Source organism: Podarcis muralis, chromosome 2 (assembly GCF_964188315.1).
Source record: "Podarcis muralis chromosome 2, rPodMur119.hap1.1, whole genome shotgun sequence".
Taxonomy (NCBI): domain Eukaryota; kingdom Metazoa; phylum Chordata; class Lepidosauria; order Squamata; family Lacertidae; genus Podarcis; species Podarcis muralis.
The window spans coordinates 13,378,210-13,449,072 of NC_135656.1; the positions used below are offsets into that span (position 1 = coordinate 13,378,210).

Below are 70,863 nucleotides of genomic sequence, written 5' to 3' on the forward strand. Positions count from 1 at the left end.
TGACGTTCTGCAATTCACTCGAAAATGGTGCCAAACTGTTGCAAACAATCCCCTGAAATGTTTTTTGGTGGAAGCAGATGGGTTTTTATTATCGGAAACAGAGTTAGCCCTCGACGTCTGAACAACTTTTTAAAAAAACATCCCTAAGCCGCGCGGTCACAATTTCAGCAAAAATCTGACGTTCTGCAATTCACTCAAAAATGGTGCCAAACTGTTGCAAACGATCCCCTGAAACGTTTTTCAGTGGAAACAGATGGCTTTTTATCATCAGAAATAGCCCTCAAGGTCTGAACAAGTTTTTTTTTTGAAAAAATCCCAAAGTCCCGGGGTCACAATTTCAGCAAAAATCTGACGTTCTGCAAAAATGGTGCCAAACTGTTGCAAACGATCCCCTGACAGGTTTCTCGGTGGAAACAGATGGGTTTTTATCATTGAAACAGAATTAGCCCTTGAGGTCTGAACAACTTTTTTTTGTAAAAATCCCTAAGCCGCGCGGTCTCAATTTCAGCAAAAATCTGAGTTTCTGCAATTCACCCAAAAATGGTGCCAAACTGTTGCAAACGATCCCCTGGCAGGTTTTCGGTGGAAACAGATGGGTTTTTATCATTGAAACAGAATTAGCCCGCAAGATCTGAAAAACTTTTTTTTGTAAAAATCCCTAAGCCGCGCGGTCACAATTTCAGCAAAAATCTGAGTTTCTGCAATTCACTCAAAAATGGTGCCAAACTGTTGCAAACGATCCCCTGACAGGTTTTTCGGTGGAAACAGATGGGTTTTTATCATTGAAACAGAATTAGCCCGCTAGATCTGAACAACTTTTTTTTGTAAAAATCCCTAAGCCCCCGCGGTCACAATTTCAGCAAAAATCTGAGTTCGACAACTTAACAGGCGGAAAAAGATTTTTTTGAAAAAAATCCATACAAAAGCATAGAAAATCCATGTTTGTATGCTTGTATATTCGCAATAACCGGCGGAAAAATATTTTTTTGAAAAAAACCCTAAGCCCCGTTTCAGAAAAAAAATGACTTTCAGCAATTCACTCAAAAATGGTTCCAAACGGTTGCAAATGCTCTGCTAGCGACTGAGGCAGCCTTGGTGAGAAGGGCTGTCCAGTCAGAAAGGTTTAACAAGGCAATTTAGCCTGGAGAGGCGGCAGCTTACGCACGAGCAACCCCAAACGCATTACACGCGCGGTCAGAATTCCAGCAAAAATCTGACGTTCTGCAATTCACTCAAAAATGGTGCCAAACTGTTGCAAACGATCCCCTGAAAGGTTTTTCGGTGGAAACAGATGGGTTTTTATCATTCAAACAGAATTAGCCCTCGAGGTCTGAACAACTTTTTTTGTCTGAACAAACGGTCACGATTTCAGCAAAAATGTGACATTCTGCAATTCACTCAAAAATGGTGCCAAAGTGTTGCAAACGATCCCCTGAAAGGTTTTTCGGTGGAAACAGATTGGTTTTTATCATTGAAACAGAATTAGCCCTCGACGTCTGAACAACTTTTTTTGGAAAAAAACCCTAAGCCGCGCGGTCACAATTTCAGCAAAAATCTGACGTTCTGCAATTCACTCAAAAATGGTGCCAAACTGTTGTAAAGGATCCCCTGACAGGTTTATCAGTGGAAACAGATGGGTTTTTATCATTGAAACAAAATTAGCCCGCAAGGTCTGAACAACTTTTTTTTGAAAAAATCCCTAAGCCGCGCGGTCACAATTTCAGCAAAAATCTGACCTTTTGCAATTCACTCAAAAATGGTGCCAAACTGTTGCAAACGATCCCCTGACAGGTTTTTCGGTGGAAACAGATGGGTTTTTATCATTGAAACAGAATTAGACCTTGAGTTCTGATCAACTTTTTTTTGTAAAAATCCCTAAGCCGCGCGGTCACAATTTCAGCAAAAATCTGACGTTCTGCAATTCACTCAAAAATGGTGCCAAACTGTTGCAAACGATCCCCTGACAGGTTTTTCGGTGGAAACAGATGGGTTTTTATAATTGAAACAGAATTAGCGCTTGAGGTCTGAACAACTTTTTTTGGGAAAAATCCCTAAGCCGCGCGGTCACAATTTCAGGAAAAATCTGACGTTCTGCAATTCACTCAAAAATGGTGCCAAACTGTTGCAAACGATCCCCTGAAAGGTTTTTCGGTGGAAGCAGATGGGTTTTTATTTTCGGAAACAGAGTTAGCCCTCGACGTCTGAAGAACTTTTTAAAAAAACATCCCTAAGACGCGCGGACATAATTTCAGCAAAAATCTGACGTTCTGCAATTCACTCAAAAATGGTGCCAAACTGTTACAAACAATCCCCTGAAATGTTTTTTGGTGGAAGCAGATGGGTTTTTTTTATCGGAAACAGAGTTAGCCCTCGACGTCTGAACAACTTTTTTTGGAAAAAAATCCCTAAGCCGCTCGGTCACAATTTCAGCAAAAATCTGAGTTTCTGCAATTCACTCAAAAATGGTGCCAAACTGTTGCAAACGATCCCCTGAAAGGCTTTTCGGTGGAAGCAGATGGGTTTTTATTATCGGAAACAGAGTTAGCCCTCGACGTCTGAACAACTTTTTTTGGAAAAAAATCGCTAAGCCGCGCGGTCACAATTTCAGCAAAAATCTGACGTTCTGCAATTCACTCAAAAATGGTGCCAAACTGTTGCAAACGATCCCCTGAAAGGCTTTTCGGTGGAAGCAGATGGGTTTTTATTATCGGAAACAGAGTTAGCCCTCGACGTCTGAACAACTTTTTTAAAAAACATCCCTAAGACGCGCGGACATAATTTCAGCAAAAATCTGACGTTCTGCAATTCACTCGAAAATGGTGCCAAACTGTTGCAAACAATCCCCTGAAATGTTTTTTGGTGGAAGCAGATGGGTTTTTATTATCGGAAACAGAGTTAGCCCTCGACGTCTGAACAACTTTTTAAAAAAACATCCCTAAGCCGCGCGGTCACAATTTCAGCAAAAATCTGACGTTCTGCAATTCACTCAAAAATGGTGCCAAACTGTTGCAAACGATCCCCTGAAACGTTTTTCAGTGGAAACAGATGGCTTTTTATCATTGAAACAGAAATAGCCCTCAAGGTCTGAACAAGTTTTTTTTTTGAAAAAATCCCAAAGTCCCGGGGTCACAATTTCAGCAAAAATCTGACGTTCTGCAATTCACTCAAAAATGGTGCCCAACGGTTGTAAATGCTCCCCTGAAAGGTTTGGCGGTCGAAAATGAAGGCTTTTTATCTCAGGATAAGAAATCAGCCCTCGACAATTTAAGCGTCGGAAAAATATTTTTTTGAAAAAACCCCTAAGCTCCGGGATCACAATTTCAGAAAAAAATTGACTTTCGGCAATTCACTCAAAAATGGTGCCCAACGGTTGCAAATGCTCCCCTGAAAGGTTTGGCGGTCAAAACAGAAGGCTTTTTATCACAGGACAAGTAATCAGACCTCGACAACTTAACGGACGGAAAAATATTTTTTTGAAAAAATCCCTAAGCCCCGGGGTCGCAATTTCAGAAAAAAAATGACTTTCAAAAATTCACTAAAAAATGGTGCCCAACGGTTGCAAATGCTCCCCTGAAAGGTTTGGCGGTCGAAACAGAAGGCTTTTTATCACAGGACAAGAAATCAGCCCTTGACAACTTAACCGGCGGAAAAATATTTTTTTGAAAAAAATCCCAAAGTCCCGGGGTCACAATTTCAGAAAAAAATTGCCTTTCAAAAATTCACTCAAAAATGGTACCCAACGGTTGCAAATGCTCCCCTGAAAGGTTTGGCGGTCGAAACAGAAGGCTTTTTATCACAGGACAAGAAATCAGACCTCGACAACTTAACCGGCGGAAAAAGATTTTTTTGAAAAAATCCATACAAAAGCATAGAAAATCCATGTTTGTATGCTTGTATATTCGCAATATCTGTTGTGGACGCACCTGGTTGCCTCACCTCATGTCCCCCCAGAAATCTGTGCAGGGACCCATGGCCCCCCACCCACCCCACGCTATGCCCCTTTTTGGTGTGTGATCTGCTAAGATGTGAAATTCCCTCCCCACAGTGCTTGTGCTTGGCATTATGCAGTTTCTATCAAATGTGGAAGACGCACCTCTCTACTTGGGCTTTTGACCCTTGAGGTGAGTATTTCTCGGACCCCACCTAAGTTTGGAGCCCACACTTTAGGGTGGAGGGTGGGCAATGAATGAATCGAGGCAAAACCTCAATACTGGCGTGTCAACGGTGCTGAGACAGTTGAAGGACAACCGTAGAGATTCCCTTGGGATCATGGCTCGATTATAAATGTTTATAATCAAATTTTACACGGGGTTTTGCCCCTCCCCCAACGCCCGCCTGGTGTTTCTCCTCGGCATTCGCTCCATCTTGGTGATCTGCCTTTGGGCCACGTAGATGGGCAGTTGCTTCCTGATTTCCAGAAAAGTCTGGTGCGTGGTTTCTGGGATCATCTTTAAGATGAAAAAGAAGGTGGCAGCACATATTGGACAGCAGATGAGGAAGCTGAAGAATCCGATGTATTTCTGGAAAGGAACAGGAGCAGCAACACACACACAGAGAGAAACAGGGCTCAGCAACATGAGTCCAAAAACTGAGTTTTAAATGTGTTATAAATGTGTTGCAACACCAGATGGCGCTGTAGAGCAGGAAACTTTCTATGCGATTTTACATAGAGGTTTTTTTCCTTTTGTTATAAAGATTTAATTTTTATGACTTATCTATAGTGGGGGGTTTCCCCCTGTGTGTAGATCCACCCACAGAAAGGCATAAGCTTATTAATTTAGCGCATTATATTTCCCAGTGCTTTTTTCCTTCAAGGAACTCAAGGCTGGGTTATCTCGTAGAATCATAGAATTGTAAAGTTGGAAGAGACCCCCTGGCAAGGGTGTTCTGGTCTCAATGCAGAAGTCACAGCCAGAGAATCCTCTGAGATAGTTGGTTCCACTGTTGACAGTTCTGCCTGATGTTTACCTGGGAAATTCTTTCTTGCCATTTGAATACATTAGTTTGGGCCCTGCCCTCTGGAGCAATGGGGGGGGGGAGAGAGAGCTTGCTCTGTATTCTATGTGGCAGCCCTTCAGATATTTGAAGATAGCTACCAGATGACACTTGAGTCCAACTCTACAATTCTCTATCAGTGCTCTGTCTTCTTTTATCCAGGCTAAACATACCCAACTCCTTCAACTGTTGCTCATAAGGCTTGGTTTCCATCTCTTTCTCTAGTAACACCCCAGAAGGGAAGTTTTGGGACCAGGTGAGGGTAGGCGTGAAATGTGCTTTCTCCATCCTACCTAAGGTGGGAAAGTTCTATGGCCATAGGCGTAGCCAGGATTTAGGGGGCAGGGAAAAAATCTGACGTTTGGCAATTCACTCAGAAATGGTGCCCAACGGATGCAAATGCTCCCCTGAAAGGTTTGGTGGTCGAAACAGAAGGCTTTTTATCACAGGACAAGAAATCAGACCTCGACACCTCGACACCTTAACCGGCGGAAAAATATTTTTTTGAAAAAATCCCTAAATCCTGGGGTCACAATTTAAGAAAAAATTTGACTTTCAGCAATTCACTCAGAAATGGTTCCAAACGGTTGCAAATGCTCCCCTGAAAGGTTTGGCGGTCGAAACAGAAGGCTTTTTATCACAGGACAAGAAATCAGACCTCGACAACTTAACAGGCGGAAAAAGATTTTTTTGAAAAAAATCCATACAAAAGCATAGAAAATCCATGTTTGTATGCTTGTATATTCGCAATATCTGTTGTGGACGCACCTGGTTGCCTCACCTCATGTCCCCCCAGAAATCTGTGCCGGGACCCATGGCCCCCCACCCACCCCACGCTATGCCCCTTTTTGGTGTGTGATCTGCTAAGATGTGAAATTCCCTCCCCACAGTGCTTGTGCTTGGCATTATGCAGTTTCTATCAAATGGGGAAGACGCACCTCTCTACTTGGGCTTTTGACCCTTGAGGTGAGTATTTCTCAGACCCCACCTAAGTTTGGAGCCCACACTTTAGGGTGGAGGGTGGGCAATGAATGAATCGAGGCAAAACCTCAATACCGGCGTGTCAACGGTGCTGAGACAGTTGAAGGACAACCGTAGAGATTCCCTTGGGATCATGGCTCGATTATAAATGTTTATAATCAAATTTTACACGGGGTTTTGCCCCTCCCCCAACGCCCGCCTGGTGTTTCTCCTCGGCATTCGCTCCATCTTGGTGATCTGCCTTTGAGCCACGTAGATGGGCAGTTGCTTCCTGATTTCCAGAAAAGTCTGGTTCGTGGTTTCTGGGATCATCTTTAAGATGAAAAAGAAGGTGGCAGCACATATCGGACAGCAGATGAGGAAGCTGAAGAATCCGATGTATTTCTGGAAAGGAACAGGAGCAGCAACACACACAGAGAGAGAAACAGGGCTCAGCAACATGAGTCAAAAAACTGAGTTTTAAATGTGTTATAAACTTGCAACAACAGATGGCGATGTAGAGCACGAAACTTTTCTATGCGATTTTACATTTTTACATAGAGGTTTTTTTTCTTTTGTTATAAAGATTTAATTTTTATGACTTATCTATAGTGGGGGGTTTCCCCCTGTGTGTAGATCCACCCACAGAAAGGCATAAGCTTATTAATTTAGCGCATTATATTTCCCAGTGCTTTTTTCCTTCAAGGAACTCAAGGCTGGGTTATCTCGTAGAATCATAGAATTGTAAAGTTGGAAGAGACCCCCTGGCAAGGGTGTTCTGGTCTCAATGCAGAAGTCACAGCCAGAGAATCCTCTGAGATAGTTGGTTCCACTGTTGACAGTTCTGCCTGATGTTTACCTGGGAAATTCTTTCTTGCCATTTGAATACATTAGTTTGGGCCCTGCCCTCTGGAGCAATGGGGGGGGGGGGGAGAGAGAGCTTGCTCTGTATTCTATGTGGCAGCCCTTCAGATATTTGAAGATAGCTACCAGATGACACTTGAGTCCAACTCTACAATTCTCTATCAGTGCTCTGTCTTCTTTTATCCAGGCGAAACATACCCAACTCCTTCAACTGTTGCTCATAAGGCTTGGTTTCCATCTCTCTCTCTAGTAACACCCCAGAAGGGAAGTTTTGGGACCAGGTGAGGGTAGGCGTGGAATGTGCTTTCTCCATCCTACCTAAGGTGGGAAAGGTCTATGGCCATAGGCGTAGCCAGGATTTAGGGGGCAGGGAGAACACCTACCTGTCATCATCCTCTGTCTGGCTCTGTCTAGCAGATTCAGAATGAAATGTCTCAACAGCAGTTGTTTTAAATTCCTTTCTTTTGACCCCAAGTGCTCGGGGGAAAAAATCTGCCAATATCTTTCTACAATTTATACTTTTACTTAAGTATTTTTATTTAATTACTTGATTTTGGGGGGAGGGGAGGAGAGCTGCCCCCCCCCCCGGCTATGCCCATGGCTGTGGCTCAGGGATAAAAAGGTAAAGGTACCCCTGCCCGTACGGGCCAGTCTTGACAGACTCTAGGGTTGTGCGCCCATCTCACTCAAGAGGCCGGGGGCGAGCGCTGTCCGGAGACACTTCTGGGTCACGTGGCCAGCGTGACATCGCTGCTCTGGCGAGCCAGAGCCGCACACGGAAACGCTGTTTGCCTTCCCGCTAGTAAGCGGTCCCTATTTATCTACTTGCACCCGGAGGTGCTTTCGAACTGCTAGGTTGGCAGGCGCTGGGACCGAGCAACGGGAGCGCACCCCGCCGCAGGGATTCAAACCGCCGACCTTTTGATCGGCAAGCCCTAGGCGCTGAGGCTTTTACCCACAGCGCCACCCGCGTCCCTTTCGTGGCTCAGGGATAGGAGGCCTCAAATTCAATCCCTGGCAAGTCCAGGTGAAACTGGGAGCGGCCCCTTCTCTGAAACCTTGGAGAGCCACTGCCAGTCCGTGTAGACACTACTGGCTTGATATAAGGCAGCTTCTTATGTTTGTATTCAACCCTTATTCAACCCTTTACCTAGAATTAGGAGGACTAGAATCTTACGTTTTGTTTTGTTTTTTTTACAGGAAATACCATAGCTCAGTGTCAGAGCATCTGCCTTGCATGTAGAAGATGCTCAGTTCAACCCCCGACGGCTCCAAGCAGGACTGAGAAAGACTCCCTGTCTGAAACCCTAGAGAGCCTCTGGTAGTCAGTGTAGACAGTGCTTAGCTAGATGGACTAGTGAGGGACAAGGCAGCTTCCTAGGTCCTCAACATCCGTCTGCATGCCAAGCAGATGCTCTAATGGTGAGCTACAGCCCTTCGCTGTAGAAGGTTCAGAACACCACCAGAATCACTCACTTGGATATTGAGGAAGGTCACAATGCTGAAGAAGTTTAGGAACCAATGCACAAATCCCCCGACCACATAGGCTGAGGACCGCGAGGACTGAAGGAAAAGCTCTGCTATTATCAGGTTGGGAAGAGCACCTGTGTAGAGAAAAGAGTTCACTGCTCGTTGGGAGGAGATTTTTTTATTTTTATTTTTAAAAAAGAGAACTATTTTTAAAGTGGTTTAATCTTGCCTCTGTTTAGTAACTGCTTAACTGTTTATATACTTTATTTTCTCGTTGTTGTCGTTATTTATTGGCTTTATATACTGCCCTTCATGACAAGATCTCAGGGCGGTTCACAGGATAAAATACAAGGTAAAAACGCAAGTAAATAGTTAAAACAAAAACAACAAAATAACACACACACACACACATGCCATGCATTGAGGTATTTTGTTGGGGCCATTTGTTGTTATATATATTTTTAACCACAAAGAAGATTTTTAAAAAGTTTTAAAGTTGGGCCATAAAGGTAAAGGGACCCCTGACCATTAGGTCCAGTCGTGACCGACTTTGGGGTTGCGGCGCTCATCTTGCTTTATTGGCCGAGGGAGCCGATGTTTATCCACAGACAGTTTTTCCGGGTCATGTGGCCAACATGACTAAGCCGCTTCTGGCGAACCAGAGCAGCGCACGGAAACACCATTTACCTTCCCGCCGGAGCGGTATCTATTTATCTACTTGCACTTTGAGGTGCTTTTGAACTGTTAGGTTGGCAGGAGCAGGGACCGAGCAACGGGAGCTCACCCCGTTGCGGGAATTTGAACCGCCGACCTTCTGATTGGCAAGTCCTAGGCTCTGCGGTTTAACGCACAGCGCCACCCGCGTCCCTTGTAAAGTTGGGCCATACTTTGATGCTTATTTTCTACACCACTTTGTGAAGTCTCCCCCCTTGAAAAGCAGATTAGAAACCTTTCAAACAGTCTTTAATACTATAAAACAATTGGCCTCAAAATGGCATTCCATTTTTTAAATGGGTTTTGCATGTAAAGTGCTACAAACTACTTTTATTTGGAGATTTTCTGAACATACCATTAACAAACATCAACAGAAAACAGGATCGTGGGACTTCTGCGGTTCACTACAAAGCCCAGTAGATCAGTGTTCTTCAGTCTTGGAAACCCATCTACTATTATTTTCATTATTCTTTTGTACCCTGCTCTTTCTACAGAACCTGGGACTCAAGGGATCTTACGAACTGTAATCTCATATTTAATCCCATTACGTTAAACCATGGGTAGGCAAACTAAGGCTCGGGGGCTGGATCCGGCCCAATCGCCTTCTAAATCTGGCCCGTGGACGGTCCGGGAATCAGCATGTTTTTACATGAGTAGAATGTCTGCTTTTATTTAAAATGCATCTCTGGGTTATTTGTGGGGCATAGGAATTAGTTCATACATAATTTTCAAAATATAGTCCGGCCCCCCACTAGGTCTGAGGGACAGTGGATCGGCCCCCTGCTGAAAAAGTTTGCTGACTTCTGCATTAAACTGTAATGGGATTAAAACAATGAAAAAAAAAACAAGCCCAAAATCTGTTAAAATGCAGATAATAAAAACACGAAAAACACTACGACCCTTTCCTTAAAAACAACAAAACAGTCAGTTCCCAAAGGCCTGCCAGAATAAAACAGTCGTCACCTGCCAGTGGAAGGACAAGGAGAGAGTCGGCCTGACCTCACTGGAAAGGGAAGAGTTGCTGGGATCATTAGGGCTGCTCTGTTTTGGAAGAGTTTCTGCTGGCGCTGTGTTTTTTATATTGCTGATCTACACCTGACTCTGGCTCCTGACACACTGTAGTGGAAGGGGCTGAGGATAAATAAAGGCTTTGGATGCCTGACCACCCTCGACCCTTGAAACCTTTTGCTCTTCACATCGTGCGCCTCCTCCAAGGAACTCTGCGTATCACCTGAGCACTTACTGGGTCCGACGGCATGTACCATGAGGAAAATATTGATGAGGAGCGCATCGACGTAAGACATCCACAAGGCATCTCCCTGTTGGAGAGAGTTGTGAGAGCGTGTCAAGCTTGCTAGGTTTGGGCAAAGCGCTTTTGATGTAATCACTGATATTATTATTATTATTATAAAAAAAATATTAGATTTTCCACAATCATAACAAAAACCACAAAGCAGAATGACACACAAAAACAAGGGAAAAAAGAAAAATACATCAATGAACGAAAGAAGAAAAAAGGAACAATAAACAGATAAACAATAACATCAAACTTAATTCTTTACAAATCCAACCTTTTAAACATCTTGGTTGACTTCCTCTAGTCCCTCCCTTCTGAGTTTCCTTGTAGTTAAAAGTAACAGCTTTCCAATATCATTATTAAACTAAAACAATTTCCAATTCTAGTCCGTCTTATTCACTTTTCTTAATATTCTAAATCCCATTTATTTAATTATAACTTAGTTTAATCCTAGGCCTATTTGTTTCTTTCAAGTAATTTCTAATTTTTTATATTACAATATTTGTTCAAATAGTCCTTAAATTTCCTCCAGTCCTCTTGAAACTCCTCTTCTTTCTGGTCGCGGATTCTTCCAGTCAGGTCAGCTAGCTCCAAAAAGTCCATCATCTTCGTCTGCCGTAATCGCTGATATTATTGGTCAAACAGACACTGTTTACTCAGGAGAGATCACTTCCCATTGGGAAGACTCCAGAGGACAGCGACACTGAGTTGCGTCCAAAATTGGGGCGGGGGCACCGCATGTGCATGATGTCACACGCACGATGCCCCCCGCCCCAAAGTGGCCAGGTCAACTTGGCCTGCGAACATGCTTCACCCTGCCACATTCCTGGCGATTCTCAAAAGGACGCGGTACAGCCAAGCGTCTTCGTCCTGGCGCGTCCTCTTGAGGATTGCTGCAGGGTTTGGGGGAGGCCTGGCCCCCTTCTTGAAAATGTGCCAGTGCCAGAGGAGCATCTCTGATGGGATAGCAAGGGAAAGATCTGGTCCTTTTTAAAGCACCTTGTGCTGCACAGAAGGGTTGTTAGAATCTTCGGTCCTGTATACCTGAAGGTCCTGTATACCTGAAGGAAAATCTCCACCCCCATCGTTTAGCCCGGACACTGATATCCAGCACCGAGGGCCTTCGGGCGGTTCCCTCATTGCAAGAAGTGAGGTTACAGGGAACCAGACAGAGGGCCTTCTTGGTAGTGGCGCCCACCCTGTGGAACACCCTCCCTTCAGATGTGAAGGAAATAAGCAGCTATCCTATCTTTAAAAGACATCTGAAGGCAGCCCTGTTCAGGGAAGTTTTTAATATTTAATGCTGTACTGTTTTTAACACTTGATTGGGAGCCGCCCAGAGTGGCTGGGGAAACTCAGCCAGATGGGTGGGGTATAAATAAATAAATATTATAATTATAATTATTATTATTATTATTATTATTATTATTATTATTATTATTATTATCCAAACCAAATATGACCATTTTGATAAGGTATGGTCCCCACGTATCAACTGTGTAAATAGGAGCGATGCTAATTCGAGGCCTCGATCACTCACACTCATTTATAGAGAGCTGCGACCTATTCCAAGGCCATATCAGCCTTGCTCCACACACCCTCCTTCACTGTGTTTTAGCCCAGCTGGAAATGTGCTCTTTGAACTCTGATCATGCCTCTTGCATGCCTGGACGTAGGTGAGAGAAGGGGTTTGGGAAGGTGCATGCAGAAACCAGCCTACTCTACCAAGGCAAATGATGTGAGTTCATTGCTCAGCCTACTTTTGCTTCCAGCCCCACCCACCACTGGCATGCAGTTCTTGGTCTGCAAAAGGTCCCAGACTTAGTTCAACTGTTTAGGTGACATGTAGAATGCCAGCACATGTTTTAATTTTTTAAATAAAGGTTTAAAGATGCAGTCGTACCTTGGAAGTCGAAAACCAAATTGCAGCTTCTGATTGGCTGCAGGAATCTCCTGCAGTCAATCAGAAGCCGTGGAAGCCAGCGGCGTAGCGTGGGTTGTCAGCACCCGGGGCAAGGCAAGTAATTTGCGCCGCCTAACCCATGGATTTGCGCCCCCTAACCCATGGATTTGCGCCCCCTAACCTGTGGATTTGCGCCCCCTAACCCGTGGATTTGCCCTAACCCCAGATGTTGCGCCCGGTACGCCCGGCCCCCCCTGCACCCCCCATGCTACGCCACTGGTGGAAGCCCCATCAGACGTTCAGGTTCCAAAAGAATGTTCGCAAACCGGAACACTCACTTCCAGGTTTGTGGCATTCAGGAGCCAAAACGTTCAAGTTCCAGGGTGTCCGGGATGCAAGGTACGACTGTAGTGGTTATAAACTGTTTTAAATAATTTCATTGTTTTATTCCTATTGTGAAACTCGGAGGGCTTTTTTAATTTAATGAACAAGTGGTATATAAATTTTGTGAAATAAATGCGCAGATGACAGCTTCATCTGTCTGGGGGCAGATGGATTGCAGAGGTGGGGAAACCCAACATGCAATATGCACCAGGTGCCTCCTTTCTGGTGTGCACAGCAATGTGAAAACACAACTTGAAACGCAGCAGAAGAGAAGCGACGTCGCTGCATTTCAAAGTGTTAATGCGTACACAGCGAGAGAGCCATCCAAAGGAGTGATGCTCTTTCAGTTGCTAGTGTGCACATAGCCAAGGAGCAACTGACGGAGTAACGCTTGGCTTTCGGGGACATTGGTGCTTGAAGAGTTCAGAAAAAAAACAACCAACCTGAAGTTCAAGGTTCATGGTTAATACGACGCAGAGGATGGTGCACATGCCAAAGCCAAGGAGCAACAGGAACTTTCGCCCCATTGAGTCAATGTAAACTATCTAGAGAATGTAACAGCAAGGGAAAGAAAGCATGTGAAAAAGGAAGGACGCAGCACTCGGTCTCAGCTTAACCAACCTTGCAGGGTTCTTAGTAAGTTTAAAATGGGGGTGAGAGAGAGGGCTCAGAAACAAACAGGTGGGTCTTTTACCACCTCACCTTGATAGAGAACAGGGAGCCAAGTGGGGCTGTGTGTAGTGAGAGTATGTATGAACTTTGGCTGATGCTGGAAGCTGGACATACAGAAGAACATACTGCTCTATACTAGCCTTGGTGATCTCCCCGGGAACCTCACGAGGAGGCAAGATCGGTTGGAGTGTCAATGCTGTGAGCCCCTCCCTCCAAGGTTCAGGCCAGGTAGGGCCAGGAAAGGCTGAAAGCCTGGAGAGCTGCTGCCAGTCAGTGTGGACAATACAGAGTTAGATGTACAAAGGATCTGACTTGGTATAAGGTGCCTTCCTGTGCAGTGGTACCTCGGGTTAAGTACTTAATTCGTTCCTGAAGCACCACTTTAGCTAATGGGGCCTCCTGCTGCTGCTGTGCCACCGGAGCACAATTTCTGTTCTCATCCTGAAGCAAAGTTCTTAACCCACTATTTCTGGGTTAGCGGAGTCTGTAACCTGAAGCGTATGTAACCCGAGGTACACTGTATTCCTAAGTGCTGGCACAAAACTGCTGCTAAAGTTTGCAGCGCAGGAACATCCTTTGGAGCAGACTGAGCTTTGAGACTTTAAGGGGCAGAAAAAAAGGCGAAAGTAAGGCAGGCTTACCCCGACAAAGACTGAAATGATGATGGCAACGCTTGATGCTAAACGGATGTATGGGAGATTATTTAGGTCAGTTCCTGTAGACAGGTAGAGTCTCTCTGTATAGAAGTATACCTGAAATGAGACCAAAACAACTGAGACTTTTAGCTTACTGGGCGATGGTCCTGTGGCTGACTCAGGGTTTGGAGGCACTGTCTACAAAATGAAGCCTAAGATCCTTTCTCTCCAACTCCAAACTAGGGATGGGAAAATTGGTCCGTTTTTGTTTCTTTTCCAGCCTTAAATCCAGCTCTTCACATTTCTTCTGCACAGACAAGAACTGTTTGCAGTTGCCAACATACATAGGCAGGCAATCCTCTGAATCTCTGGCTATATGGGAATCAAAGGTCACTGCAGTCGTGCCCACAAGGGGTGGGTGTACCTACCAGTACCCCTTGTGGTGCCTGTGAACGCTCTTGGTAAATATCTTCTCAAAAATCTACAATCTGCTTGAGATTGTTTGCTCTTTGTGCTCATAAAAACACCCCTGTTCCCACAGTGGCCACCCAGATGCCTACAGGAAACCCACAAGCCAAGCACAAGCATCAAAGAGCTTCTGTCTCGGAGAGAGCTGCTGATGTAGGTGCCTTCCTCGCCGTTGGTGGGGCAGCTGTTGTAACAGCATCCGCACACCATCTGGGGGGTGATGCCCCCTTTCCTGCTCTTTTGGATGTGGCAGCCATTTTGTTTCATGTCTCCTCCCCACCCAGCAGCCATTTTGTGACTGGTGCCCACGGCACTCCCTCAACATTCCAAACATGGCCACTGGGCCCCCAAAAGGCTGACGGAGCTTGGGTGCAAAACAAGCTCCGCCCATACTGCTTGTGACCCTAAATGCAGTGCTGCCTGTGCCACGAATTTGCCCAATCCTCTTTGAAAGCCACCTGAGCTGGTGGCCATCGCGGCCTCCTGTGTGGGGCCATAGTTCCATAGTTTAACTATGAAGAAGTCCTTCCTTTCCTCCGCCCTGAATCTTCCAACGCTCAGCTTCATTGGAAGTGCCCTGGAACGCCAACTCTCAACACCCGCAGCCATTGGCCGTCCTTGCTGGGGTTGATGGGAGTTGTAGTCCAGTCACACCTGGATGGCCAAAGGTCCCACTTCCCCTCCCTTGTTCTAACCGCTTGTGGATATTGCCTTCCTTACTGCGTTGACTCCAGAGAGCTGTTGGCCACCCATCAAGATAATGACTGAGATGACTTGCCACCGCAGGCTTGGGAAGCACAGCAGCTTAAGTGAGTTCATGCTCTTCTCCGTCTTCTCAGCCATCTTCTCCTGCTGCAGCTCTTCTATCTCCTCCTGCACGTCCTCATTGTGCCTCAGCTTCTGCAAGGCTGGAAAGAAGCAGCAATGGAAAAAGCCTTTGAATAGCAGGGGACGGAGGCTGGTGGGGAGAGTTTCTTGCAGTACCAAACACAAGAGGCGTAGTGGAAGGGGGGCAAAGACCAGTTACAAATTCTGCAGCGGGTTCCTGGTCTCCAGCATCCCAGAGACACCCAGCCAGCTTTTTGGCCACTGAGAAGATGTTCCGCCTCACCCGTTGTGATGCCTGGAGCCAATCTAAGTGAAGACAGGTGAGTCGGCCACTGAGGACTGGCTCCTAGGGTCACTCTGGAGAAAGACACCAAGGAGGAGCTGTTCTGCATGCGCCAAAGCTAAGCGTTTGGGAGCACTGCAAACATAAGCTGCTTCTGTTTCAAGAGAATGGTGTTCTAGTTCTATTACCTGTCAATCAATCGATTGATTGATGGGTGTTCTGCTACATTCAATGGAGCTTCACAGAAAACACTGTGGGAATGTTAAAGATAGTAGGAAAGGATATATTGAATAAATATTAGCCTTCCTTCACTCAGGCTAGTGAAGTGGTGTAGCAGAGCAAATTCCCCTCAATATAGCTGGAAGCTAGTTTGCAGATTCATTTGAATCTCTTAGTTAAGTTTATTCCTGGTGTCCCGTTTTGTCCCTCTTAAAAGAATAAAGACACAAGGGTCTTTCTGAGTAAAGTAACAAAACGTTTACTCGCATTTCAGTTCACAATTTGATCCTAGAAAGGCAGCTTTACTTAGCGGTTACACAACAAACTGTGAGTTCATCTCATATGGAGACTGAACTCGTGTGCTGCTGGCTGAGAGCTTACTTTTGAGTGATAGCTGATCCACGGCCATTTGATGTACCTTTGGGGATTATTAATTTGCTGGTGAAGATCCATCATTGAAACAGTTCATTATCCTGGAAGAACTGTTCTGTCTGCTGCTGTGCTCGGAGCACCCTATTGCGACATTTGGAGCACCCACCACCTCACGTTTGTAGTGTTGTGCCCGTAGCACCACCGTGCACCAACTCACTTCCAACTATATTTTGGATAGGATATTGATGTGGAAAGGCATTCTGCCACTGTCAGTGATCCTTGACAGTGACTTACCAAACCTACCATTCCTGGTTATGGAACATTTATCCGATTCTTATTAGTTTGTGACTCCATGCACATATTATATGTCTTCTGTTTATAGTGTTATAAAAAATATTGTCAGTATATTATTAGCCAACGTGTTGCTTCTTGTTGTTCAGAGCTGGCTGAGTGCCAGTAGACAGCAAAAATTACCGTATTTTTCCGTGTATAAGACTAGGTTTCTTCCCTAAAAAATAATGTCCAAAATTTGGGGGCGTCTTATACACGGATAGATCTTTCCCATTTTCTTAAATCAGAGTCCCCCAAAATACATGGGGGTGTCTTATAGGCGGAAAAATACGGTGCATTAATAAGAGAACAAAATGGCTGCAGGAGAGCAGCATGGCAGCAAGAGAGCAAGTGAAGCAAGTAATTCAGACTGAGAAAATAGCTGCATGATTCGGCTCTTTCATGGAGTCCGCCAGAGCCACGCCCATCTCCCAGGTCACATGCTCCAGAGCAGTGGAACAGGAAGTGACACTGGGTGTCCCCTGCCTGTGCCACTCTAGGGAAACCAGGAATGTTGCATTTGACTGCACCAATGGATTACATCCCACAAACACAACTGAGGTCACCTCGAAAGAAGAAACGGGAGCCCTCCACAAGAGGGGAGCCACCACTGAAAAGGCTGGCCGGGAAGGGTTAGGCGAGATCCCTGTCTGAAACCCCAGAGAGCTGCTGCCAGTCAGTGTAAGCATTACTGAGCTAGATGGACCAATGGTTTGATTCGGTATAATGATTTCAGCTGTTCTCTCTCTGAGAACCAAGAATGACGTCTTTGGAGCATTGCCTAAGAGGCCATCCAGACTCAACCCCACCAAACATACAACACCACGTTTCATTCAGAAAAAGCGTTAGGCGCTATCAGTTGTATTAAGACTGTCTTCTCAGGTGAACGCTAATAAGACTTTGAATGTTATTATCCCTCACCCTCCAAGATGTAAGTGGTTCATGGATGTGGTTACCTAGCCTGGCCTTTTCTTCATCATTTTTCTGAATCAGGAGATACCTGGGGCTTTCGGGGAAGGAAGGAACGACAACGGTCTGAAATAATGCCAGTATTCCAGGGACACTTGTCAGTATTGGCCAATCTGCGCAAGAAGGAGCAATTAATTTTATTTATTACATTGACGCCCCACCTTTCGTCCAAGGAGGCGTACGTGGTTCTCTTCCTCCCCATCTTATCCTCACAACAACCCTGTGAGGGGGGTTAGGCTGAGAGACTGGGAATGGCTCAAGGTCTGAGTCAGGATTCGAACCCTGGCCTCCCAGGTCCTAGCCCAACAATCTAACTACCGCGCCACCCTGGCTCTTGAAAGGTATCAACTCAGATGGCACAACAGAATTGCCCAACACTAAGGGAGGGAATCAATGGCCTTCCTGGGTCAGGGGGCACCTTTGGGGAAGTGCCATTGGTGCTAGCCATTGGCTGTCATGAGGGAAAGTGTGGCATGACGCAAAATGGCTGCCATGGGGGTATAATACAAAATGGCTGCCGCGGGGATGTGGGGAAATGGCTGTTGTGGGGGCATGGTGTTATGGTGGCCACGTTTAAAAGGGGGGGGAAAGCAAAGAAAAGAGACATAACCATGGGTGTGCCCCACATCAACAGGCAGGGGGAGGCACCTATATCAGCCATCGCTATGCTTGCTCACAGAGCGAAGGTCTCTGTACAGTGGTACCTTGGTTCTCAAACGCCTTGGTACTCAAAACAACTTAGAACCCAAACACTGCAAACCCAGAAGTAAGTGTTCCAGTTTGCGAACTTTTTTCGGAAGCCGAATGTCCTCTGTTTTAAGTGTTACACTGGTTTGAGTGCCACACTTCCGTTTTGAGTGGTATGCTGAGGTCTGTTTGTTTTTGCTATTTATTTTGCGTTTTTGTGGCTCTTTTTTTGTTTTTGTGACTGTGTGGAACCCAGTTCAGCTACTGATTGATTGTGTGCCTGCAGTACATTGTTTATTGCTTTCGTTTTATGGATCAATGGTCTCGTTAGATAGTAAAATTCATGTTAAATTGCTGTTTTAGGGGTTGTTTTTAAAAGTCTGGAACGGATCAATTCGTTTTGCATTACTTTCTATGGGAAAGCACGCCTTGGTTTTGGAACGCTTTGGTTTTGGAACGCACTTCCGGAATAGATTAAGTTTGAGAACCAAGCTACTACTGTACTTCTCCTCTGTTCAGAACTGATGGGTCGCTGGCTGTCCGATCCTGGGTAAGACTTTTTGTGGGCACCATAGGTGGTACTGGTGGGGGTTCACTGGTGCTTGTGAGCACCACATGGAACTGGAGGGGTCGTGGAACTGTCTCCCTCAGGTGGCGAGCTCTTCTTCATTGGGAGTTGAGTCATCTGTTGGGGCAGCGGCGTAGCGTGGGTTATCAGCACCCGCGGCAAGGCAAGTAATTTGCGCCCCCTAACCCGGGGCAAGGCAAGTACAGTAATTTACTCTCCCAAGCAGCAGCAGCGAGGCTTCTCTTTCCCCCGCGCTCTCCTGGAGCTGCCTCTTTTCTTTCCTTTTTCCCCTTTCTCCAAGGCTTTTCGCTTTCTCTCCTAAATTGATTCCTCCTCCACACCGCGGCGTTTCCTGGCTGCTCCCCCCCCCTCTCTCCTCCTCGCTCTGCTTGCCTTTCCCTGCCCTGCCTGAGGGCGCCCTGAGGAGACTCCGCTCTCCTTTTTGACCAGGCGAGGTGGAAAAAAGGGGGGAAAGTCTATTCCCACCCCCTCGCCAGACTCCCTGCTCGGCTCGGCTCACTACCCAGGCGGCCAGTGGAGAGAGTCTTGAGCCGCTTAATTCCCAGCAAGGAATTAGCAGGCTCGCTCCACCTCCTCCTCCTCCCGACTTTGCTGCTGCTGCTGCGCGGCTTTTTTCCTCTACCGACGGCACGCTGTGCCTTGGAGAGGTTCCCGCTTCCTCGAGGGGGGCCGGCCAAACGCGCCCCCCAAAATGTTGCGCCCGGTGCGGCCGGCACCCCTGGCACCCCCCACGCTACGCCACTGGTCCCTGCTCCTGCCAACCTAGCAGTTCCAAACCACGTCAAAGTGCAAGTAGATAAATAGGTACCGCTCCGGCGGGACGGTAAATGGCGCTTCTGTGCGCTGCTCTGGTTTCGCCAGAAGCGGCTTAGTCTTGCTGGCCACAAGACCTGGAAAAAATCCTGGCTGCCCTGGAGAAATTCTTCTATGCAAAAGGCAGCCAGTTGGTTCCACCAATCAGAAAAGCATTTATCAGTAAAGTCCTCCCGATGTTACTGTATGGGGTTGAAATCTGGGGGTGGAATTTAAAAACACTACAACGGCTCGAGATCCTACAAAACTTTTTGCACGAAAGTCACTGGGTCTCCCCAAGGGCTCGGTTGCTGCACAGTTAAGAACAGAACTGGGCCTCCCCTCCATTGTTGCGAGAGCCCACATTAGAATTATTAGTTTTTATTGTAAATTAATTAAAGCCCCAGGTTCCCTACTAGCCAGACAAGCCTTTTTAACTTGTTCTTATAGCAACAAATGGTCCAAGGCCATGGAGACTATTACTGCACGCTACTCCCTCCCAGATCTTGACACGCTGTCATCTTGGGACCAACATAAAATCCGGGCCTGGATTCTTACAAGAGACGAGGCCATGGACCGGGCACAGTCCACCTCAGCTCGCCTCTCCACGTGGCTCCCTAAAGTGAAAGTGGTAAGATAATAATAATAATAATAATAATAATAATAATAATAATAATAATAATAATTTATTATTTATACCCCGCCCATCTGGCTGAGTTTCCCCAGCCACTCTGGGCGGCTCCCAATCAGTGTTAAAAACAGTACAGCGTTACATATTAAAAACTTCCCTGAACAGGGCTGCCTTAAGATGTCTTCTGAATATCAGGTAATTATTTATCTCTTTGACATCTGATGGGAGGGCGTTCCACAGGGCGGGCGCCACTACCGAGAAGGCCCTCTGTCTGGTTCCCTGTAGCCTCACTTCTCGCAATGAGGGAACCGCCAGAAGGCCCTCGGCGCTGGATCTCAGTGTCCGGGCTGAATGATGGGGGTGGAGACGCTCCTTCAGGTATACAGGACCGAGGCCGTTTAGGGCTTTAAAGGTCAGCACCAACACTTTGAATCGTGCTCGGAAACGTACTGGGAGCCTATGCAGGTCTCTCAGAACCGGTGTTATATGGTCCCGGCGGCCACTCCCAGTCACCAGTCTAGCTGCCGCATTCTGGATTAATTGCAGTTTCCGGGTCACCTTCAAAGGTAGCCCCACGTAGAGCGCGTTGCAGTAGTCCAAGCGTGAGATAACTAGAGCATGCACCACTCTGGCGAGACAGTTCGCGGGCAGGTAGGGTCTTAGCCTGCGTACCAGGTGGAGCTGGTAGACAGCTGCCCTGGACACAGAGTTAACCTGCGCCTCCATGGACAGCTGTGAGTCCAAAATGACTCCCAGGCTACGCACCTGGTCCTTTAGGGGCACAGTTACCCCATTCAAGACCAGGGAATCCCCCACACCAACCCGCTCCCTGTCCCCCAAAAACAGTACTTCTGTCTTTTCAGGATTCAACCTCAGTCTGTTAGCCGCCATCCATCCTCCAACCGCCTCCAGGCACTCACACAGGACCTTCACCGCCTTCACTGGTTCTGATTTAAAGGAGAGGTAGAGCTGGGTGTCATCTGCATACTGATGAACACCCAGTCCAAACCCCCTGATGATCTCTCCCAGCGGCTTCATATAGATATTAAAAAGCATGGGGGAGAGGACAGAACCCTGAGGCACCCCACAAGTGAGAGCCCAGGGGTCTGAACACTCATCCCCCACCACCACTTTCTGGACACGGCCCAGGAGGAAGGAGCGGAACCACTGTATGACAGTGCCCCCAGCTCCCAGCCCCTCTAGACGGTCCAGAAGGATGTTATGGTCGATGGTGTCAAAGGCCGCTGAGAGATCCAGCAGAACTAGGAAACAGCTCTCACCTTTGTCCCTAGCCCGCCGGAGATCATCAACCAGCGCGACCAAGGCAGTTTCAATCCCATGGTGAGACCTGAATCCCGATTGGAAGGGATCAAAATGGTCCGTTTCCTCCAGGCGTGCTTGGAGTTGTTCAGCAACCACCCGCTCAATCACCTTGCCCAAGAATGGCAGATTTGAGACTGGGCGATAGGTGGCCAAATTGGCCGGGTCTAAAGATGTTTTTTTAAGAAGCGGTTTAATGACCGCCTCTTTCAGCGGGTCTGGGAAGGCTCCCTCACAGAGGGAAGCATTCACCACCCCGCAGAGCCCATCGCCCAGCCCTTCCCGGCTCGCTTTTATCAGCCAGGATGGGCAAGGATCAAGGAGACAGGTGGTCGGTTTCACTTTTCCAAGCAGCCTGTCCACATCCTCGGAGGTAACAGACTGGAATTGATCCCATGTAACAGGACCAGACAGAACTCTAGCACTCTCCCGCCCTGGCCCTGCTCCCACGGTGGAGTCTACCTCCTTCTGAATCTGAGCGATTTTATCTGCAAAAAACTTTGCAAAAGCATTGCAGGAGATCTTGGGGTCCCTACCAGGCCCTGGTGGTACAGGTGGTTCCGATAGATTGCGAACCACCTGAAAAAGTCTCCTGCTGCTGTTTTCTGCAGATGCAATGGAGGCGGCGAAGAAGGCCCTCTTCGCCGTCGTCATTGCCACTTGGTAGGCTCGACATTGAGCTCTAACCCGTGTCCGGTCTGATTCAGAATGAGTTTTCCGCCACCGGCGCTCTAGCCGTCTCAACGATTGTTTCATCACCCTCAGCTCCGGGGAAAACCACAGGGCTGTCCGGGCTCCATGCAATCGGAGAGGGCGCTTCGGAGCCAGACAGTCAATAGCCCTGGTTAACTCCGCATTCCAGCGTGCCACCAGGGAATCAGCTGAAAGGCCATCAACTTGGGATAAAGCATCCCCTACCACTCTCTGGAAGCCAATTGGATCCATTAAGTGGCGGGGGCGGACCATCCGAATCGGTCCCACCTCCCTGCAGAGGGGAAGGGTTGCGGAGAAGTCCAGTTGCACCAGGAAGTGATCTGACCATGGCACTTCTTTTGTTTCGCTTTTAGTTAGTGTCAGATCACCAACATCCATAGAGGTGAACACCAAGTCTAAGGCATGTCCATGGCTATGAGCTGGGCCAAACTTGTTCAGGGACAGCCCCATGGAGGCCATGCTTTCCACGAAGTCCCGAGCGGCCCCTTGTAAGGTCGTGTCGGCATGGATGTTAAAATCCCCCAGGACAACCAAGCTAGGTGTCTCCAGGAGCATATCCGCCACGACCTGACGGATATGCTCACTTGCCAACTACTTGATAGACCTGACGGAGCCCAATTTGAGAAGAGCGTTTACCATGGCCCGTTTCCATTCTATACCCACGGCCTTCTTGCAGGGGATTTACACTAAGACCCCTATTACTCAGCGTCTATGCCCATGCACAATGAATGAAGTAGAGGACTTCATACATTTCTTTTTCTACTGCCCTATATATGAGCTAATAAGAACTAAGCTCCTCCTCTTGATCCCGTCCACCATCACATCTAAGGAAGACTGTTTGAAATCGCTTCTTGTGGACGCAAATCCCCAAATTACACGTGGGGTGGCAATCTTTATAGTGCAGGCTTGGAAACTCAGGGCTTCTCTGACTGGGTAGTGTGTTCTAGACCTGGACCTGTTTTAATTCTTTTATAACCTTTTAACCTAATGTGCCGAGCCTATTTTGGGCCAATATATGCTTTTATACAGCTCCATTTTAGACTCCTGGCGTTGGCAACTAAATTTTTACATTATTGTCTTAGGGTAATTTTCAATGTCATCACGCCAGTATTATCGCTTTGAATTTTGTTTGGTTGCTTGTCTCTAGCATTTTTGTCTTATCCTGCTATGGCTGTATGCTAATGCAATAAAGGTTTGATTGATTGACCCGGAAAAATTGTCTGTGGACCAACGTCAGCTCCCTCGGCCAGTAAAGCCAATGAGTGGCGCAACCCCAGAGCCGTGACTGGACTTAACTGTCAGGGGTCCTTTACCTTTTTAAAAGCACTGCACACTGCCATGTGATGTGAAAGTGCTTCATCTTATCAATGGTCACAACTCCTGAAATGAATGGATGGCTCCAATGCTCCATTTGCTGCCTTCCTTCAAACATTAACATTTGTGTATGTTCTAAGATGTTTCAAATAGTCAAAAAGATGACAGCTTTTAATTCCTCTGAATTTGATATCTACTTTAGATTTTTAAAGGCTGGCTCCCAAAGTTATTTCAGGTGAAATAGATGGATTTAGGCCCATTGCTTGGCCGAATGTTAATCACACACACACACACACACTTCAGTGGAAACTGCATGCAGCTGAGCAGCTCACATTCGGAGCATCAACACAGAAAGGAACAGGAAGGAAGCAACACAAATATTTTGACTGAAGTGTCTTAGGAAAGCGATTTTAAATCATGGGCACCTAGGTTCTGAAAATGATGTTGCCCGTATTGGTGTGAGTGATGGGCTCCCATGGCACAAATTTCATGTAATCCCAGTGCAAAGGAAAAGAGCTAAGATCTTCTCCCTTACTATAATGTCCAAACAGGATGGGATGGGGAAGAAGGATAGGTTTGTAAGGAGTCTTCCATAATTTTGCCAAGGCAATTCTTATTGTTCAGGGCCTCATGCTATTAGCCTTTCTTGTATATGGAGATCCTTTATGAAATGCATTCAGGACCATCAAACAAATCTGTACTGAGATACACACATCACCATTTTTACTGCTGGAACTGCTCTGAATCTGACTTCAGGAAGAACGTGTTTTAACTGCACAGTGTCCTGGAATAGACACTCTGCATTGGGAAAGATGGGAACTGAGTTCCCTCCCATTTTCCACTTTCCTGATGTTCCAAATGACCAGTACCTTGGAGTTATGATTTGTGGTGTTGTCAGGATTCTAACTGGCCTGTAACTGACCTGAGAATTCTGCAGAGCAGTTGCTGCTGTGACTGGCCGGCTGCTCAGGCGAACGTCAGCTCAGTGGCCAACAGCTCAGTCTTCTTGAGGCTCAGGGACACCTAGCAAATACCTGCTCTGTTCCTGGCACGCTAGACTCTAGCTGAGGAAGGCATTTCACGTAAGTTTATGGATTAAACATTCCTCACTATGCCATAGCTGAGTTTATGCTCGGTGGAACAGGATAGCTGCAGTAGCAGATAGCAGGACAGCGAAACATGAGCGGCTCCCATCATTCACAACAGGTTGCTGAGGTTCTGGCCATTTTCACAGCAACAGTTCAAGAGTATATTAAATCAGTAGCAGTTTGCTGGAAGAAAGTATGCGTGGATCAGATGTCTATACCTAACCGGGGGGGGGGGGGGGAGAGAACAGGGGAACTCTTTCTTTTGCTGCTTCTTTCTGCGCATGGAAGGATGTCCTTCAATGACTAGACCTGCTTGTTAATTCCCTCTCTCACTGCATGTTGTCTTCTCTTTTGTTTCCAGGATGTCTTCCAAGGTCTCCCCTGCTCCCCTCCTCTCCAAACCCCCCCTGTGGGTGAAAGAAGGCTCCCTGGTAGTCAGGTGGCTGAGATTAGTGTCCTGCTTCCAATTGTGTGCATTCCTGATGGATATTATGGCCTGGATGATGTGCATTGCCTCAATAGCCATTGTCAACTGGCGAGTGTGGCGTGTAGAAAACATACAGGGAATTGGATCTGGAAACATCTGGATCGGAATCTGGAAGGTCTGTTTTTTGAAAGACCCTTCGAACGACGGAAACTATTATTACCATTGTGAAGAGCTCCATGAACAACATCCAAACCTCCCGAGGGAAATTTTTATTGCTCAGGACCTAATGGCCTTAGCTGCCATTATGAATTCAGCGGCCCTTGGAATACAGTCATTTGCCCTCTGCAATGTGTTGGAGGCCAGAAAACATAAGGATTTTCTCTCAACCTTTTTTGGGCTTGGAGCTCTGCTGAACTTACCAGCAGGGATACTCATCCTGATTTCCGTGATATGGAACATGTCTGCTGTCTTACAAAATGGGGGAATTGACTTCCCTGAAACTTTTGAATTGCCTCAAATTCCCAGCGAGCAGCATATTGGACCTTCTATTTATCTAGGCTATATCGCTGCAGGTTTCCAGCTGCTGAGTGCAGCATTTGTTGGGATGGAGAGATGTTGCATCAGGACCACCGCAACAGATACATCTCAAATAGAAACTGTGGTGGTAGTTACCCCAGGAAGTGCGGTGAAAAGCGAGAGTCTTACTACTTGTTCAAAGTGTGGTTCTCTGCTGGACCTGGTAATTCAAGAGAAATCCTCCGCAGTGGAGATGGAGGAAACCCATGCGGAAGATCTTGTCAAATCCTGCGCAGTTGAGATGGAGGAAGGCTGTGCAAGTGATCTTGTCATTCCAGAGGAATCCTGCACAGTTGAGATGGAGGAAAGCTGTGCAAGTGATCTTGTCATTCCAGAGGAATCCTGCATAGTTGAAATGGAGGAAAGCTGTGCAAGTGATCTTGTCATTCCAGAGGAATCCTGCATAGTTGAGATGGAGGAGAGCTGTGCAAGTGATCTTGTCTTTCCAGAGGAATCCTGCGCAGTGGAGATGGAAGAAAGCCATACAGCCAAAGGTTACCTGAAGGACATCAAAGACCACCTGATGTCCCCAAACATACGATTATACATGTGATTCCCTACAACAGGGAGTCGTAAACTATCAGATGCAGATCCACGCAGATCTCTCCATACACGCATAAATCTGCGTGGATCAGGACTTCAGGGATTTTGGGACTTCAGGTGGGCTTTGATGTACTTCAGGTGAGGAGGCCTCTTTTTTGTGATTTTTTTTGTGTGTATTTATTTATTTATTTATTAAAGATTTTGTTGATTTACAAAAGTGTGCAATGTCTCTCTCTCATGTTTTTCCCCCCATGTAACATTTTTACAAATCATTTTCATTTGTTGAGACATTAGGAAGGAACGGGGAAAGAGGTGGAGGGGGGGAAAGATGGGTGGGGTCGGGTGGCCTAGGGTGTGGTTATTCATTTGTAGTTGGCTGTGGTGGTCTTTGTTTTCATGTGTGAGTGGGGTGGGTGGGTGTTTTGGATCAGCAACAAATCTACTTATTCCAAGACCTCCCTTAAAGCAGTAGTGGATCACCATGAAGAAGGCGCCACCACTGAGAAGGCCTCTGCCTGGTTCCCTGTAACTTGGCTGCTCCCAGAGATGGGGGGGGTGTCATATTTTTCCCCTTGATTTCCCCCTCTGAAAACTAGGTGCACCCTATAGAGCGAAAAATACCATAATAATAATTTAGTTAGACCCCGCCCATCCGGCTGGGTTTTCCCCTCTTTTAATTCTAATAGCACATTAAAGTTCTGATATAAAAACGGTTTGTCCTGGAATATCAGTTCTGGGAGGGGGGAAGAGCTAAGTGCCTTCATGCCCTGCCTGGAAGCTTCCTTAATCATCCGTCCGGTTTTTGGGGACATCAGTGCATTGGACTAGAATGGGCTATCGGTCTGTTTGCATGACCCTAAGTAATTGTGAGGTTGGGTAACTTGCGATCTGAACAGCAGTGCCATATCCTAGAAAGTCAAACATCTTTTCTGTTCCTTTGGAATTAAGCTTTCCTTATAATAAGATACATCCTCCCCAAATCGCAGTCTCCCCCTGACCTCATCTGCCACAGTCCACAAAAGTCTGGGTGTCTTTTTCTGTCGACCTTGTGCTTTCCAAACAACTGGCCTCCTCCCAAACCGTAGTGCTTATATACTGGGATAGATCTCGTACACGGAAAACCACAAGAAGAATTCATTTCCGCAGCATCTGTTAACAGCCCCCCCCCCCAAAAAAAATCTCTGAGAATTCCAAAGAGCTCAATATGGTTTCCAGAACCCTGAGAAAGCTGCAGTTCCCAGCACCTTTAACAAACTACAGTTCCCAGGATTCTTGGTGGGGGCGCCTTAAAAGTTCACAGTCCTAAAAATAAAGCTGGTTTAAGCAGGATTATAGGTCCCCAATTAAGGGCTGCTTCAAGCAGGAAGGTAGAGAGGCAGTGCGGCCTAGTGGTTAGGCTGCCAAACTAGGACCGGGGCTCAAATCCCCCACTCGGCTATGAAGCCACATCTAAAAGAGCGTGGAAATAAACAAGACCACGAAATGATACAAGCACACACAGACACCCCCGCTTTGCAGCCTCCTTTGAACAGATGTGAGGAGGCTCGGTGTACCATCCTGCCCAGGGCCGGGCGATGTCTGGTTTTCAACGTCAGCCGATGAGCAGGGCTTAAATTCTGCTCAGTTGGGCGGGATTCCAAGCAAACCCCTTCCTGATTCAGAAGCGGGTTTGTCTGGATCTATCTCCTAAACAGTCCCCCTTTTTTGTTTTAGCAGGGGAATCCAGTCTCATTCAGGCAGGGGGCTGCCTTGAATTTCCTGCTGAAACCCCCAAGTTGTCCAACTCTCTTTTAGCAGAAATCCCATCTTGAGTGAGGAAGGGGGTTTGCATTAGAAGTGGGACGGGCGGGGAGGGGGAATAGTTTCTAGCAGAAGTACCTGCCCAGGTGTTTTGAGGACCTATTAGTAATTGATTGATTGATTTTCTATACATACCTTTTGCAAACATCTTTTTAAAAAAAGAAACACAGTATGCCACACATTTCCTGCAAATTATCCCCCATGACCATTGCAAAGCTCACAATAATAACAGTCATAACAGCGTATTGGACCTTAACTCTGCATAGGAAGGAAACAGGGGTGGGCTGTCTAAAATATTTGTGCCCAGAAAAGGGTGGTGGTGGACAGGAGAGGTTTAGGAGAGAGAGAGTGACCCCTCCCTTCCTCCAGCTTAATCTGCAGCTTACATTTGATGTGAAATGTGCTTTTCTTAAAAAACCAAAAAGCCAGCCACAGGGACAGTCTAAAAGGAACAATATTGGGGGGGGGGGAGTGGGGAGGTAGCTCCATTAGAAGTTCCACACTGGTAAGGAAAATTCCGGGTTGGGAGACTACTCAACAGCCCAGCTTGTCGGGGTACAGGTCCCCCCCCCCCAGTCCATGTGGTCAGTAAAAGAAGGAAATTCCAGCAAGCAAGCAATTTGGAGCAAAACAGCAGTCAGTAGCCTCAGAGCCTTTATTGTTCAACAGGTTCAACAGCAGCCAGTGAACCCAGAGCATGGGGCCACATTGACTTTGAAAACTTTCCCACCATATGTCAGAATACAGTTTGCACAGCATCACCAATACATCCTTGCTACATCACTAACATGTCACAAAAAGGGAGGGTTACACAAGATGAGCAGAGGCAGCTATGGAGAGCACGAGGCTGGAATGTTAGGATGACGAAGGCAAGGAGGAGGATTTCCAAGACCATGAGGATCAAAGACTGAGGGGGAAGTGTCTGGATGATATTGTGGAGCCAGACTGGCAGGATGACAGAGTGGAGAGGCTAAGGGAGACATGGGGAAATGCCGTAGGTGGGAACTTCAGGCAGAAGCACACCAGCGAGGGCAAAGCTGGCTGGGAGTAGGGGAGGATAGCTTGGAGGGGGGAGGCGGGGAGATTGGAAGACAGAGTTCCCAGGATGAAAGGCAGCGGATTAGGGGTGTAGTGGCGTTGGTGAGAACTTGAATTGCTGAGTTTCTCTTTGTGTTTTGAATCTAACCCTATTTTTCAAATCTACTCCTTACCCTTCCTTTCACTAATGGTAACATAGCCAAAATATGCATCACTTTCAATGGTATAAAATGTCTGCTGAAACGTGAACTCTGCACATGCACAGAGGCTATGTCAGCTTAAAAACAAAAAGAGAAAAGGGGGGAGAAAGGAGGTTTGGAGAGAGTGGACTGCAGGGATTGTGTACAATTCGAAACCATTGAGGGAGATCAGCTTTATGTATCCTTTGCTCATTGCCAAGTTCTTTTCTAAGATACCAAGTGCTTTTCACAGGTGGGTTTTTTGTGTGTGTTTTTTACACTTATCCTAAGTTATAAATATTCTGTTTTCATTTACTAATCAGTTTTTCCATGTTGTTTATGAAATGGATCGCGGCACAACCAACATTGTTTGGGGAGTGGTATTTGTTTACCTTTTTTACTTTACTTCTTATTAATTTTGTTATTGTGCCTAGTTCAAGGTACCTGCACCACAACTTTGAATTGTCATTCATTTTTTTCTTGGTATGAATTCGTTTTTCCCTGTTTTGCTATTACATCAAGAAACATTCTTTGATTTTCATTTAGGATGTTTATTGTTAGAATGCCAAAACAGAGAAGCTTCAGGTTACTTAAAGACTGTGTTTTTAAACATTTATTTATCTTTGGTTCCTCGTAGATCAAGTCCCTTTCATTTTGGGAATATGTGTGGCTTTAATAATATTTTTGTATTCTTTGTATTCTTTAATAATAATTCTTTTCAAAATATGATGTCTTTGTGTCAAGTCCGTTTTCATCTGAAAACGCAACTTTAACTGGAAATCTAATTTCTTTATTTTTGTTGTTTGTATTATAACCCTGGTCTTCCTGTACATGCGGAGTAACTAACTGAAGGAAAACAAACAAACTTAGCAGATAATTACAATAATTACCGTATTTTTCGCCCCATAGGACGCACCGGCCCATAGAACGCACCAAGTTTTTTTGGGGGGAAATAAAGGGGGGGGGATTTATTTCCCCCCCCCCCGGCGCTTGTGGGGCTGGAAGCGCTCTCCTCCCCACCGCCCGCCTGCAGACCAGGTCCGGGGACAGCGGGATGGCGCCGTTCCGCCTCCCCGCTGCCCCCCGACCTTGTGGGGCTGGCGCTGCTGCTCTCCTGAAGCCTGGAGAGTGAGAGGGGTTGGTGCACACCGACGCCTCTCGCTCTCCAGGCTTCAGCGAAAGCCTGCATTCGCCCCATAGGACGCACACACATTTCCCCTTCATTTTTGGAGGGGAAAAAGGTGCGTCCTATAGGGTGAAAAATACGGTATGTGGAAATGTGATAATAATGTTAAAATGATTAGCATGCTTAACAGGCTACAATTTTATTATTTGCAGCTAACCAAGATAACTCAAGGAGATTTTTTAGGGAGGGGCTTTTTACCCCTTCCTTCTTTTCTAATTCTGTCTTTTAAGTCCCTAAAAGGCCCTGCCCCCTACAGCATATCACTTCTATAGATGTTGTTGCAGACGCAATGATGGGGAACCCTAAGCCCAACTCCTCCTCACTACGAGACTATTTATTACCTGCAGCAGCAGCAACAACAACAACAAAGACACAGGACCTTGGCCACAACTCTTTCCTTTCAAAGGATAATGACTGAGATGGAGTGGGGCTAACGACGGGGGGAGGAGTTGAATTATAAGGACATTTTTGTCACTTTTGAACCTCAAGACTGTGCTCCAGGATTGACAAGAAGATCACAATTGCCTCAAGATATGCAACTGATGTCTAATTAGTTTGTCGTGTATTACGTGTTATTTATGTAGGAATGTTGGAATATGTTTGACAGTGTGTTATTTCCACGGAAAGGAAAAGAATTTTTATGTGTAATTTTCTGGTTGTTGTTGTTTAATGTATAATGTCTTATTGCTTACACCCCTGTGGAGGATTCTCATGCTTTCTAATGGTTCAGGCTATTGTGTAATCCACTCTTTAGATTTGATCACTGAAAAATATGGTATTTTGTTAGTTGCTCCTTGGGACTTTTTATCAACAAGTGCCTTTGAAATGTTTTAAATAAAAATTGAGGTGTACTTAACAGTATTCCCAGTAGAGGGCAGCAGTACATAACAACTGAAGTTGACACATCCCTGGCCTCATGAGTCCTTCCTATTCATGTAAGTTTTTTATGATGAAGAATATACAAACAAGTACAGTGGTACCTCGGGTTAAGTACTTAATTCATTCCGGAGGTCCGTTCTTAACCTGAAACTATTCTTAACCTGAGGTACCACTTTAACTAATGGGGCCTTCCGCTGCTGCCGATTTCTGTTCTCATCCTGAAGCAAAGTTCTTAACCCAAGGTATTATTTCTGGGTTAGCAGAGTCTGTAACCTGAAGCGTATGGAACCCGAGGTACCACTGTAGAGCCATTTTCAGAAGGATGGATATGCTACTAAAGATTTACTCATAGCCAACAAGAGTTAAGAGTGAATCTCAGGTACTATCAAGGGCGCACCTGAAACATTTTGGAACCTTTTAGAAAGCATTGCACAAACGCTGATTATTAAAGCTTTTTTTTTTTTTTGTCTTCAAAAGCGTACATTGCACCAATGAACCTTCCTCATGCTATGCTTACTGGAGGGTTGAAAGACTGTGAATTAGGCCTAATCTGATGTGTTAAGTTGCATGATACATCACACGTGTTCTCCAATCAGCCCCCCCCCCAATTGAAATACTTGATTTTTTTCCAGTTCTGGGATAGCTGCTTCCAAGGATCAGGCAGGGCTCAAGGACAGGACTGGGTGGTCCAGGCAATGTTTCGTGAACTCCACGGCACTGAGAGCAGCATCAGAGAATCCAAACACAGCCGCATCTCCAGCCTTGTTGCTACGACACTTCTCATGTGTTGGCCAAGAGGGGAAAAACCGATTTATTTATTTATAGGGGTGCCCTTTAAATAGTTGGGAGCACCTAACAGCGCAGATGTTGCTGTGTTCCCAACCCCACCCAGCCCACGTGGCCAATGGTCAGGGTGATGGCAGTTGTAGGAAGGCAACAGGCACAGTCTCTCTGCAGTGCTTGATCGCAACACTAAACTCAGGCACAGCAGCTTGTAGCTTTCAACTGAATATTTGTAGGAGTCATAAGGCAGGACTTTTTTATTTGGGGGAGGCCTTCCCCCATTCCCATGCTGTCACTTGGAAGGTACTGGATGCAAAAGAAGAGAGGTATCATTTGTACGTACTTCTGGAGTCGAGATACCAATTCCTGATCATCTGAAAACCCAAAAGCATGAAGTTAAAAGGCAGAACTGCCAAGACATCGTTCAGAAGCCTCAAGTTCCACACCAGCTTCCTCGTGAGAAACTAAAAGGGCTACATCCATTGGTCCTGTGGCCTCACCTCTGCCTTATTTTCTACTCTGTCCTCAATTCTGTCTCCATGCTTTTATGCCTGTACTAAGCTCCCAGGTGGCTGCATATGGCCTCAATTTGAGAAATCATGATAAGGTATCCATTTGCTAAGAGATGGGAAAGTAGAGCTGTTAGGAGCTACAGCAAGGATCTTCTAAGAATGTATTCATCTTAACCCACTATTATTTCACACATCCAGGGAGAGACAGACCCAGTTTCTAAGCAGGGAAAGAATGAAAATTACCTTTTCCATTGAAATGGCAGAAAACAAATTTAGGCTGTACCAGATATAAAGGGAAATATATATACATAAGGGAAGAGAGAAAACCTGTTTCACACACATTGTTTCAAATGATCAAGGTACCCACTGACACTTTCTTCTTTTTAACCTTGACCGCAGGTAGTGTTTGTCAGCAGTTTAATTGACAGAACCCAAAGGCAGCTGTGGCAGAAAAACAGATCAAACCCTTATAGCAGAAAGCAATGGTTTTGTTTAGCTAGAATCCATTTGGCATTAACGTGCTAAAGTAATGCAAACCGGGCAACATGTCAACAGGCATGGCAGCTAATAACTAAAACTGTGTTGAAGAAGTTGGCTTGAGTTTGGCAGGAGCTGTTGTTCCCTTTCCGTAGAGGTCAGTTCTGGCAAACCTACTGGGGAAGAAAGTCTCTTCCAGGGCCTCCCAGTTTTTTAAGCCTCGGCAGATGGCTTAGTTTCACCATTCTCCATCTACCTACCTAACACATTCCAAGCACCTGCTACAAACCCCATAGCTGCTCATATCAAAACAAGATCATTTGTCCACTTCTTCCCAGAGTTTGCAGGCACACCTGTGTGAACACGATATAACCCAATGGTCAAAACTCGGCAAGGGTTAAAAATCCTTCCTAACCCCTTATACCAGATTTGGGGGATCCAACTTTCCCAGCAACCCCCTCCTTCTGCATCCACAGGGTTCAAAATGGAAGCTGTCGCCTTGTCAACATCAGGGGTGACCACTGCTTCTTGCCCGACTTTTCTTCTTACAATTGCTTAGCTTACAGAGTAAATCTATACTAGCTATTTTTGCTCTCTCCCCATATAATTCCTCTGGGCTGTGGCTCAATGGCCGGACAAGGTTCGTGCAAAAGGACGCAGGTTCTCCAGCATCTCCAGGTAGGGTTGGCAAACACTACTGATATCCTGCATTGCAGGGCGTTGGACTAGGTGACCCTTGGGGTCCCTTCCAACTCTACAATTCTATGATCCTGGAGAGATGCTTTCAGTCAGTGGTGACTACTACACTGGGTAAAATAACCCAGTACTGTCTTACTCAGTTTAAGGCAGCTTCATAGGTTCCTTTGCTTTAAATAGGGCTTCCTTGCTTTTAACAGCAATTACCTGGGGTTGATTGTCGATTAAAATCCAAGTAACATTTCTCCCCACAAACCAAGTTGTCAGCTTATGCTACAAGCTGTCAGTTTATGCTAAGGTAAAGGTAAAGGGGCCCCTGACCATTAGGTCCAGTTGTGACCGACTCTGGGGTTGCGGCGCTCATCTCACTTTATTGACCGAGGGAGCCAGCGTACAGCTTCCAGGTCATGTGGCCAGCATGACTAAGCTGCTTCTGGCGAACCAGAGCAGCGCACGGAAACGCGTTTACCTTCCCGCCGGAGGTATACCTATTTATCTACTTGCACTTTGATGTGCTTTCGAACAGCTAGGTTGGCGGGAGCAGGGACTGAGCAATGGCAGCTCACCCCATTGCGGGGATTTGAACCGCCAACCTTCTGATCGGCAAGTCCTAGGCTCTGTGGTTTAACCCACAGCGCCACCTGTGTCCCAGCGCCACCCGTGTCCCGTGCATACAAAATAGTATGCATGGGTTAAAACTGGATTTGCCGTGATAAAGGGGTACCTCCCGGCCTGCCCACCTCTCACCCCCGTTTAAAATAGCCCTGAATCCCTTACAGTGTCTTGTGGGTTACGGAAGGAAGTGGTGATAAACAAGAGCTGGCTGGCTGTGACATGGCAGCAGTCATGCATTTTTCTACGCCCATGTCGTACCTGAGTATGTTACTAAGGAACCAAGCAGCTTTCTGAGAGGTTAATGCAAAAAAGGAACCAAGCAGCTTCGCAAAGTTTTCATGCAGGGTGCAACACACCTGAGTCGGAAGGAAGCTTGTAAAGGAGTCAGGAAAAAGGCAATTTATTAGTGCAGTCAACACAATTGAACAGCAAAACACAAAATGCGATCAGCAACTTGCGTACTGCCAGGAGACATAACAAACTCTATGGTACGTTTCAGAGCACAAGAGTGACAGCAGGACATCGAGGGGAGGTAAACAAGATGTGTTAGGAGAAAACAGTGAAGTCAGTTTCGCTCAAGATACAGTTATTAGGTTGGATTTAGCAGCTTTTTCAATTCCTGAGCAATAGGGACAGAGTTAGAAATTACTTCCAACCAGCATATTCCCCTTTCTAAACATGTCATTTATCACTGACATGTATACGAGCACAACCCATTCCATCCCTAAAACTGATCTGACTTTTGAAGCACATTCCAGGTGTTTTTAAATCATCACTTACAAAATTGAAGTACGAAGAAATGAACTGTAAAGTTACTTTTAAGTAGCAGCTCATACAGTTAACATTGTAAAGGCTTTTTATTGCTATCTTCCAGTAGATGGCGCCATCTACTGGAAACTGGGTGAAAGCGTAATGACCATTGTATGTGAAGGTAGAATTCACAAGTCAGTAAAGGGGCTCGTGCAGATCCTTAAAAAAATAAAAATAAAATAAATTAAACACTCAACCTGAATTGCTTGCACAAAATTTATGTGGAGTTTAGATGATGCCAATTCTATTTAGCATTCATCCTGATTTGCTTCTGGGTTCCACCATCAGTAATTTACACTATACTTTTTAGTGCATTGCCCTGTCACTCCCCTAACTGCAAATAAGTCCTTTAAAAAGTGGATTTGTTGCACCAGAGTGCTTTAATTCTGCTTTAATTGGGCAAACTGACATGGTCAGCACGCAACTGAATCGCTCCTGCAAAACACTGACCACAGTCCCTTCCTCTCAGAATTGGCCTGCCAATCGTGATTGAAAACTTATCGCTTTTGCCCTCCTGCTTTTGGCTTACGCCAATGACTTCAGGAGCTTGTCTTCACTCTTATTTCTTTCATGACTGAGATTTCCCAAGCAAAAGCATTAGCAATCAGAATAAGTGCTGCAAAATCTGAACTGTTACATAAAAACAAAACACCTTGAAGGAGCTCACTGCCCTTGCTTGTGAATTAACCTACATGCAGGGAGCGGCCTTCACGCCTCACAGTGGGGTGATGTTCCTCCAGCCTCATGAGGAGCCTCTTCAGTGGGGCTGGTGAGAGTGGGCCTCGCCCTCCTAGGCCAGGTGGAAAGGGCCTTGTGGGGAGCGGCCTTCACACTCACAGCCAGGCAAATTTATTTCATACCACACCATACGGCAGCCATCTTCTGTTTTGCTATGTTCTCATTGGTAGCCAATTGGTGGACTGGCCCATGTAGCACTTTCCCAAAATTGGTCTGGCTCCGTCTAAGGCAGCTTCCTCTGTTCTTATCATATGAAATACCCCACTTTGTATATTAATAGGAGCACGGGATGTTCTGCATATATATCCTAAAAGGGGGGGGGGGGGCGAATCTCATGAGCGATATGTCAAATGTGTTTTTCCGCTTGGGGGGCTGCTGCGTCGCTTGTTCCTGAACCTTTTCTTCCTTCCCAATGCCCTGAAGATCCATTGCACACCTTGACTTCCATGAAACCTCCTCTCTCTTATTTGCTCAGTGAACCAGGCGGGGAGAAGGAGGAATGAAGGAAAACAGAAATCCGGCCTGAGAAGGGAGGTCCCTGTCAAGAGAATGGCCAAGATCTCCTCAGGTGAGGATGAAAGGGGAGGCAGGGAAAAGCAAAGAGCCCCTGAAAACATCCCCCCACTCGGGAAGAACTTGTCGGCCAAACCCCTGCACGGAAGTGTATCTGCAGGAAGACGGTCAGCACTTTTCTATTGGATGGGTGTCACTGAGCAGAGTTTTCAATGGAGATGGTGTATCCGGATTAAGTGGGGGAAACAGAACGGGAGAGCATTTGGGTGTGGAGGATGTCATGCAGATACAGAACTGGACTTGCGTCTTTGACGGGGTGAGCTCCCGTTGCTCGGTCCCTGCTCCTGCCAACCTAGCAGTTCCAAACCACGTCAAAGTGCAAGTAGATAAATAGGTACCGCTCCGGCGGGACGGTAAATGGCGTTTCTGTGCGCTGCTCTGGTTTCGCCAGAAGCGGCTTAGTCTTGCTGGCCACAAGACCTGGAAAAAATCCTGGCTGCCCTGGAGAAATTCTTCTATGCAAAAGGCAGCCAGTTGGTTCCACCAATCAGAAAAGCATTTATCAGTAAAGTCCTCCCGATGTTACTGTATGGGGTTGAAATCTGGGGGTGGAATTTAAAAACACTACAACGGCTCGAGATCCTACAAAACTTTTTGCACGAAAGTCACTGGGTCTCCCCAAGGGCTCGGTTGCTGCACAGTTAAGAACAGAACTGGGCCTCCCCTCCATTGTTGCGAGAGCCCACATTAGAATTATTAGTTTTTATTGTAAATTAATTAAAGCCCCAGGTTCCCTACTAGCCAGACAAGCCTTTTTAACTTGTTCTTATAGCAACAAATGGTCCAAGGCCATGGAGACTATTACTGCACGCTACTCCCTCCCAGATCTTGACACGCTGTCATCTTGGGACCAACATAAAATCCGGGCCTGGATTCTTACAAGAGACGAGGCCATGGACCGGGCACAGTCCACCTCAGCTCGCCTCTCCACGTGGCTCCCTAAAGTGAAAGTGGTAAAATAATAATAATAATAATAATAATAATAATAATAATAATAATAATAATAATAATTTATTATTTATACCCCGCCCATCTGGCTGAGTTTCCCCAGCCACTCTGGGCGGCTCCCAATCAGTGTTAAAAACAGTACAGCGTTACATATTAAAAACTTCCCTGAACAGGGCTGCCTTAAGATGTCTTCTGAATATCAGGTAATTATTTATCTCTTTGACATCTAATGGGAGGGCGTTCCACAGGGCGGGCGCCACTACCGAGAAGGCCCTCTGTCTGGTTCCCTGTAGCCTCACTTCTCGCAATGAGGGAACCGCCAGAAGGCCCTCGGCGCTGGATCTCAGTGTCCGGGCTGAATGATGGGGGTGGAGACGCTCCTTCAGGTATACAGGACCGAGGCCGTTTAGGGCTTTAAAGGTCAGCACCAACACTTTGAATCGTGCTCGGAAACGTACTGGGAGCCTATGCAGGTCTCTCAGAACCGGTGTTATATGGTCCCGGCGGCCACTCCCAGTCACCAGTCTAGCTGCCGCATTCTGGATTAATTGCAGTTTCCGGGTCACCTTCAAAGGTAGCCCCACGTAGAGCGCGTTGCAGTAGTCCAAGCGTGAGATAACTAGAGCATGCACCACTCTGGCGAGACAGTTCGCGGGCAGGTAGGGTCTTAGCCTGCGTACCAGGTGGAGCTGGTAGACAGCTGCCCTGGACACAGAGTTAACCTGCGCCTCCATGGACAGCTGTGAGTCCAAAATGACTCCCAGGCTACGCACCTGGTCCTTTAGGGGCACAGTTACCCCATTCAAGACCAGGGAATCCCCCACACCAACCCGCTCCCTGTCCCCCAAAAACAGTACTTCTGTCTTGTCAGGATTCAACCTCAGTCTGTTAGCCGCCATCCATCCTCCAACCACTTCCAGGCACTCACACAGGACCTTCACCGCCTTCACTGGTTCTGATTTAAAGGAGAGGTAGGGCTGGGTGTCATCTGCATACTGATGAACACCCAGTCCAAACCCCCTGATGATCTCTCCCAGCGGCTTCATATAGATATTAAAAAGCATGGGGGAGAGGACAGAACCCTGAGGCACCCCACAAGTGAGAGCCCAGGGGTCTGAACACTCATCCCCCACCACCACTTTCTGGACACGGCCCAGGAGGAAGGAGCGGAACCACTGTATGACAGTGCCCCCAGCTCCCAGCCCCTCTAGACGGTCCAGAAGGATGTTATGGTCGATGGTGTCAAAGGCCGCTGAGAGATCCAGCAGAACTAGGAAACAGCTCTCACCTTTGTCCCTAGCCCGCCGGAGATCATCAACCAGCGCGACCAAGGCAGTTTCAATCCCATGGTGAGACCTGAATCCCGATTGGAAGGGATCAAAATGGTCCGTTTGCTCCAGGCGTGCTTGGAGTTGTTCAGCAACCACCCGCTCAATCACCTTGCCCAAGAATGGCAGATTTGAGACTGGGCGATAGGTGGCCAAATTGGCCGGGTCTAAAGATGTTTTTTTAAGAAGCGGTTTAATGACCGCCTCTTTCAGCGGGTCTGGGAAGGCTCCCTCACAGAGGGAAGCATTCACCACCCCGCAGAGCCCATCGCCCAGCCCTTTCCGGCTCGCTTTTATCAGCCAGGATGGGCAAGGATCAAGGAGACAGGTGGTCGGTTTCACTTTTCCAAGCAGCCTGTCCACATCCTCGGAGGTAACAGACTGGAATTGATCCCATGTAACAGGACCAGACAGAACTCTAGCACTCTCCCGCCCTGGCCCTGCTCCCACGGTGGAGTCTACCTCCTTCTGAATCTGAGCGATTTTATCTGCAAAAAACTTTGCAAAAGCATTGCAGGAGATCTTGGGGTCCCTACCAGGCCCCGGTGGTACAGGTGGTTCCGATAGATTGCGAACCACCTGAAAAAGTCTCCTGCTGCTGTTTTCTGCAGATGCAATGGAGGCGGCGAAGAAGGCCCTCTTCGCCGTCGTCATTGCCACTTGGTAGGCTCGACATTGAGCTCTAACCCGTGTCCGGTCTGATTCAGAATGAGTTTTCCGCCACCGGCGCTCTAGCCGTCTCAACGATTGTTTCATCACCCTCAGCTCCGGGGAAAACCACAGGGCTGTCCGGGCTCCATGCAATCGGAGAGGGCGCTTCGGAGCCAGACAGTCAATAGCCCTGGTTAACTCCGCATTCCAGCGTGCCACCAGGGAATCAGCTGAAAGGCCATCAACTTGGGATAAAGCATCCCCTACCACTCTCTGGAAGCCAATTGGATCCATTAAGTGGCGGGGGCGGACCATCCGAATCGGTCCCACCTCCCTACAGAGGGGAAGGGTTGCGGAGAAGTCCAGTTGCACCAGGAAGTGATCTGACCATGGCACTTCTTTTGTTTCGCTTTTAGTTAGTGTCAGATCACCAACATCCATAGAGGTGAACACCAAGTCTAAGGCATGTCCATGGCTATGAGTTGGGCCAAACTTATTCAGGGACAGCCCCATGGAGGCCATGCTTTCCACGAAGTCCCGAGCGGCCCCTTGTAAGGTCGTGTCGGCATGGATGTTAAAATCCCCCAGGACAACCAAGCTAGGTGTCTCCAGGAGCATATCCGCCACGACCTGACGGATATGCTCACTTGCCAACTACTTGATAGACCTGACGGAGCCCAATTTGAGAAGAGCGTTTACCATGGCCCGTTTCCATTCTATACCCACGGCCTTCTTGCAGGGGATTTACACTAAGACCCCTATTACTCAGCGTCTATGCCCATGCACAATGAATGAAGTAGAGGACTTCATACATTTCTTTTTCTACTGCCCTATATATGAGCTAATAAGAACTAAGCTCCTCCTCTTGATCCCGTCCACCATCACATCTAAGGAAGACTGTTTGAAATCGCTTCTTGTGGACGCAAATCCCCAAATTACACGTGGGGTGGCAATCTTTATAGTGCAGGCTTGGAAACTCAGGGCTTCTCTGACTGGGTAGTGTGTTCTAGACCTGGACCTGTTTTAATTCTTTTATAACCTTTTAACCTAATGTGCCGAGCCTATTTTGGGCCAATATATGCTTTTATACAGCTCCATTTTAGACTCCTGGCGTTGGCAACTAAATTTTTACATTATTGTCTTAGGGTAATTTTAAATGTCATCACGCCAGTATTATCGCTTTGAATTTTGTTTGGTTGCTTGTCTCTAGCATTTTTGTCTTATCCTGCTATGGCTGTATGCTAATGCAATAAAGGTTTGATTGATTGACCCGGAAAAATTGTCTGTGGACCAACGTCAGCTCCCTCGGCCAGTAAAGCCAATGAGTGGCGCAACCCCAGAGCCGTGACTGGACTTAACTGTCAGGGGTCCTTAACCTTTTTAAAAGCACTGCACACTGCAAACTGCCATGCGATGTGAAAGTGCTTCATCTTATCAATGGTCACAACTCCTGAAATGAATGGATGGCTCCAATGCTCCATTTGCTGCCTTCCTTCAAACATTAACATTGGTGTATGTTCTAAGATGTTTCAAATAGTCAAAAAGATGACAGCTTTTAATTCCTCTGAATTTGATATCTACTTTAGATTTTTAAAGGCTGGCTCCCAAAGTTATTTCAGGTGAAATAGATGGATTTAGGCCCATTGCTTGGCCGAATGTTAATCACACACACACACACACACACACACACACACACACACACACACACACTTCAGTGGAAACTGCATGCAGCTGAGCAGCTCACATTCGGAGCATCAACACAGAAAGGAACAGGAAGGAAGCAACACAAATATTTTGACTGAAGTGTCTTAGGAAAGCAATTTTAAATCATGGGCACCTAGGTTCTGAAAATGATGTTGCCCGTATTGGTGTGAGTGATGGGGTCCCATGGCACAAATTTCATGTAATCCCAGTGCAAAGGAAAAGAACTAAGATCTTCTCCCTTACTATAATGTCCAAACAAGATGGGATGGGGAAGAAGGATAGGTTTGTAAGGAGTCTTCAATAATTTTGCCAAGGCAATTCTTATGGTTCAGGGCCTCATGCTATTAGCCTTTCTTGTACATGGAGATCCTTTATGAAATGCATTCAGGACCATCAAACAAATCTGTACTGAGATACACACATCACCATTTTCACTGCTGGAACTGCTCTGAATCTGACTTCAGGAAGAACGTGCTTTAACTGCACAGTGTCCTGGAATAGACACTCTGCATTGGGAAAGAAGAGAACTGAGTTCCCTCCCATTTTCCACTTTCCTGATGTTCCAGATGACCAGTACCTTGGAGTTATGATTTGTGTTGTTGTCAGGATTCTAACTGGCCTGTAACTGACTTAAGAATTCTGCAGAGCAGTTGCTGCTGTGGCTGGCCGGCTGCTCAGGCGAACGTCAGCTCAGTGGCCAACAGCTCAGTCTTCTTGAGGCTCAGGGACACCTAGCAAATACCTGCTCTGTTCCTGGCACGCTAGACTCTAGCTGAGGAAGGCATTTCACGTAAGTTTATGGATTAAACATTCCTCACTATGCCATAGCTGAGTTTATGCTCAGTGGAGCAGGATAGCTGCAGTAGCAGATAGCAGGACAGCGAAACATGAGCGGCTCCCATCATTCACAACAGGTTGCTGAGGTTCTGGCCATTTTCACAGCAACAGTGCAAGAGTATATTAAATCAGTAGCAGTTTGCTGGAAGAAAGTATGTGTGGATCAGATGTCTATACCTAACCGGGGGGGGGGGGGGGGAGGGGAGAGCAGGGGAACTCTTTCTTTTGCTGCTTCTTTCTGCGCATGGAAGGATGTCCTTCAATGACTAGACCTGCTTGTTATTCCCTCTCTCACTGCATCTTGTCTTCTCTTTTGTTTCCAGGATGTCTTCCAAGGTCTCCCCTGCCCCCCTCCTCTCCAAACCCCCCCTGCGGGTGAAAGAAGGCTACCTGGTAGTCAGATGGCTGAGATTAGTGCCCTGCTTCCCATTGTGTGCATTCCTGATGGATATTATGGCCTGGATGACGTGCATTGCCTCAATAGCCATTGTCAACTGGCGAGTATGGCGTGTAGAAAACATAAAGGGAATTGGATCTGGAAACATCTGGATCGGAATCTGGAAGGTCTGTTTTTTGAAAGACCCTTCGAACGACGGAAACTATTATTACCATTGTGAAGAGCTCCATGAACAACATCCAAACCTCCCGAGGGAAATTTTTATTGCTCAGGACCTAATGGCCTTAGCTGCCATTATGAATTCAGCGGCCCTTGGATTGCAGTTATTTGCCCTCTGCAATGTGTTGGAGGCCAGAAAACATAAGGATTTTCTCTCAACCTTTTTTGGGCTTGGAGCTCTGCTGAACTTACCAGCAGGGATACTCATCCTGATTTCCGTGATATGGAACATGTCTGCTGTCTTACAAAATGGGGGAATTGACTTCCCTGAAACATTTGAATTGCCTCAAATTCCCAGCGAGCAGCATATTGGGCCTTCTATTTATCTAGGCTATATCGCTGCAGGTTTCCAGCTGCTGAGTGCAGCATTTGTTGGGATGGAGAGATGTTGCACCAGGACCACCGCAACAGATACATCTCAAATAGAAACTATAGTGGTGATTACCCCAGGAAGTGCGGTGAAAAGCGAGAGTCTAACTATTTGTTCAAAGTGTGGTTCTCTGCTAGACCTGGTAATTCAAGAGAAATCCTCCGCAGTGGAGATGGAGGAAACCCATGCGGAAGATCTTGTCAAATCCTGCGCAGTTGAGGTGGAGGAAGGCTGTGCAAGTGATCTTGTCATTCCAGAGGAATCCTGCACAGTTGAGATGGAGGAAAGCTGTTCGAGTGATCTTGTCATTCCAGAGGAATCCTGCGCAGTGGAGATGGAGGAAAGCCCTACACCCAAAGGTTACCTGAAGGACATCAAAGGCCACCTGATGTCCCCAAACATACAATTATACATGTGATTCCCTAGAACAGGGAGTCGTAAACTATCAGATGCAGATCCACGCAGATCTCTCCATACACACATAGATCTGCGTGGATCAGTACTTCAGGGATTTTGGGACTTCAGGTGGGCTTTGATGTACTTCAGGTGAGGAGGCCTCTTTTTTATGATTTTTTTTTAGTATTTATTTATTCATTAAAGATTTTGTTGATTTACAAAAGTGTGCAATGTCTCTCTCTCATGTTTCCCCCCCATGTAACATTTTTACAAATCACTTTCATTTGTTGAGACATTGGGAAGGAAAGGGGAAAGAGGTGGAGGGGGGGAAAGATGGGTGGGGTCGGGTGGCCTAGGGTGTGGTTATTCATTTGTAGTTGGCTGTGGTGGTCTTTGTTTTCATGTGTGAGTGGGGTGGGTGGGTGTTTTGGATCAGCAACAAATCTACTTATTCCAAGATCTCCCTTAAAGCAGTAGTGGATCACCATGAAGAAGGCGCCACCACTGAGAAGGCCTCTGCCTGCTTCCCTGTAACTTGGCTGCTCCCAGAGATGGGGGGGGGGGTGTCATATTTTCCCCCTTGATTTCCCCCTCTGAAAACTAGGTGCGCCCTATGGTCAGGTGCGCCCTATAGAGCGAAAAACACCGTAATAGTGATTTAGTTAGACCCCGCCCATCCAGCTGGGTTTTCCCCTCTTTTAATTCTAATAGCGCATTAAAGTTCTGATATAAAAAAGGTTTGTCCTGGAATATCAGTTCTGGGAGGGGGGAAGAGCTAAGTGCCTTCATGCCCTGCCTGGAAGCTTCCTTGAATCACCCGTCCGGTTTTTGGCGACATCAGTGCATTGGACTAGAATGGGCTATCGGTCTGTTTGCATGACCGTAAGTAATTGTGAGGTTGGGTAACTTGCGATCTGAACAGCAGTGCCATATCCTAGAAAGTCAAACATCTTTTCTGTTTCTTTGGAATTAAGCTTTCCTTAGAATAAGATACATTCTCCCCAAATCGCACTCCCTCTGTTCTCATCTGCCACAGTCCACAAAAGTCTGCGTGTCTTTTTCTGTCAGTCTTGTGCTTTCCAAACAACTGGCCTCCTCCCAAACTGTAGTGCTTATATACTGGGATGGATCTCGTACACGGAAAACCACGAGAAGAATTCATTTCCGCAGCATCTGTTAACAGCCCCCCCCAAAAAAAAATCTCTGAGAATTCCAAAGAGCTCAATATGGTTTCCAGAACCCTGAGAAAGCTGCAGTTCCCAGCACCTTTAACAAACTACAGTTCCCAGGATTCTTGGTGGGGGCGCCTTAAATGTACGGTGCGGCTACCAGTGTTGCAAAGCAAAGTTCATCTGTTTCCACCGAAAACAAAATCTTTAATGATTAAATAAATAAATAAATACTTAAAAAAAAATCATAAGAAAGAGGCCTCCTCACCTGAAGGACATCAAAGCCCACCTGAAGTCCCAAAATCCCTGAAGTCCTGATCCACGCAGATCTATGCGTGTATGGAGCGATCTGCGTGGATCTGCATCTGATAGTTTACGACTCCCTGTTGTAGGGAATCACATGTATAATCGTATGTTTGGGGACATCAGGTGGCCTTTGATGTCCTTCAGGTAACCTTTGGGTCTATGGCTTCCGGTCGGCGCCATCGCTTAATGGCGGTCCTTACCTCGAGCTCCGAGGAAGGACTGCTCCGCGAGTCCGGGTCTGACCCGCTACGGCGAGCGGGGGACCCCTAAAATCACAGGCGCTGAAGCCTGTGAACAAGGAGACTCGGTGGGCACCTTTCGCGCCCCCCGGTACTGCAAAAGAGCCTTTTTAAAGGCTCCGGAGCGGCATCGGGAGTGAGCGCGGTGCTGAGAGTCGTAACCCAGCCTGCGGAGTGAAGCCGCGTCCCCATTGAACGGAGAGCGCCGATTCCTTCCTGAAACTACAATTTGACCACAAAACCCGTGAGTAAGATCGACAGACGGGAAAGGGACATTCAAATTGATTTTAAAAGATTTGGCTGAAAACGGGAAAGGCATTAAATAAGGAAGTCTGCCTCCCCGGACTGCATGTTAACTAGAGCAACGAAAAGGCAAGCTGCACTTAAATGAAGGCTACCTTTTGAAATGTCAAAACCTGTCATCTGAATTAAACTTCCCCCCAATGAGCAGGAGAGGGGGGAAGGAAATTTGGACACTGTGAACCTGCTGGAAATAAATAGAGGGGAAAGATCTTCCACTGCCAAAACCCTGAGACGGGCTGCCGAAGTAAGGCACCGGGAAAGTGAACTGTCAACTTAAACTTGATACAAAGTTGGTGCTTGAACTGAAACAAAGTATAAACTTTTAATGGAGTTATTTTGTTGAATTTGGAAGGATACTGAAACAGGAATAGCAACTTTAACTGTGGACTTTTGGTTTTAACTTTAACTGTGGACTTTTGGACTCTTTGTTCTTGGGCTCTTTGTTCTCTGCCTCATGTGCCTTTTTTTTTGGGACTTCCCTTAACTGGATACAATTAAATGCTCCCTCTAGAGGATTTTAAGAGAATCTGACATAGTGAGAGAAAAAGAGTGGATTTTTCCACTTGTAAACCTTTCCTGTGAGATTGACCTTGAGGATATGAGTGGCCAACCAGAAGAGATAACAACCAGAGCAAAAGCAAAACAAATCCAGCAAGCTCAAAAGAAAAGGGGCTCGATGCAAGGCACAACACCAGCTGGACAGGAAAAAGTAGCAACTGCATCTATGGAGTCAATGACACAGGCACTGCTTAAAATAAATCAGTCTTTGGAAGCATTGACAAAGCAGTCAGCGGAGAACACAAAAAAATTGAATGATTTGACAACAAGATTGGATCTGAATACGGCAAGTGTGGCCTCTAATACAGAATCTATAAATAAACTGATTCAAGAAAATTCTGAAACAAGAGGGATTGCTCAAAGTGCAAAAGATACTGCAGAGGAGACAAAGAGGGAGCTTGCACCGATTGCAAAAAAAGTGAATGAACATGATGCAACTTTAGCTCTGTGGGAACTTCAGAGAAAAGAGAAGAACCTAAAATTAAGATTGGTTCCAGAGAATGAGAAAGACAATCTTGTGGAATTCCTAACAGAAAATATTTCGGAATTTTGGCAGGACGAGCTACAGGAGGAAGAATTTGAAATAACAACGGCCTTCAGGCTGGGCAGAAGGCAAGGCAAAAAGCCTAGGGATTGTCTGATTACACTGAGATCTAAAGAAGAAAGGGACAAAATACTGGACTTACACTACCACAAGGCTTTAGAAATTCAGAACTGTCAAGTTCAGATCTTTAAAGACATCCCTAAATATATCTTGGAGGTGAGGGCCTTCTACAAAGACCTGGTTTACCTGCTGAAGAAGAATAACATACTTTTCAGGTGGGAGTTCCCACAAGGACTGTCTTTTAACTACACAGGGAAGAAGATTAAAATAAAGACAATTCAAGATAAAGAACTTTTTTTGGAAAGATACCAGGAGGGCCTGCAGAAAGGAGTAATAGAAACAACAGGAGACAAAGAATCGACAGATATTGCAAATCTTTCATTTGGATTACTACCACCATCGGAGGAGGAACAAAAACTCGGAGCAGTTGGAGGAATAGGTACATAGCAGTACAATGTCTCTGCAACTTCTTAGCTGGAATTGTAATGGTTTGAACCTTCCCCGAAAAAGACGCCAAGTCTTCCATATTTTGAAGAGAGAGCAATTGGACTTAATATGTTTACAAGAAACGCATGTGACCAGGATACACAGGAAACTACTTGTAAACAAGAGACTTGGACAATAATTTATTTCATCAGATAAGGTCAAAAAAAGAGGCGTCGTGATTTATGCAAAGGAAAAATTGGCCCCGAAAATGATATTTAAAGACGAACAAGGAAGATATCTGGCAATAGAAATACAAGTTCAAGGAGAAAAAATTTTGGTATTGGGAATATATGCACCAAATGAAGGGAAGGCGGAATTTTTTAAGAAGTTGCATGAGACTTTAATGGACTATTTGGACTTTAAAATCATAATGATGGGAGACATGAATGGTGTTGTCTCCACTAACATGGACAAGGCACAGAGACAAATAATTTCTAAAGATGGAAGATTACCAAAGACTTTTTTTGAAATGACTGAAACATTGGATCTGATTGATATTTGGAGAGTGAAGAACCCTCTGGAGAGAGAGGGAACTTTTTTCTCTGAAGCAAAAATGACATGGACAAGGATCGACCAAATCTGGGTAACTAGTAGCATGGCTCCAAAGATAAAAAAAGCAGAAATCTGCCCAAAGACTTGCTCCGACCATAATGCTGTGAAGATGGAGATGAAATTAACAACAACTGGAACCTTCAGATGGAGGATGAACGACGCCCTATTCAGAGATGAAGAGATTTATAAGAAGGCCCAAAAAACTTTGAAAGACTATTTTGAGATAAATTTGAGAACAGATGTGGAGAAAAGAATAATATGGGACGCAAGTAAGGCCGTGATGCGAGGTTTCCTGATACAACAAAACTCTATAAAGAGGAAAAAGCAGAATGAGAGGAAAGAAAAACTTTTGGAAAAGATAAAAGAAGGTGAGAAGAAATTGAGGTCTAAACCAAAGTCTCATGAGATTTTGAGAGAAGTAAAGTATTACCAGACGCAATATATGGAACTGATGAATCAAGAGATAGAATGGAAAATAAAGCAAATGAGACAAAGAACATTTGAATCGGCAGATAAATGTGGGAAACTTCTGTCATGGCAACTGAAAAAGAGACAAAAACTGAACACTGTGACAAGTTTGGAAATGGATGGAAAAATTATTCATAAACCAAATGAGATAAGCAACTGTTTCCAAAGCTTTTTTAGGAAATTATATACACAGGGGCCAATTGATGAGCGGGAAATAGAAGAATTTATTAAGAAGTATGGATTACCAAAGATCTCAGATCAAAGCAAAATGATTCTGAATGAGAAAATATCAGAGCAAGAAATAGAGGGCGCCATTCAGAATATGCAGTTGGGAAAATCTCCAGGACCAGATGGCCTAACGGCTAGATACTATAAGGCATTGAAGGAATGGATAATACAACCACTGAAGGAGGTCTGCAATGAAATTTTGGAAGGGAAAAAGGCACCTGAATCGTGGAAAGAAGCTTTCATCTCACTTATACCGAAAACAGAGACTGAAAAGAACCAGGTTAAAAACTACCGCCCTATATCATTACTTAATGTGGATTACAAAATTTTTGCAGACATTTTAGCAAAAAGATTGAAAAGAGTACTGATTGAGGAGATTCATAAGGACCAAACAGGCTTTCTCCCAGAGAGACATATGTCAGACAATGTCAGGAACATTATAGACATTTTGGAACTGCTGGAAGTGAACATTAACAGAAAGGCGGTGCTGATCTTTGTGGACGCGGAGAAAGCCTTTGATAACATTTGTTGGACCTTTATGAAGAAGAATCTCCAAGGTATGGGGGTAGGCCAAGGTTTTGAAAACGGTATAGGTGCTATATATTCTAAGCAAAAAGCAAAGTTGATTGTGAACAATGTGGTTACGGAAGAAATACCCATAGAAAAAGGTACACGACAAGGGTGCCCAATATCTCCCTTGCTTTTTATAACAGTCCTGGAGGTCTTGTTAAACATGATTAGAGGGGACCAATTGGTTAAAGGGATTCAGGTCGGAGCCAGAAATTACAAACTAAGGGCATTCGCAGATGACCTTGTATTGACTTTACAACAGCCAGATACTAGTACTAAAAGAGTATTAGAACTAATTGAGATATTTGGTCAAGTAGCAGGATTCAAATTGAATAAGCAAAAAACTAAAGTGTTGGAGAAAAACCTAACATTGGCAGAAAAAGAGAAGTTTCAAAGTGAAACAGGTTTAGTAATAACAAAAAAGGTGAAGTACCTGGGTGTGAATTTGACTTCTAAAAATGTGAATTTGTTTAAAGACAACTATGACAAATGTTGGACAGAGGTGAAGAAAGATCTAGAAATATGGTCAAGGTTGAAACTTTCCTTGTTAGGCCGAATTGCTGTTATTAAGATGAATGTACTGCCTAGAATGTTGTTTTTATTCCAGACACTCCAGATCCTGGATAAAATGGACTGTTTTAAGAAGTGGCAAAAAGACATATCAAAATTTGTCTGGCAGGGCAAAAAGCCCAGAATAAACTTTAAGATTTTAACTGATGCAAAAGATAGAGGGGGGTTTGCCCTGCCGGACCTGAGACTTTACTATGAATCGGCAGCGTTCTGCTGGTTGAAACAATGGCTGCTTCTTGAGAACACAGACATTTTGGATCTGGAAGGGTACGACAACAGATTTGGCTGGCATGCTTATATATGGTATGACAAGGTAAAAATGCATAAAGGTTTTAAAAACCATATTGTTAGGAAAGCACTATACAATGTTTGGATAAGATATAAAGATTTACTGGAAAGTAAAACTCCCAGGTGGCTATCACCAATGGAAGCTAAAGAGACAAAAAAACTTAATATGGAGTCTAAATGGCCAAAATATTGTGAAATTTTAGAGCAAGATGGTGAAAGGGTCAAATTACAGAGTTATGATAAATTAAGGTCTAAAGTACGAGATTGGTTGCACTACCTTCAGATAAATGAGGTATTTAAACAAGACAGGAAAATAGGTTTTCAGAAGGAGAGGTCGAAATTAGAAACAGAACTGTTAGAACCCAATACTAAGAACTTGTCAAGAATGTACAATTTGCTGCTGAAATGGAATACACAAGATGAAACAGTAAAATCGGTTATGATCAAATGGGCACAAGATATAGGTCATGACATTATGTTTGATGACTGGGAAAGGTTATGGAACACTGGTGTGAGATTTACGGCTTGTAATGCTTTAAGAGAAAACATAATGAAAATGATCTATAGATGGTATATGACCCCAGTCAAACTTGCAAAAATTTACCATTTGCCCAATAATAAATGTTGGAAATGTAATGAGACTGAGGGTACCTTCTATCACCTTTGGTGGACCTGCCCGAAGATTAAAGCCTACTGGGAAATGATCTATAATGAAATTAAACAGGTCCTTAAGTGGACATTTTCTAAAAAACCAGAGACTTTTCTCCTGGGCATGGTGGGCCAATTGGTGCCAAGGAAGGACAGAACTTTCTTTATGTATGCTACCACAGCAGCAAGAATTCTTCTGGCAAAGTATTGGAAGACGCAGCAGCTACCTACTCTGGAAGAATGGCAAGCGAAGGTGATTGACTACATGGGAATGGCAGAGATGACCGTCAGAATCCGAGACCAGGGGAGTGAGACAGTGGAAGAAGACTGGAAGAAATTTAAAATATATCTTAAAAACTGTTGTAATATTGAGGAGTGCTGAGATGCTATGGTGTTAAGAAACAGAGAATTGCAGCTGTATATCATAAATTTAAGGGAATTACAATGAAGATGAATTAATTAATTAAATGGAGGGTTGCTGATACAAGGGAAAAATAAGGATGCAGAAAAAGGGAGGTATGGGGAAGTCCGGGAAACAAGGTGAAGGAAAATGAGTTTATGAAATTATACATGTTTATTTGTGTGTATATTTTGTTTTGTTTTGTTGTTTGTGTATAATACATGTTTGGAAAATTAATAAAAATTATTTTAAAAAAAAAATCATAAGAAAGAGGCCTCCTCACCTGAAGGACATCAAAGCCCACCTGAAGTCCCAAAATCCCTGAAGTCCTGATCCACGCAGATCTATGCGTGTATGGAGCGATCTGCGTGGATCTGCATCTGACAGTTTACGACTCCCTGTTGTAGGGAATCACATGTATAATCGTATGTTTGGGGACATCAGGTGGCCTTTGATGTCCTTCAGGTAACCTTTGGGTCTATGGCTTTCCTCCATCTCCACTGCGCAGGATTCCTCTGGAATGACAAGATCACTTGCACAGCTTTCCTCCATTTCAACTATGCAGGATTCCTCTCGAATGACAAGATCACTTGCACAGCTTTCCTCCATCTCAACTGTGCAGGATTCCTCTGGAATGACAAGATCACTTGCACAGCTTTCCTCCATTTCAACTATGCAGGATTCCTCTGGAATGACAAGATCACTTGCACAGCTTTCCTCCATTTCAACTATGCAGGATTCCTCTGGAATGACAAGATCACTTGCACAGCTTTCCTCCATTTCAACTATGCAGGATTCTTCTGGGATGGCAAGATCACTTGCACAGCTTTCCTCCATTTCAACTATGCAGGATTCCTCTGGAATGGCAAGATCACTTGCACAGCTTTCGTCCATTTCAACTATGCAGGATTCCTTTGGAATGACAAGATCACTTGCACAGCTTTCCTCCATCTCAACTGCGCAGGATTCCTCTGGAATGACAAGATCACTTGCACAGCCTTCCTCCATCTCAACTGCGCAGGATTTGACAAGATCTTCCACATGGGTTTCCTCCATCTCCACTGCGGAGGATTTCTCTTGAATTACCAGGTCCGGCAGAGAACCACACTTTGAACAAGTAGTTAGACTCTTGCTTTTCACCGCACTTCCTGGGGTAAGTTTGGCACCATTTTTGAGTGAATTGCAGAAACTCAGATTTTTGCTGAAATTGTGACCGCGCGGCTTAGGGATTTTTACAAAAAAAAAGTTCTTCAGATCTTGCGGGCTAATTCTGTTTCAATGATAAAAACCCATCTGTTTACACCGAAAAACCTGTCAGGGGAGCGTTTGCAACAGTTTGGCACCATTTTTGAGTTAGATTTTTGCTGAAATTCTTAGGCTTAGGGATTTTTTCCAAAAAAAGTTGTAAAGGCCTCAAGGGCTAATTCTGTTTCAATGTTAAAGACCCATCTGTTTCCACCGAAAAACCTGTCGGGGGGTCGTTTGCAACAGTTTGGCACCATTTTTGAGTGGGTTTTTATCATTGAAACAGAATTAGCCCTTGAGGTCTAAACAACTTTTTTTGGAAAAAATCCCTAAGCCGCGTGGTCACAATTTCAGCAAAAATCTGAGTTTCTGCAATTCACCCAAAAATGGTGCCAAACTGTTGCAAACGATCCCCTGACAGGTTTTCGGTGGAAACAGATGGGTTTTTATCATTGAAACAGAATTAGCCCTTGAGGTCTGAACAACTTTTTTTGGAAAAAAATCCCTAAGCCGCGCGGTCACAATTTCAGCAAAAATCTGACGTTCTGCAATTCACTCAAAAATGGTGCCAAACTGTTGCAAACGATCCCCTGACAGGTTTTTCGGTGGAAACAGATGGGTTTTTATCATTGAAACAGAATTAGCCCGCAAGGTCTGAACAACTTTTTTTTTGAAAAAATCCCTAAGCCGCGCAGTCACAATTTCAGCAAAAATCTGACGTTCTGCAATTCACTCAAAAATGGTGCCAAACTGTTGAAAACGATCCCCTGAAAGGTTTTTCAGTGGAAACAGATGGGTTTTTATCATTGAAACAGAATTAGCCCTTGAGGTCTGAACAACTTTTTTTGGAAAAAATCCCTAAGCCGCGCGGTCACAATTTCAGCAAAAATCTGAGTTTCTGCAATTCACTCAAAAATGGTGCCAAACTGTTGCAAACGACCCCCTGACAGGTTTTTCGGTGGAAACAGATGAACTTTGCTTTGCAACACTGGTAGCCGCACCGTACATTTAAGGCGCCCCCACCAAGAATCCTGGGAACTGTAGTTTGTTAAAGGTGCTGGGAACTACAGCTTTCTTATGGTTATGGAAACCATATTGAGCTCTTTGGAATTTTCAGAGATTGGGGGGGAGGGCTGTTAACAGATGCTGCGGAAATGAATTCTTCTTGTGGTTTTCCGTGTACGAGATCCATCCCACTATATAAGCACTACGGTTTGGGAGGAGGCCAGTTGTTTGGAAAGCACAAGGTCGACAGAAAAAGACACCCAGACTTTTGTGGACTGTGGCAGATGAGGACAGAGGGAGACTGCGATTTGGGGAGAATGTATCTTATTCTAAGGAAAGCTTAATTCCAAAGAAACAGAAAAGATGTTTGACTTTCTAGGAAATGGCACTGCTGTTCAGATCGCAAGTTACCCAACCTCACAATTACTTAGGGTCATGCAAACAGACCGATAGCCCATTCTAGTTCAATGCACTGATGTCCACAAAAACCGGACGGATGATTCAAGGAAGCTTCAAGGCAGGGCATGAAGGCACTTAGCTCTTCCCCCCTCCCAGAACTGATATTCCAGGACAAACCTTTTTTATATCAGAACTTTAATGCGCTATTAGAATTAAAAGAGGGGAAAACCCAGCTGGATGGGCGGGGTCTAACTAAATTACTATTACGGTGTTTTTCGCTCTATAGGGTGCACCTGACCATAGGGCGCACCTAGTTTTCAGAGGGGGAAATCAAGGGGAAAAATATGACACACCCCCCATCTCTGGGAGCAGCCAAGTTACAGGGAAGCAGGCAGAGGCCTTCTCAGTGGTGGCGCCTTCTTCATGGTGATCCACTACTGCTTTAAGGGAGGTCTTGGAATAAGTAGATTTGTGGCTTATCCAAAACACCCACCCACCCCACTCACACATGAAAACAAAGACCACCACAGCCAACTACAAATGAATAACCACACCCTAGGCCACACGACCCCACCCCCAACCATCTTTCCCCCCTCCACCTCTTTCCCCTTTCCTTCCTAATGTCTCAACAAATGAAAATGATTTGTAAAAATGTTACATGGGGGGAAAAACATGAGAGAGAGACATTGCACACTTTTGTAAATTAACAAAATCTTTAATGATTAAATAAATAAATAAATACTAAAAAAAAAATCATAAGAAAGAGGCCTCCTCACCTGAAGGACATCAAAGCCCACCTGAAGTCCCAAAATCCCTGAAGTCCTGATCCACGCAGATCTATGTGTGTATGGAGCGATCTGCGTGGATCTGCATCTGATAGTTTACGACTCCCTGTTGTAGGGAATCACATGTATAATTGTATGTTTGGGGACATCAGGTGGCCTTTGATGTCCTTCAGGTAACCTTTGGGTGTAGGGCTTTCCTCCATCTCCACTGCGCAGGATTCCTCTGGAATGACAAGATCACTCGAACAGCTTTCCTCCATCTCAACTATGCAGGATTCCTCGGGAATGACAAGATCACTTGCACAGCTTTCCTCCATCTCAACTGTGCAGGATTCCTCTGGAATGACAAGACCACTTGCACAGCTTTCCTCCATTTCAACTATGCAGGATTCCTCTCGAATGACAAGATCACTTGCACAGCTTTCCTCCATCTCAACTGTGCAGGATTCCTCTGGAATGACAAGATCACTTGCACAGCTTTCCTCCATTTCAACTATGCAGGATTCCTCTGGAATGACAAGATCACTTGCACAGCTTTCCTCCAGTTCAACTATGCAGGATTCCTCTGGAATGACAAGATCACTTGCACAGCTTTCCCCCATTTCAACTATGCAGGATTCCTCTGGAATGACAAGATCACTTGCACAGCTTTCCTCCATTTCAACTATGCAGGATTCCTCTGGAATGACAAGATCACTTGCACAGCTTTCCTCCATTTCAACTATGCAGGATTCCTCTGGAATGACAAGATCACTTGCACAGCTTTCCTCCATTTCAACTATGCAGGATTCCTCTGGAATGACAAGATCACTTGCACAGCTTTCCTCCATTTCAACTATGCAGGATTCCTCTGGAATGACAAGATCACTTGCACAGCTTTCCCCCATTTCAACTATGCAGGATTCCTCTGGAATGACAAGATCACTTGCACAGCTTTCCTCCATTTCAACTATGCAGGATTCCTCTGGAATGACAAGATCACTTGCACAGCTTTCCTCCATTTCAACTATGCAGGATTCCTCTGGAATGGCAAGATCACTTGCACAGCTTTCCTCCATTTCAACTATGCAGGATTCCTCTGGAATGGCAAGATCACTTGCACAGCTTTCCTCCATTTCAAATATGCAGGATTCTTCTGGAATGACAAGATCACTTGCACAGCTTTCCTCCATTTCAACTATGCAGGATTCCTTTGGAATGACAAGATCACTTGCACAGCTTTCCTCCATCTCAACTGCGCAGGATTCCTCTGGAATGACAAGATCACTTGCACAGCCTTCCTCCATCTCAACTGCGCAGGATTTGACAAGATCTTCCGCATGGGTTTCCTCCATCTCCACTGCGGAGGATTTCTCTTGAATTACCAGGTCCAGCAGAGAACCACACTTTGAACAAGTAGTTAGACTCTTGCTTTTCACCGCACTTCCTGGGGTAAGTTTGGCACCATTTTTGAGTGAATTGCAGAAACTCAGATTTTTGCTGAAATTGTGACCGCGCGGCTTAGGGATTTTTACAAAAAAAAAAGTTCTTCAGATCTTGCGGGCTAATTCTCTTTCAATGATAAAAACCCATCTGTTTACACCGAAAAACCTGTCAGGGGATCGTTTGCAACAGTTTGGCACCATTTTTGAGTGAGATTTTTGCTGAAATTCTTAGGCTTAGGGATTTTTTTCAAAAAAAGTTGTTCAGACCTCAAGGGCTAATTCTGTTTCAATGTTAAAGACCCATCTGTTTCCACCAAGAAACCTGTCAGGGAGTCGTTTGCAACAGTTTGGCACAATTTTTGAGTGGGTTTTTATCATTGAAACAGAATTAGCCCTTGAGGTCTGAACAACTTTTTTTGGAAAAAATCCCTAAGCCGCGCGGTCACAATTTCAGCAAAAATCTGACGTTCTGCAATTCACTCAAAAATGGTGCCAAACTGTTGCAAACGATCCCCTGACAGGTTTTTCGGTGGAAACAGATGGGTTTTTATCATTGAAACAGAATTAGCCCTTGAGGTCTGAACAACTTTTTTTTTTGAAAAATCCCTAAGCCGCGCAGTCACAATTTCAGCAAAAATCTGAGTTTCTGCAATTCACTCAAAAATGGTGCTAAACTGTTGCAAACGATCCCCTGACAGGTTTTTCGGTGGAAACAGATGGGTTTTTATCATTGAAACAGAATTAGCCCTTGAGGTCTGAACAACTTTTTTTGGAAAAAATCCCTAAGCCTAAGAATTTCAGCAAAAATCTCACTCAAAAATGGTGCCAAACTGTTGCAAACGATCCCCTGACAGGTTTTTCGGTGTAAACAGATGGGTTTTTATCATTGAAACAGAATTGCCCGCAAGATCTGAAAAACTTTTTTTTGTAAAAATCCCTAAGCCGCGCGGTCACAATTTCAGCAAAAATCTGAGTTTCTGCAATTCACTCAAAAATGGTGCCAAACTGTTGCAAACGACCCCCTGACTGGTTTTTCGGTGGAAACAGATGGGTTTTTATCATTGAAACAGAATTAGCCCTTGAGGTCTGAACAACTTTTTTTGGAAAAAATCCCTAAGCCGCGCGGTCACAATTTCAGGAAAAATCTGAGTTTCTGCAATTCACTCAAAAATGGTGCCAAACTGTTGCAAACGATCCCCTGACAGGTTTTTCGGTGGAAACAGATGGGTTTTTATCATTGAAACAGAATTAGCCCTTGAGGTCTGAACAACTTTTTTTTTCAAAAATCCCTAAGCCGCGCGGTCACAATTTCAGCAAAAATCTGAGTTTCTGCAATTCACTCAAAAATGGTGCCAAACTGTTGCAAACGATCCCCTGACAGGTTTTTCGGTGGAAACAGATGGGTTTTTATCATTGAAACAGAATTAGCCCTTGAGGTCTGAACAACTTTTTTTTTGAAAAATCCCTAAGCCGCGCGGTCACAATTTCAGCAAAAATCTGAGTTTCTGCAATTCACTCAAAAATGGTGCCAAACTGTTGCAAACGATCCCCTGACAGGTTTTTCGGTGGAAACAGATGGGTTTTTATCATTGAAACAGAATTAGCCCTTGAGGTCTGAACAACTTTTTTTTTTGAAAAATCCCTAAGCCGCGCAGTCACAATTTCAGCAAAAATCTGAGTTTCTGCAATTCACTCAAAAATGGTGCTAAACTGTTGCAAACGATCCCCTGACAGGTTTTTCGGTGGAAACAGATGGGTTTTTATCATTGAAACAGAATTAGCCCTTGAGGTCTGAACAACTTTTTTTGGAAAAAATCCCTAAGCCTAAGAATTTCAGCAAAAATCTCACTCAAAAATGGTGCCAAACTGTTGCAAACGATCCCCTGACAGGTTTTTCGGTGTAAACAGATGGGTTTTTATCATTGAAACAGAATTGCCCGCAAGATCTGAAAAACTTTTTTTTGTAAAAATCCCTAAGCCGCACGGTCACAATTTCAGCAAAAATCTGAGTTTCTGCAATTCACTCAAAAATGGTGCCAAACTGTTACAAACGACCCCCTGACTGGTTTTTCGGTGGAAACAGATGGGTTTTTATCATTGAAACAGAATTAGCCCTTGAGGTCTGAACAACTTTTTTTGGAAAAAATCCCTAAGCCGCGCGGTCACAATTTCAGCAAAAATCTGACGTTCTGCAATTCACTCAAAAATGGTGCCAAACTGTTGCAAACGATCCCCTGACAGGTTTTTCGGTGGAAACAGATGGGTTTTTATCATTGAAACAGAATTAGCCCTTGAGGTCTGAACAACTTTTTTTTTTGAAAAATCCCTAAGCCGCGCGGTCACAATTTCAGCAAAAATCTGAGTTTCTGCAATTCACTCAAAAATGGTGCCAAACTGTTGCAAACGATCCCCTGACAGGTTTTTCGGTGGAAACAGATGGGTTTTTATCATTGAAACAGAATTAGCCTGCAAGGTCTGAACAACTTTTTTTGGAAAAAATCCCTAAGCCTAAGAATTTCAGCAAAAATCTCACTCAAAAATGGTGCCAAACTGTTGCAAACGATCCCCTGACAGGTTTTTCGGTGTAAACAGATGGGTTTTTATCATTGAAACAGAATTGCCCGCAAGATCTGAAAAACTTTGTTTTGTAAAAATCCCTAAGCCGCGCGGTCACAATTTCAGCAAAAATCTGAGTTTCTGCAATTCACTCAAAAATGGTGCCAAACTGTTGCAAACGACCCCCTGACTGGTTTTTCGGTGGAAACAGATGGGTTTTTATCATTGAAACAGAATTAGCCCTTGAGGTCTGAACAACTTTTTTTGGAAAAAATCCCTAAGCCGCGCGGTCACAATTTCAGCAAAAATCTGAGTTTCTGCAATTCACTCAAAAATGGTGCCAAACTGTTGCAAACGATCCCCTGACAGGTTTTTCGGTGGAAACAGATGGGTTTTTATCATTGAAACAGAATTAGCCCTTGAGGTCTGAACAACTTTTTTTTTGAAAAATCCCTAAGCCGCGCGGTCACAATTTCAGCAAAAATCTGAGTTTCTGCAATTCACTCAAAAATGGTGCCAAACTGTTGCAAACGATCCCCTGACAGGTTTTTCGGTGGAAACAGATGGGTTTTTATCATTGAAACAGAATTAGCCCTTGAGGTCTGAACAACTTTTTTTTTTGAAAAATCCCTAAGCCGCGCAGTCACAATTTCAGCAAAAATCTGAGTTTCTGCAATTCACTCAAAAATGGTGCTAAACTGTTGCAAACGATCCCCTGACAGGTTTTTCGGTGGAAACAGATGGGTTTTTATCATTGAAACAGAATTAGCCCTTGAGGTCTGAACAACTTTTTTTGGAAAAAATCCCTAAGCCTAAGAATTTCAGCAAAAATCTCACTCAAAAATGGTGCCAAACTGTTGCAAACGATCCCCTGACAGGTTTTTCGGTGTAAGCAGATGGGTTTTTTATCATAGAAACAGAATTGCCCGCAAGATCTGAAAAACTTTTTTTTGTAAAAATCCCTAAGCCGCACGGTCACAATTTCAGCAAAAATCTGAGTTTCTGCAATTCACTCAAAAATGGTGCCAAACTGTTGCAAACGACCCCCTGACTGGTTTTTCGGTGGAAACAGATGGGTTTTTATCATTGAAACAGAATTAGCCCTTGAGGTCTGAACAACTTTTTTTGGAAAAAATCCCTAAGCCGCGCGGTCACAATTTCAGGAAAAATCTGAGTTTCTGCAATTCACTCAAAAATGGTGCCAAACTGTTGCAAACGATCCCCTGACAGGTTTTTCGGTGGAAACAGATGGGTTTTTATCATTGAAACAGAATTAGCCCTTGAGGTCTGAACAACTTTTTTTTTCAAAAATCCCTAAGCCGCGCGGTCACAATTTCAGCAAAAATCTGAGTTTCTGCAATTCACTCAAAAATGGTGCCAAACTGTTGCAAACGATCCCCTGACAGGTTTTTCGGTGGAAACAGATGGGTTTTTATCATTGAAACAGAATTAGCCCTTGAGGTCTGAACAACTTTTTTTTTGAAAAATCCCTAAGCCGCGCGGTCACAATTTCAGCAAAAATCTGAGTTTCTGCAATTCACTCAAAAATGGTGCCAAACTGTTGCAAACGATCCCCTGACAGGTTTTTCGGTGGAAACAGATGGGTTTTTATCATTGAAACAGAATTAGCCCTTGAGGTCTGAACAACTTTTTTTTTTGAAAAATCCCTAAGCCGCGCAGTCACAATTTCAGCAAAAATCTGAGTTTCTGCAATTCACTCAAAAATGGTGCTAAACTGTTGCAAACGATCCCCTGACAGGTTTTTCGGTGGAAACAGATGGGTTTTTATCATTGAAACAGAATTAGCCCTTGAGGTCTGAACAACTTTTTTTGGAAAAAATCCCTAAGCCTAAGAATTTCAGCAAAAATCTCACTCAAAAATGGTGCCAAACTGTTGCAAACGATCCCCTGACAGGTTTTTCGGTGTAAACAGATGGGTTTTTATCATTGAAACAGAATTGCCCGCAAGATCTGAAAAACTTTTTTTTGTAAAAATCCCTAAGCCGCACGGTCACAATTTCAGCAAAAATCTGAGTTTCTGCAATTCACTCAAAAATGGTGCCAAACTGTTACAAACGACCCCCTGACTGGTTTTTCGGTGGAAACAGATGGGTTTTTATCATTGAAACAGAATTAGCCCTTGAGGTCTGAACAACTTTTTTTGGAAAAAATCCCTAAGCCGCGCGGTCACAATTTCAGCAAAAATCTGACGTTCTGCAATTCACTCAAAAATGGTGCCAAACTGTTGCAAACGATCCCCTGACAGGTTTTTCGGTGGAAACAGATGGGTTTTTATCATTGAAACAGAATTAGCCCTTGAGGTCTGAACAACTTTTTTTTTTGAAAAATCCCTAAGCCGCGCGGTCACAATTTCAGCAAAAATCTGAGTTTCTGCAATTCACTCAAAAATGGTGCCAAACTGTTGCAAACGATCCCCTGACAGGTTTTTCGGTGGAAACAGATGGGTTTTTATCATTGAAACAGAATTAGCCTGCAAGGTCTGAACAACTTTTTTTGGAAAAAATCCCTAAGCCTAAGAATTTCAGCAAAAATCTCACTCAAAAATGGTGCCAAACTGTTGCAAACGATCCCCTGACAGGTTTTTCGGTGTAAACAGATGGGTTTTTATCATTGAAACAGAATTGCCCGCAAGATCTGAAAAACTTTGTTTTGTAAAAATCCCTAAGCCGCGCGGTCACAATTTCAGCAAAAATCTGAGTTTCTGCAATTCACTCAAAAATGGTGCCAAACTGTTGCAAACGACCCCCTGACTGGTTTTTCGGTGGAAACAGATGGGTTTTTATCATTGAAACAGAATTAGCCCTTGAGGTCTGAACAACTTTTTTTGGAAAAAATCCCTAAGCCGCGCGGTCACAATTTCAGCAAAAATCTGAGTTTCTGCAATTCACTCAAAAATGGTGCCAAACTGTTGCAAACGATCCCCTGACAGGTTTTTCGGTGGAAACAGATGGGTTTTTATCATTGAAACAGAATTAGCCCTTGAGGTCTGAACAACTTTTTTTTTGAAAAATCCCTAAGCCGCGCGGTCACAATTTCAGCAAAAATCTGAGTTTCTGCAATTCACTCAAAAATGGTGCCAAACTGTTGCAAACGATCCCCTGACAGGTTTTTCGGTGGAAACAGATGGGTTTTTATCATTGAAACAGAATTAGCCCTTGAGGTCTGAACAACTTTTTTTTTTGAAAAATCCCTAAGCCGCGCAGTCACAATTTCAGCAAAAATCTGAGTTTCTGCAATTCACTCAAAAATGGTGCTAAACTGTTGCAAACGATCCCCTGACAGGTTTTTCGGTGGAAACAGATGGGTTTTTATCATTGAAACAGAATTAGCCCTTGAGGTCTGAACAACTTTTTTTGGAAAAAATCCCTAAGCCTAAGAATTTCAGCAAAAATCTCACTCAAAAATGGTGCCAAACTGTTGCAAACGATCCCCTGACAGGTTTTTCGGTGTAAACAGATGGGTTTTTTATCATAGAAACAGAATTGCCCGCAAGATCTGAAAAACTTTTTTTTGTAAAAATCCCTAAGCCGCACGGTCACAATTTCAGCAAAAATCTGAGTTTCTGCAATTCACTCAAAAATGGTGCCAAACTGTTGCAAACGACCCCCTGACTGGTTTTTCGGTGGAAACAGATGGGTTTTTATCATTGAAACAGAATTAGCCCTTGAGGTCTGAACAACTTTTTTTGGAAAAAATCCCTAAGCCGCGCGGTCACAATTTCAGCAAAAATCTGACGTTCTGCAATTCACTCAAAAATGGTGCCAAACTGTTGCAAACGATCCCCTGACAGGTTTTTCGGTGGAAACAGATGGGTTTTTATCATTGAAACAGAATTAGCCCTTGAGGTCTGAACAACTTTTTTTTTTGAAAAATCCCTAAGCCGCGCGGTCACAATTTCAGCAAAAATCTGAGTTTCTGCAATTCACTCAAAAATGGTGCCAAACTGTTGCAAACGATCCCCTGACAGGTTTTTCGGTGGAAACAGATGGGTTTTTATCATTGAAACAGAATTAGCCCTTGAGGTCTGAACAACTTTTTTTGGAAAAAATCCCTAAGCCTAAGAATTTCAGCAAAAATCTCACTCAAAAATGGTGCCAAACTGTTGCAAACGATCCCCTGACAGGTTTTTCGGTGTAAACAGATGGGTTTTTATCATTGAAACAGAATTGCCCGCAAGATCTGAAAAACTTTGTTTTGTAAAAATCCCTAAGCCGCGCGGTCACAATTTCAGCAAAAATCTGAGTTTCTGCAATTCACTCAAAAATGGTGCAAAACTGTTGCAAACGATCCCCTGACAGGTTTTTTCGGTGGAAACAGATGGGTTTTTATCATTGAAACAGAATTAGCCCTTGAGGTCTGAACAACTTTTTTTGGAAAAAATCCCTAAGCCGCGCGGTCACAATTTCAGGAAAAATCTGAGTTTCTGCAATTCACTCAAAAATGGTGCCAAACTGTTGCAAACGATCCCCTGACAGGTTTTTCGGTGGAAACAGATGGGTTTTTATCATTGAAACAGAATTAGCCCTTGAGGTCTGAACAACTTTTTTTGGAAAAAATCCCTAAGCCGCGCGGTCACAATTTCAGCAAAAATCTGAGTTTCTGCAATTCACTCAAAAATGGTGCCAAACTGTTGCAAACGATCCCCTGACAGGTTTTTCGGTGGAAACAGATGGGTTTTTATCATTGAAACAGAATTAGCCCTTGAGGTCTGAACAACTTTTTTTAAAAAAAATCCCTAAGCCGCGCGGTCACAATTTCAGCAAAAATCTGAGTTTCTGCAATTCACTCAAAAATGGTGCCAAACTGTTGCAAACGATGCCCTGACAGGTTTTTCGGTGGAAACAGATGGGTTTTTATCATTGAAACAGAATTAGCCCGCAAGGTTTGAACAACTTTTTTTGGAAAAAATCCCTAAGCCGCGCGGTCACAATTTCAGCAAAAATCTGACCTTTTGCAATTCACTCAAAAATGGTGCCAAACTGTTGCAAACGATCCCCTGACAGGTTTTTTGGTGGAAACAGATGGGTTTTTATCATTAAAACAGAATTAGCCCTTGAGGTCTGAACAACTTTCTTGGAAAAAATCCCTAAGCCGCGCGGTCACAATTTCAGCAAAAATCTGACGTTCTGCAATTCACTCAGAAATGGTACCAATCTGTTGCAAACGATCCCCTGAAAGTTTTTCGGTGGAAACAGATGGGTTTTTCTTATTGAAACAGAATTAGCCCACAAGGTCTGAACAACTTTTTTTTAAAAAAAAAAAATCGCTAAGCCGCGCGGTCACAATTTCAGCAAACATCTGACGTTCTGCAATTCACTCAAAAATGGTGCCAAACTGTTGCAAACGATCCCCTGAAAGTTTTTTCGGTGGAAACAAATGGGTTTTTATCATTGAAACAGAATTAGCCCGCAAGGTCTGAACACCTTTTTTTAAAAAAAATCCCTAAGCCGCGCGGTCACAATTTCAGCAAAAATCTGACCTTTTGCAATTCACTCAAAAATGGTGCCAAACTGTTGCAAACGATCCCCTGACAGGTGTTTTGGTGGAAACAGATGGGTTTTTATCATTGAAACAGAATTAGCCCTTGAGGTCTGAACAACTTTTTTTTGTAAAAATCACTAAGCCACGCGGTCACAATTTCAGCAAAAATCTGACGTTCTGCAATTCACTCAAAAATGGTGCCAAACTGTTGAAAACGATCCCCTGACAGGTTTTTCGGTGGAAACAGATGGGTTTTTATCATTGAAACAGAATTAGCCCGCAAGGTCTGAACAACTTTTTTTGGAAAAAATCCCTAAGCCGCGCGGTCACAATTTCAGCAAACATCTGACGTTCTGCAATTCACTCAAAAATGGTGCCAAACTGTTGAAAACGATCCCCTGAAAGGTTTTTCGGTGGAAACAAATGGGTTTTTATCATTGAAACAGAATTAGCCCGCAAGGTCTGAACACCTTTTTTTAAAAAAAATCCCTAAGCCGCGCGGTCACAATTTCAGCAAAAATCTGACCTTTTGCAATTCACTCAAAAATGGTGCCAAACTGTTGCAAACGATCCCCTGACAGGTGTTTTGGTGGAAACAGATGGGTTTTTATCATTGAAACAGAATTAGCCCTTGAGGTCTGAACAACTTTTTTTTGTAAAAATCACTAAGCCACGCGGTCACAATTTCAGCAAAAATCTGACGTTCTGCAATTCACTCAAAAATGGTGCCAAACTGTTGCAAACGATCCCCTGACAGGTTTTTCGGTGGAAACAGATGGGTTTTTATCATTGAAACAGAATTAGCCCTTGAGGTCTGAACAACTTTTTTTAAAAAAAAATCCCTAAGCCGCGCGGTCACAATTTCAGCAAAAATCTGACGTTCTGCAATTCACTCAAAAATGGTGCCAAACTGTTGCAAACGATCCCCTGACAGGTTTTTCGGTGGAAACAGATGGGTTTTTATCATTGAAACAGAATTAGCCCTTGAGGTCTGAACAACTTTTTTTTTGAAAAAATCCCTAAGCCGCGCGGTCACAATTTCAGGAAAAATCTGACGTTCTGCAATTCACTCAAAAATGGTGCCAAACTGTTGCAAACGATCCCCTGAAAGGTTTTTCGGTGGAAGCAGATGGGTTTTTATTATCGGAAACAGAGTTAGCCCTCGACGTCTGAACAACTTTTTAAAAAAACATCCCTAAGACGCGCGGTCACAATTTCAGCAAAAATCTGAGTTTCTGCAATTCACTCAAAAATGGTGCCAAACTGTTGCAAACGATCCCCTGACAGGTTTTTCGGTGGAAACAGATGGGTTTTTATCATTGAAACAGAATTAGCCCTTGAGGTCTGAACAACTTTTTTTTTAAAAAATCCCTAAGCCGCGCGGTCACAATTTCAGCAAAAATCTGAGTTTCTGCAATTCACTCAAAAATGGTGCCAAACTGTTGCAAACGATACCCTGACAGGTTTTTCGGTGGAAACAGATGGGTTTTTATCATTGAAACAGAATTAGCCCGCAAGGTTTGAACAACTTTTTTTGGAAAAAATCCCTAAGCCGCGCGGTCACAATTTCAGCAAAAATCTGACCTTTTGCAATTCACTCAAAAATGGTGCCAAACTGTTGCAAACGATCCCCTGACAGGTTTTTTGGTGGAAACAGATGGGTTTTTATCATTGAAACAGAATTAGCCCGCAAGGTCTGAACAACTTTTTGGAAAAAATCCCTAAGCCTCGCGGTCACAATTTCAGCAAAAATCTGACGTTCTGCAATTCACTCAAAAATGGTGCCAAACTGTTGCAAACGATACCCTGACAGGTTTTTCAGTGGAAACAAATGGGTTTTTATCATTGAAACAGAATTAGCCCTTGAGGTCTGAACAACTTTTTTTGGAAAAAATCCCTAAGCCGCGCGGTCACAATTTCAGCAAAAATCTGAGTTTCTGCAATTCACTCTAAAATGGTGCCAAACTGTTGCAAACGACCCCCTGACAGGTTTTTCAGTGGAAACAGATGGGTTTTTTATCATTGAAACAGAATTAGCCCGCAAGGTCTGAACAACTTTTTTTTAAAAAAAAAAATCGCTAAGCCGCGCGGTCACAATTTCAGCAAACATCTGACGTTCTGCAATTCACTCAAAAATGGTGCCAAACTGTTGAAAACGATCCCCTGAAAGGTTTTTCGGTGGAAACAGATGGGTTTTTATCATTGAAACAGAATTAGCCCTTGAGGTCTGAACAACTTTTTTTGGAAAAAATCCCTAAGCCGCGCGGTCACAATTTCAGCAAAAATCTGACGTTCTGCAATTCACTCAAAAATGGTGCCAAACTGTTGCAAACGATCCCCTGACAGGTTTTTCGGTGGAAACAGATGGGTTTTTATCATTGAAACAGAATTAGCCCTTGAGGTCTGAACAACTTTTTTTTTTGAAAAATCCCTAAGCCGCGCGGTCACAATTTCAGCAAAAATCTGAGTTTCTGCAATTCACTCAAAAATGGTGCCAAACTGTTGCAAACGATCCCCTGACAGGTTTTTCGGTGGAAACAGATGGGTTTTTATCATTGAAACAGAATTAGCCCTTGAGGTCTGAACAACTTTTTTTGGAAAAAATCCCTAAGCCTAAGAATTTCAGCAAAAATCTCACTCAAAAATGGTGCCAAACTGTTGCAAACGATCCCCTGACAGGTTTTTCGGTGTAAACAGATGGGTTTTTATCATTGAAACAGAATTGCCCGCAAGATCTGAAAAACTTTGTTTTGTAAAAATCCCTAAGCCGCGCGGTCACAATTTCAGCAAAAATCTGAGTTTCTGCAATTCACTCAAAAATGGTGCAAAACTGTTGCAAACGATCCCCTGACAGGTTTTTCGGTGGAAACAGATGGGTTTTTATCATTGAAACAGAATTAGCCCTTGAGGTCTGAACAACTTTTTTTGGAAAAAATCCCTAAGCCGCGCGGTCACAATTTCAGGAAAAATCTGAGTTTCTGCAATTCACTCAAAAATGGTGCCAAACTGTTGCAAACGATCCCCTGACAGGTTTTTCGGTGGAAACAGATGGGTTTTTATCATTGAAACAGAATTAGCCCTTGAGGTCTGAACAACTTTTTTTGGAAAAAATCCCTAAGCCGCGCGGTCACAATTTCAGCAAAAATCTGAGTTTCTGCAATTCACTCAAAAATGGTGCCAAACTGTTGCAAACGATCCCCTGACAGGTTTTTCGGTGGAAACAGATGGGTTTTTATCATTGAAACAGAATTAGCCCGCAAGGTCTGAACAACTTTTTTTAAAAAAAATCCCTAAGCCGCGCGGTCACAATTTCAGCAAAAATCTGAGTTTCTGCAATTCACTCAAAAATGGTGCCAAACTGTTGCAAACGATGCCCTGACAGGTTTTTCGGTGGAAACAGATGGGTTTTTATCATTGAAACAGAATTAGCCCGCAAGGTTTGAACAACTTTTTTTGGAAAAAATCCCTAAGCCGCGCGGTCACAATTTCAGCAAAAATCTGACCTTTTGCAATTCACTCAAAAATGGTGCCAAACTGTTGCAAACGATCCCCTGACAGGTTTTTTGGTGGAAACAGATGGGTTTTTATCATTAAAACAGAATTAGCCCTTGAGGTCTGAACAACTTTCTTGGAAAAAATCCCTAAGCCGCGCGGTCACAATTTCAGCAAAAATCTGACGTTCTGCAATTCACTCAGAAATGGTGCCAATCTGTTGCAAACGATCCCCTGAAAGTTTTTCGGTGGAAACAGATGGGTTTTTCTTATTGAAACAGAATTAGCCCACAAGGTCTGAACAACTTTTTTTTAAAAAAAAAAAAATCGCTAAGCCGCGCGGTCACAATTTCAGCAAACATCTGACGTTCTGCAATTCACTCAAAAATGGTGCCAAACTGTTGCAAACGATCCCCTGAAAGTTTTTTCGGTGGAAACAAATGGGTTTTTATCATTGAAACAGAATTAGCCCGCAAGGTCTGAACACCTTTTTTTAAAAAAAATCCCTAAGCCGCGCGGTCACAATTTCAGCAAAAATCTGACCTTTTGCAATTCACTCAAAAATGGTGCCAAACTGTTGCAAACGATCCCCTGACAGGTGTTTTGGTGGAAACAGATGGGTTTTTATCATTGAAACAGAATTAGCCCTTGAGGTCTGAACAACTTTTTTTTGTAAAAATCACTAAGCCACGCGGTCACAATTTCAGCAAAAATCTGACGTTCTGCAATTCACTCAAAAATGGTGCCAAACTGTTGAAAACGATCCCCTGACAGGTTTTTCGGTGGAAACAGATGGGTTTTTATCATTGAAACAGAATTAGCCCGCAAGGTCTGAACAACTTTTTTTGGAAAAAATCCCTAAGCCGCGCGGTCACAATTTCAGCAAAAATCTGACGTTCTGCAATTCACTCAAAAATGGTGCCAAACTGTTGCAAACGATCCCCTGACAGGTTTTTCGGTGGAAACAGATGGGTTTTTATCATTGAAACAGAATTAGCCCGCAAGGTCTGAACAACTTTTTGGAAAAAATCCCTAAGCCTCGCGGTCACAATTTCAGCAAAAATCTGACGTTCTGCAATTCACTCAAAAATGGTGCCAAACTGTTGCAAACGATACCCTGACAGGTTTTTCAGTGGAAACAAATGGGTTTTTATCATTGAAACAGAATTAGCCCTTGAGGTCTGAACAACTTTTTTTGGAAAAAATCCCTAAGCCGCGCGGTCACAATTTCAGCAAAAATCTGAGTTTCTGCAATTCACTCAAAAATGGTGCCAAACTGTTGCAAACGACCCCCTGACAGGTTTTTCAGTGGAAACAGATGGGTTTTTATCATTGAAACAGAATTAGCCCGCAAGGTCTGAACAACTTTTTTTTTTAAAAAAAAAAAATCGCTAAGCCGCGCGGTCACAATTTCAGCAAACATCTGACGTTCTGCAATTCACTCAAAAATGGTGCCAAACTGTTGAAAACGATCCCCTGAAAGGTTTTTCGGTGGAAACAAATGGGTTTTTATCATTGAAACAGAATTAGCCCGCAAGGTCTGAACACCTTTTTTTAAAAAAAATCCCTAAGCCGCGCGGTCACAATTTCAGCAAAAATCTGACCTTTTGCAATTCACTCAAAAATGGTGCCAAACTGTTGCAAACGATCCCCTGACAGGTGTTTTGGTGGAAACAGATGGGTTTTTATCATTGAAACAGAATTAGCCCTTGAGGTCTGAACAACTTTTTTTTGTAAAAATCACTAAGCCACGCGGTCACAATTTCAGGAAAAATCTGACGTTCTGCAATTCACTCAAAAATGGTGCCAAACTGTTGCAAACGATCCCCTGAAAGGTTTTTCGGTGGAAGCAGATGGGTTTTTATTATCGGAAACAGAGTTAGCCCTCGACGTCTGAACAACTTTTTAAAAAAACATCCCTAAGACGCGCGGTCACAATTTCAGCAAAAATCTGAGTTTCTGCAATTCACTCAAAAATGGTGCCAAACTGTTGCAAACGATCCCCTGACAGGTTTTTCGGTGGAAACAGATGGGTTTTTATCATTGAAACAGAATTAGCCCTTGAGGTCTGAACAACTTTTTTTTTAAAAAATCCCTAAGCCGCGCGGTCACAATTTCAGCAAAAATCTGAGTTTCTGCAATTCACTCAAAAATGGTGCCAAACTGTTGCAAACGATACCCTGACAGGTTTTTCGGTGGAAACAGATGGGTTTTTATCATTGAAACAGAATTAGCCCGCAAGGTTTGAACAACTTTTTTTGGAAAAAATCCCTAAGCCGCGCGGTCACAATTTCAGCAAAAATCTGACCTTTTGCAATTCACTCAAAAATGGTGCCAAACTGTTGCAAACGATCCCCTGACAGGTTTTTTGGTGGAAACAGATGGGTTTTTATCATTGAAACAGAATTAGCCCTTGAGGTCTGAACAACTTTTTTTGGAAAAAATCCCTAAGCCGCGCGGTCACAATTTCAGCAAAAATCTGAGTTTCTGCAATTCACTCAAAAATGGTGCCAAACTGTTGCAAACGACCCCCTGACAGGTTTTTCAGTGGAAACAGATGGGTTTTTATCATTGAAACAGAATTAGCCCGCAAGGTCTGAACAACTTTTTTTTTTAAAAAAAAAAAATCGCTAAGCCGCGCGGTCACAATTTCAGCAAACATCTGACGTTCTGCAATTCACTCAAAAATGGTGCCAAACTGTTGAAAACGATCCCCTGAAAGGTTTTTCGGTGGAAACAAATGGGTTTTTATCATTGAAACAGAATTAGCCCGCAAGGTCTGAACACCTTTTTTTAAAAAAAATCCCTAAGCCGCGCGGTCACAATTTCAGCAAAAATCTGACCTTTTGCAATTCACTCAAAAATGGTGCCAAACTGTTGCAAACGATCCCCTGACAGGTGTTTTGGTGGAAACAGATGGGTTTTTATCATTGAAACAGAATTAGCCCTTGAGGTCTGAACAACTTTTTTTTGTAAAAATCACTAAGCCACGCGGTCACAATTTCAGCAAAAATCTGACGTTCTGCAATTCACTCAAAAATGGTGCCAAACTGTTGCAAACGATCCCCTGACAGGTTTTTCGGTGGAAACAGATGGGTTTTTATCATTGAAACAGAATTAGCCCTTGAGGTCTGAACAACTTTTTTTTTGAAAAAATCCCTAAGCCGCGCGGTCACAATTTCAGGAAAAATCTGACGTTCTGCAATTCACTCAAAAATGGTGCCAAACTGTTGCAAACGATCCCCTGAAAGGTTTTTCGGTGGAAGCAGATGGGTTTTTATTATCGGAAACAGAGTTAGCCCTCGACGTCTGAACAACTTTTTAAAAAAACATCCCTAAGACGCGCGGTCACAATTTCAGCAAAAATCTGAGTTTCTGCAATTCACTCAAAAATGGTGCCAAACTGTTGCAAACGATCCCCTGACAGGTTTTTCGGTGGAAACAGATGGGTTTTTATCATTGAAACAGAATTAGCCCTTGAGGTCTGAACAACTTTTTTTTTAAAAAATCCCTAAGCCGCGCGGTCACAATTTCAGCAAAAATCTGAGTTTCTGCAATTCACTCAAAAATGGTGCCAAACTGTTGCAAACGATACCCTGACAGGTTTTTCGGTGGAAACAGATGGGTTTTTATCATTGAAACAGAATTAGCCCGCAAGGTTTGAACAACTTTTTTTGGAAAAAATCCCTAAGCCGCGCGGTCACAATTTCAGCAAAAATCTGACCTTTTGCAATTCACTCAAAAATGGTGCCAAACTGTTGCAAACGATCCCCTGACAGGTTTTTTGGTGGAAACAGATGGGTTTTTATCATTGAAACAGAATTAGCCCGCAAGGTCTGAACAACTTTTTGGAAAAAATCCCTAAGCCTCGCGGTCACAATTTCAG

General features: G+C 44.4%; 3 protein-coding genes and 1 long non-coding RNA gene across 6 annotated transcripts; 3 read left to right on the plus strand and 1 right to left on the minus strand.

The window, feature by feature from the left end:
- Window positions 1-6,141: 6,141 nt before the first annotated feature.
- On the minus strand, window positions 6,142-18,024 carry LOC114602482 (solute carrier family 2, facilitated glucose transporter member 5-like). The gene is made up of 8 exons (XM_077920069.1): window positions 18,012-18,024; window positions 17,351-17,476; window positions 15,083-15,270; window positions 13,901-14,092; window positions 13,031-13,132; window positions 10,247-10,322; window positions 8,296-8,423; window positions 6,142-6,360 (listed from the first exon to the last, which is right to left on the minus strand). The coding sequence occupies exons 1-8, from the start codon at window positions 18,022-18,024 to the stop codon at window positions 6,142-6,144; spliced, it is 1,044 nt and encodes a 347-aa protein (XP_077776195.1).
- A 1,820-nt stretch (window positions 18,025-19,844) lies between these two features.
- LOC144326873 (uncharacterized) lies at window positions 19,845-26,174 on the plus strand. Its single transcript, XM_077923885.1, has 2 exons — window positions 19,845-20,062; window positions 24,860-26,174. The coding sequence occupies exon 2, from the start codon at window positions 24,861-24,863 to the stop codon at window positions 26,052-26,054; it is 1,194 nt and encodes a 397-aa protein (XP_077780011.1). The 5' UTR covers window positions 19,845-20,062; window position 24,860; the 3' UTR covers window positions 26,055-26,174.
- Window positions 26,175-28,679: 2,505 nt separating this feature from the next.
- Window positions 28,680-31,108, plus strand: LOC114586431 (uncharacterized). The gene is made up of 2 exons (XR_003704122.2): window positions 28,680-29,314; window positions 30,400-31,108. It is a non-coding gene; the product is annotated as an uncharacterized LOC114586431 (long non-coding RNA).
- Window positions 31,109-35,217: 4,109 nt separating this feature from the next.
- LOC144326875 (claudin-34-like) lies at window positions 35,218-43,419 on the plus strand. 3 transcript variants are annotated; one of them, XM_077923888.1, is made up of 4 exons: window positions 35,218-35,788; window positions 36,233-36,325; window positions 37,103-37,283; window positions 42,122-43,419. In XM_077923888.1, exon 4 carries the CDS (start codon window positions 42,123-42,125, stop codon window positions 43,200-43,202), a length of 1,080 nt encoding a protein of 359 aa, XP_077780014.1. In that variant the 5' UTR covers window positions 35,218-35,788; window positions 36,233-36,325; window positions 37,103-37,283; window position 42,122; the 3' UTR covers window positions 43,203-43,419. The 3 variants fall into 3 exon arrangements, with proteins under 3 accessions (XP_077780014.1, XP_077780013.1, XP_077780015.1); XM_077923887.1 differs by lacking the exon at window positions 35,218-35,788 and having other exon boundaries at window positions 35,899-36,325; XM_077923889.1 differs by lacking the exon at window positions 35,218-35,788 and having other exon boundaries at window positions 35,899-36,325; window positions 37,156-37,283.
- Window positions 43,420-70,863: the final 27,444 nt, after the last annotated feature.

What these genes read in the sequence shown, in the direction of transcription:
- LOC114602482 (XM_077920069.1), bottom strand. An exon ending in TCATTTCAGTCTTTGTCGGG is followed by an intron (nt 13,133 to 13,900) that starts GTAAGCCTGCCT and finishes TACATTCTCTAG; the next exon opens with ATAGTTTACATTGACTCAAT. An exon ending in CCATGAACCTTGAACTTCAG is followed by an intron (nt 10,323 to 13,030) that starts GTTGGTTGTTTT and finishes TCTCTCCAACAG; the next exon opens with GGAGATGCCTTGTGGATGTC.
- LOC144326873 (XM_077923885.1), top strand. Translation starts at nt 24,861, where the DNA reads ATGTCTTCCAAGGTCTCCCCTGCTCCCCTCCTCTCCAAACCCCCCCTG.
- LOC144326875 (XM_077923888.1), top strand. Translation starts at nt 42,123, where the DNA reads ATGTCTTCCAAGGTCTCCCCTGCCCCCCTCCTCTCCAAACCCCCCCTG.